General features: G+C 46.1%; 1 pseudogene; it reads left to right on the top strand.

Annotated features, from left to right (window-relative positions):
• The first annotated feature begins 42,772 nt into the window (after positions 1-42,772).
• LOC113276729 lies at positions 42,773-42,872 on the top strand (annotated as a pseudogene).
• The last annotated feature ends 29,217 nt before the right edge of the window (positions 42,873-72,089 follow it).

Here is a 72,089-nt window from a genome sequence, read left to right as displayed (position 1 = left end):
ACTCTCACTTTGGATAAGGGGTAACCTAATTTCTAAGGGGCATCCCATTTCCAGAAAGTTGCTAATCGCACCCCTACTCTGGATAAGGGGCAACCATCTTCAACATTTCAAAAACCAGGTTTTTGGCGGGAAAGTAGTGCAGTGAAGAACAATTTTGGCAATCGTGATTTGGAGGAGTTTGAGGTCGATTAAACCTCTGATTTTCATAGGATAGACTCCTTATGGGTCTAGGAATCTGATATGGGTATTTAAATCGATTAGACTGGGCTCAATCGGCGGATTTTTCTCACAACAGAAAATATAGAAAGTCACGTGTGTGACCTGTTTTAGGGAATTTTAGAGAGATTAAAGCGCTGTAAACCTTCCCAATGATTTGTATCTATCTAAGGAAGAGTTTAGAATAAAAATGAAAGCTCAGAAACGCGTAGAAATTATAAAACAAGAAATTTCCGCAACTTGGCCGTGAAGAAAAGGAAAGAGATTTTGGAAGATTTGGGAGAGATTTAATCGGTATTTTTGATATAAATAGATGTCTTGGGTCATATAGAAGAGGTGTCGAGAGTTCTGGAACCTAAGGAGAGCCAGAGAAGAAGAAATCAGAGCTTTACCAAACTCTGTTTCTGCTGCTGCCGCTGCTGAAGAAGAAGAACGCGAAGAACATTGACGCACGGGAAACAGTCGCAAAACAGTGTCGTTATTTAACAGCTGAAGAACATTAAGCTGTGCAGGGCAGTCGTATTCTAGGGTCTTAAAATCAGCGACAAAACAACAGTTTTTTTTTAACAGTTCCATTGTAACAGCTGTTTTGCAACACCAATACACTGTTGCAAACAATCTGTGTTATTACTTTTCAATCTTTTAATCATCTTTTGAGCAACAAACACATATTTTGAGATCATGATTAATATGAGGAGCTAAACCCCATTGCTGAGGTGATAGAGGAAGCTATTTTTCCAACAAAAAGTGGTATATTCTATTTTATCTTTTTATTTGCAATAATTATATGATTATTTTCCTTGAACTATTATTGAAGATGATTTTTATTTGAGTGATTGTGATCTATTTTGATGGAGTATGCTTAGTTTTAAGACTTTTGATGCTTCATACTTGGTATTTACAATTATTACTTTTGAAAATCTACTTGTTGCAATATTTTAGAATCAAATTAAACAAGAAAATTGCATAAATATAAGTATTGGTTTAATCACTTTGAACTTGGAAAATAGTGGAATCTTAGCCTCAGTGTTTCTTTTAGTATTGATATCATCTTTGATTGAGTTTGCTATAATTTTTAGTGAGTTTTCTATTTTAATATTAGAATTTAAGTCTAATTAATATCCTTCACAAGTCTGAGAATCGAACCACTTTTATCACTATCTACAAATCACATCAATTTTTCGCGCCGCCGACGCGGACTTATTTTTAGGGTTTTAGATTTTTTTTATTTATTATTTTTGTCCTTTTTTATATTTTTGGGTATTTATCTTGTGTCTACAGGTTCTGGATCATAAAGAAAATTGAGCCAAGGAGTTTGGTGATTTCATAAAGACTTGGAGCTAAAGATTAAAGCAAAAAGAACAGAAAAGAAGACTATTTTATTTTAGACAATTTTAGTTTAGTTTGTTTTATTTTTAAAAAAAAAACTGTATTAGGGTTTATTATTTTTGTAATTTTTTTTTTTTTTTTACTTTTGGACTTTGGGACATTATTTTTTTTATTACCCTACGGAAGGGTACTTTAAATATAAACTGTTTGCAGAGAAGGAGGACAATTACGATATTGTCTCTGCACCTTGGGTTCGTACACTAGACATCGGAGTCAGTGGCCCGAGTCGACTACAACCGATTCATCCCCCGTCTGGAACGGGAGGTAAGATTCTAAACACTCGCGAATCCCCTGTCAGCGAGTTACTGGACTCCTTCGTATGCATATATGTTGAGGACTGAATACGGACATTTATTTTTCTAGTAAAGGGCAAGGCCTGGCCATACAAGATAAGGGTTCGGATTTCATCACCGTTCTCTTCTTGCCCGCTTTAGGAACACGTAACCTACGCGAACCTAAGCCTAAAATTTTGACTAGAACGAGACCGATAGGGTAACGAGCTTAACAGGAAAGTCATTCGAAAAATATTGGTTACTCTTTTAAGCATACTTCGAAGTTCTTGACGGTTTCTGTAAGTTGAATGCGTGACTGCGCCGCCTTGTAATACCGGTGAGGCCTTGGGTATCAAAGCTCCACCGAGCTTCCCTCGCCTCTATTCAACTTACGTTAACTCGGATTGATTCCAGAGGGGTTTGCTTAAATTGTAACGAATTCCCGTTCGAAGGATTAGAAGCTGGTCTAGAAACAATCTAAGTGGAGCCATCATGCTTTTTGTTTGCTAGAAATCAATAGGTTTGATTTGGTTGAGTCGGCCTTGATCTGTGTTTGCTTACCCTTCCAATTTAGAAAATTCTATTGTATGCCTGAACGTAAAAGAGACGCACTAGGTAGATTTGTTAAAGAGAAACCTAGTAGTTCGAAGCGTCTCGATTACCTTAATCTAGAAAGTCCGGCTTTTGAAGAGTCTGTTTTTGAACGTTCTTTGACTGAGGAGAGAATCCATGTTGCTCCGATAGCGCCAGAAATGGCAACTTTGAAAGCTTTGTTGAATCCAACTAGGACTACCCGTCCTTCGTGTATTAAGTTAGCTGAAACGGAGGCACCCTATGAACTGAAACCTGGGACCTTACAGATGCTCCCAATCTTTTTAGGGAAAGAAAATGAAAACCCTTATTACCATGTTAGGGATTTTGAGGAAATTTGTAGTACTCTAAGAATTAGAGGCTTAGATGATGATGCTTTGAAACTTAGGTTATTCCCATTTTCCCTGAAAGATAAGGCCAAGTCGTGGCTGTATAGTTTGGACTCCGAGTCAATTGAGACATATGAACAACTTACATCTGCCTTTTTCAATAAGTTTTTCCCTAGGCACAAAACAATCGTCTATTAGGACGCAAATATGCACATTTTCACAACAAGAGGAGAATCTTATATAGGTATTTGGAAAGGTTCAATGATTTATTATCCCAGTGTCCTCATCATGGTTTAGAAAAGGTTAGGCTAGTTCAGATCCTTTATGAGGGTTTAGATTATTCCACAACGACCATGGTTGAGTCTCTATGCACTGGTGGATTTGAAAACCAAACTGTTGATGCGGCGATGGAATTTTTTAATGAAATCGCCGAAAAAACCCAGCAATGGGAAAATAGTAGGGCACCCCAGAAAACAATTCTTTTAAGTAGAGGAAACGTTAATAGGGTAGAAGGAGGCTATGAATCAGATGCCAAAATTGCTGCTATAGCAAAAAGGTTAGAAGCCTTAGAAGTGGGCCAGACTAGTGGTAGAGTGGAGCCTTTTTGGGAAGGCCAGAATATTGAAGAGCAGGCCAATGCTCTTTATAATAACACTAGATTTGATAACCGTCAAAAGATTGACCCATATTCAGAAACCTATAATCCTGGTTGGAGAAACCATCCGAACCTTTCGTGGTCTAAGGGCCAAAGTCAAGGTCAGTTTAGTAATTCTAATGCTCCCCAGGTTTTGGCTATACTAAGAATCCTTCAGGACTAGCTCAGTTTCAGAATCAGTCAGATAAGAAAATCCTAAGTTTAGAGGAATCTCTCGCCTTGTTAACTCAGCAAACTGCAAAATTCCAGTTATCCGTAGAACAGAGTCTACAAGCTAGTAACAGGATAGGACAAGAAAAGTCAGGCTATTTCCGAGTTAAAAACCCAGGTTGGTCTGATAAGTGATTCTTTGAGAGAAAAAGGTAAGTTTCCTAGTCAAACACAACCCAACCCTAGAGGAGTTCATGAATTAGGTGCAAAACCATCGAATCAATTGAATGCTGTTAGAACCCTTAGAAGTGGTAGAGTTGTAGACAATAAGGTAACCATGCCCGATAGTGAACATACTGTAGTTCACCCCTCAGGATCTCACCTCTCAGGACCAGTAGCTGAAGAGACTGATAAAGTTTCTGATGATGTGAATTCGGTTCCTGAAAGGTCTGATTTTAGGCCTAGAGCCCCATTTCCTCAGCTATTAGTACCAACAAAGAAGGAATCGAACTTTAATGACATAGTGGAGGTTTTTAAGCAAGTTACCATAAACCTTCCCTTATTAGATGCAATTAGGAAAATTCCTGCTTATGCCAAGTTCCTTAAGGATATGTGTACGCGAAAGCGAAAACTTAGCGTCCATAAGAAAGCCTTTTTAGCTAGTCACGTAAGTTCAATCATTCAGAACACCACAACTCCAAAGTACAAAGACCCAGGTTCTCCTACCATTGCTTGCACAATAGGTAACTTCCGGGTAGAAAAAGCTTTACTTGACTTAGGAGCCAGTGTGAACTTACTGCCATTCCATGTATACTTACAGCTAGGACTTGGTGAAATGAAACCTACTCAGATGACACTGCAGTTAGCTGATAGGTCTGTTAAAATCCCTCGAGGTGTTATCGAGGATGTTCTTATTGAGGTCGACAAGTTTATTTATCCAGTGGATTTCGTGGTCCTAGATACCCAACCTGTCCCTGACCCAGAGAACCAGATACCTGTGATTTTAGGTCGCCCATTTTTAGCTACGTCTAATGCGATCATTAACTGTCGAAATGGTGTGATGAGTTTATCTTTTGGTAATATGACTATGGAGATGAACATTTTTAATGTCAGTAAGCAACCTCATGAGCTAGATGACACATGTGTTGAGGAGGTGAACATGATAGAAGCCTTAGTTCAGGAGTCATTACCAAACATCTTGTCTGAAGACCCATTAGAAAGTTGTCTATCCCATTTTGGTTTAGATTTTGACGATAGCACTATTGAACAGGTGAATGCTCTATTAGATTCTACCCCTGTGTTAGACACTGATAGATGGAAAGCTAGGTTCGAACCGTTACCAGTTTCTGAGACTACCCTAATTCCTTCTTTAGAAGAGCCCCCAAAGTTGGACCTTAAACCACTACCCGATACTCTAAAGTATGTGTTTTAGGCCCATCTGAGACTTTACCTGTGATTGTAGCTTCCAATTTGGATAGTGATCAGGAAAGTAGGCTAGTAAATGTACTTCAAGACAATAAGGAAGCTTTAGGGTGGACTATAGCAGACATTAAGGGTATAAGTCCTACTGTGTGTATGCATCAGATTCATTTAGAGGAAGACTCCAAACCTTCTAGGGAGATGCAACGTCGACTGAACCCTAACATGAAAGAGGTAGTTCGAAAAGAGGTGCTTAAGTTGTTAGATGCGGGTATTATTTACCCAATTTCAGACAGTAAGTGGGTCAGCCCTGTTCAGGTTGTCCCCAAGAAATCAGGTATCACTGTAGTCCAGAATGATAATAATGAATTAATCCCAACCCGAGTGACCACGGGATGGCGTGTGTGTATTGACTATAGGAAATTGAACAAGGTCACAAGGAAGGATCACTTTCCCCTTCCTTTTATCGACCAAATGCTAGAGCGATTAGCTGGACATAGTCACTATTGCTTCTTAGATGGCTACTCCGGTTATAATCAGATCGTTATTGCCCCAGAAGACCAAGAGAAAACCACTTTTACCTGTCCCTTTGGTACCTTTGCGTATAGACGCATGCCTTTCGGGCTATGTAATGCCCCTGCAACTTTTCAGCGTTGTATGATGCATATTTTCTGATATGGTAGAACGGTTCTTAGAGGTCTTTATGGATGATTTTTCAGTGTTTGGTTCATCTTTCGATGAGTGCTTGCATCATTTGACATTAGTGTTGACTAGGTGTAAGGAAAAAAATTTAGTGCTTAATTGGGAAAAATGCCATTTCATGGTTAAATCAGGAATTGTATTAGGGCACATCGTCTCTTCAAAGGGTATAGAGGTAGACAAAGCCAAAGTTGACCTTATTAAGACTTTACAGGTCCCAAAAACCGTAAAAGATATTAGGTCATTCCTAGGGCATGCAGGTTTTTACCGTCGATTCATTAAGGATTTTAGCTTGATTTCTAGACCTCTTTGCAATTTGCTTGCAAAAGATGTTAAGTTTGTCTTTGATGATGCTTGTTTAGAGGCTTTTGAGAAGCTTAAAACTTTACTCACTACCCCGATAGTCCAGGCACCTAACTGGAACCTACCCTTTGAGATTATGTGTGATTCTTCAGATTATGCTATAGGCGTCGTTTTAGGACAACGAGAAAACAAATTACTTCATGTGATTTATTATGCTAGCAAAACTCTGAATGATGCCCAAATGAACTACACAACTACCGAGAAGGAACTTTTAGCCATCGTTTTGCCTTGGATAAGTTTAGGTCCTACCTATTAGGTTCTAAGATCATAATCTATACAGATCATGCTGCTTTGAAATACCTTTTATCTAAGAAGGATACCAAACCTAGATTGATTAGATGGATCCTATTGTTACAGGAATTTTCCCCAGACATTAGAGACAAAAAGGGTGCAGAAAATGTAGTAGCAGACCACTTGTCTAGGCTAGTTGTTAGTTCCCCTAGTGATTCCCTTCCTATAAGGGATAGCTTTCCTGATGAACAATTGTTCTCTGTTTCCCAATCACCTTGGTATGCAAATATAGTGAATTATCTTGTTACTGGTCGAACCCCTCAACATTGGGGTAAGCAAGATCGTTCTAGGTTTTTAGCCGAGGTTAAGCATTTCTTTTGGGACGATCCTTATCTGTTTAAGTATTGTCCGGACCAGATTATTAGGAGATGTGTATCTGAGAGTGACCAGTCTAGTATTATCTCCTTTTGTCATGAACATGCATGTGGGGGTCATTTTAGTGCTAAGAAGACTGCTGCTAAGATTTTGCAGTGTGGATTTTACTGGCCTTCGTTGTTTAAAGATTCCCATAGTCATTGTGTTTCTTGTGAGCGTTGCCAGAAGTTAGGAACCATTTCCCGTAGAAATATGATGCCTTTGAACCCTATTTTAGTGATTGAGGTCTTTGATGTGTGGGGCATTGATTTTATGGGTCCATTTCCTATTTCGTTTGGTTATCTTTACATACTTGTCGCTGTAGACTATGTGTCTAAGTGGGTTGAGGCGGTTCCGTGTAAAACGAATGACCACAGGGTCGTAGTCCAGTTTTTGAAAGAGAATATACTTACACGTTTTGGTACGCCGCGAGCTATAATTAGTGATGGAGGTTCACACTTTTGTAATAGACCGTTTGCTCTTTTAATGAAACAATACGGTATTACCCATAAAGTAGCAACCCCATATCACCCTCAGACTAGTGGTCAGGTAGAGGTTTCCAATAGGGAAATTAAACGTATTCTAGAGAAAACAGTTAATCCAAATAGGAAAGACTGGTCGTCGAGGCTTACTGATGCCTTATGGGCTTACCGTACTGCGTTTAAGACACCCATTGGAATGTCACCTTATCGTTTAGTGTTTGGAAAGGCATGTCACCTGTTGAGTTAGAGCATCGAGCCTATTGGGCTATTAAGAACTTAAACTTTTCACTTGACAAGGCAGGAGCTCAAAGAAAGCTCCAGCTCAATGAGTTGGACGAGATTCGTAGAGATGCATACGATAGTGCTAAGGAGTATAAGAACAAAATGAAACTTGTGCATGATAGGAATATTTTACGAAAGTCATTTTCTCCAGGTCAAAAAGTTCTTCTGTATGACACTCGTTTGCATCTATTCCCCGGGAAGTTGCGCTCTCGGTGGACCGGTCCTTTTGTGGTCCGTACTGTTTTTCCTCATGGCTGTTGAGATTGAGACACCAGATGGTAGTAGTTCTTCGAAGGTTAACGGTCAGCGATTGAAGCCCTTTTTAGAGCCTTTTCCTACAGGTGATGTTGAGGAGGTCCCTCTGGAGGACCCTGTTTACCTTGATTGACCATCGAGGCGATTTTGTATGTGTATAATATTTTTGTAGGTTTTTGGTTACACTTCACCCAGGTACTATCTTTCCGACTTCTCTCTTTACTATTTCCTCATGTTACTTATATTTTTGGTACTGTTCTTTGATTAGAAACATTGAGGACAATGTTAGATTTAAGTTTGGGGGTGGGGTAGAACTTTTTGTTACCTTTTCGTTGCAATAAATAAACTCCAGAGCCTAGAAATTTATCCCTATTAAGGATGGCACTAACCAATCTAAGTGGATGGAAGCATTTTGGTTGTAGGAGTTGAGGAACCAATCTGACTAGATGGCAACATCTAAAGAGTCTATTCACAAAAGCACAGAGCTCAGGTGTTAGAAATAACATGATAGTTTCACCATATCTCGTTGAGTCCTTTTCACTTCTGTTTTTATTTTGTTTTGTTTTTAAACTATGTTTCTCTAAGTGATTAGGTGGGGCTCACGATTCAAGTTGTTACCAATGCTAGGGTGAATTAGAGTGATTGAGATACAAAAAAAAAAAAGACCAGACCATCAGACCAACTGGAATAAATTCAATAAAGTCGACCACTGGTACCCTTGTATATGCCAGTGTGCTGATATTAGTCAGACCGGTATCTCAGTCCATTAGGATAGGTTCATTTTCGTGGAGGCCTTCAGACAGATATGAGAAACACCGTTCACCTAGTAAACATCAAAACCATCTATGTTTTTATATATCCATCTTCTTGATCTATCCATATGATTAGTTTTGACTCTGGATATTGATGTCCATAGTGCGACTATCTGAGTAGAGCTCTGTCACTTCATATGAATTTTAGTATGCTTGAGTGCAAACTCGTGTACAACAATTGGAATTTCACATCAGGGTACTTCTTCCTGTGGTCAATAAGTATGCCAACCAAGGAGATTCTTTAGTGCCTTCCGAGGTTCTGTGTAGATAGCTAGGGTCTGGAGTATAAAGGTTTTGTGGGTATACCTCTGGTAAGCCCTCCAGAGACAACACTTCGCCACTAGGGACACCTAGGGGTTTGAAGGCTTATTGCATACGCTAAATGCAATCGACGATGCCTGCGACAGTGAGTTAGGATTTTATTTCTATTTTATTTTTGCTCGAGGACTAGCAAATAATAGGTTTGGGGGTATTTGATAGACACATTTTTGTGTCCGATTAGTCTCGATTCTGTATATTGTTAGGGCTCATTTTTGTACTTATTATGGTGTTTTATTTATTTGTAGGTATTTTTGGCCAATAAACATTTTTGGAAAAAAATGGCTCGAAAAGTTGTCGGAAAGCACCCGGAGGACATTTGCTATTCGGACTCTCACTTTGGATAAGGGGTAACCTAATTTCTAAGGGGCATCCCATTTCCAGGCAGTTGCTAATCGCACCCCTACTCTGGATAAGGGGCAACCATCTTCAACATTTCAAAAACCAGGTTTTTGGCGGGAAAATAGTGCAGTGAAGAACAGTTTTGGCAATCGTGATTTGGAGGAGTTTGAGGTCGATTAAACCTCTGATTTTCATAGGATAGACTCCTTATGGGTCTAGGAATCTGATATGGGTGTTTAAATCGATTAGACTGGGCTCAATCGACGGATTTTTCTCACAACAGAAAATATGGAAAGCCACGTGTGTGACCTGTTTTAGGAAATTTTAGAGAGATTAAAGCGCTGTAAACCTTCCCAAAGATTTGTATCTACCTAAGGAAGAGTTTAGAATAAAAAGGAAAGCTCAGAAACGCGTAGAAATTCTAAAACAAGAAATTGCCGCAACTTGGCCGTGAAGAGAAGGAAAGAGATTTTGGAAGATTTGGAAGAGATTTAATCGCTATTTTTGATATAGATAGATGTCTTGGGTCATATAGAAGAGGTGTCGAGAGTTTGGGAACCTAAGAAGAGCCAGAGAAGAAGAAATCAGAGCTGTACCAAACTCTGTTTCTGCTGCTGCTGAAGAATAAGAACGCGAAGAACATTGACGCACGGGAAACAGTCGCAGAACAGTGTCATTGTTTAACAAATGAAGAACATTAAGCTGTGCAGGGCAGTCGTATTCTAGAGACTTAAAATCAGCGACAAAACAATAGTTTTTCTGTAACAGTTCCATTGTAACAGCTGTTTTGCAACACCAATACACTATTGCAAACAGTCTGTGTTATTACTTTTCAATCTTTTAATCATCTTTTGAGAAACAAACACATATTTTGAGATCATGATTAATATGAGGAGCTAAACCCCATTGCTGAGGCGATAAAGGAAGTTATTTTTCCAACAAAAAGTGGTATATTCTATTTTATCTTTTTATTTGCAATAATTATATGATTATTTGCCTTGAACTATTATTGAATATGATTTTTATTTGAGTGATTGTGATCTATTTTGATGGAGTATGCTTAGTTTTAAGACTTTTGATGCTTCATACTTGGTATTTACAATTATTACTTTTGAAAATCTACTTGTTGCAATATTTTAGAATCAAATTAAAGAAGAAAATTGCATAAATATAAGTATTGGTTTAATCACTTTGAACTTGGAAAATAATGGAATCTTAGCCTCAGTGTTTCTTTTAGTATTGATATCATCTTTGATTGAGTTTGCTATAATTTTTAGTGAGTTTTCTATTTTAATATTAGAATTTAAGTCTAATTAATATCCTTCACAAGTCTAAGAATCAAACCACTTTTACCACTATCTAAAAATCACATCACTACAGCTGCTTTTTCTTTCTTTTTCCCTGTTTCGTTCACTGCCAAGTTCAAACATGAGCTTCTTCCATCGAAACTTTCGTACTTCATCATCAGCAAAACAAACACCAGCATTTGCCATTCTCAGATTTGTTTTCTTTTGCGTCTCCATTTGATAGCAGCTGCAACAATGGCATAACAGTCGTAAGAAGCAGCATAGCTTCCATTCCGATGATCAGCAATCATTAAACACCAACATCCAACGAATTCCAGTCCATTCTCTCTTGTCTTTCAGTACAACCAACACCCGAAGAGAACCAACACAGTTCGATCACCATCACTAGTCACCATCAGTTAGCTTCGAAGCTTGAGTTCATCTCCATTTTCGACTTCACCAATCGAAACACCAATAACTTCCGTCTGTTGCCTTCTCTACCGGTCACAACAAAGACTGATTGCAACCATCACCAGCACCGAGAAGAAACACCACTGCCTGACTATTGAGATAGTTTCCTGACTGTACAACAATACCCATCTTCACCTAGCTTTGCAGTTGTTCCGTCCATCACTGCCATCTCCATTCATATTCTCGATTCAGAGACAACCGAACTCCAATTATACTGACGTTGTTGCCGTAAGATCATCACCTCCACCACGGCAGTAAACCCAACTCCTTCCAACTGACCACGAGATCAACTTCATTTCCCATTAATAATTATCATTTTAGTACTGAACAGAATTCATAGCACCACTTGGACGTTGGACTATCTTCTTGGTTACCCACTAGTGGGCTTGGGAAAAGACAATCTCTAAACCATACGATCTGCTGGAGTGACATGCCTTTGATGGTATTGCAAATGAATAGTTAAAGTAGCTGTCTCCCTTTGTTGCCATGGTAACTAGACTGGTTGCTGATATATGGAAATACCAAGCCAACCCCATTTCATTGTTGTAGTTGCTGATACGTGGAAGTACCAGGCCAACAATTGTGGTTGCTGATATATGGAAGTACCAGGCCAACCACATTTTGCCATTTTCATCGCAAACACCGTTAAGTTTCACATTTTGTTGTTTATTCGCTAGATGATCGAATTCACTTGTACTTTCTACAAAAGCACTAAAATTGTATTAGTAACTAAAATATTATATCCTAGCTAATATAAATATGGGTATAAAATGTAGCATTTACATGCTTAAAAACTTGGTAGGCTCGGAAACCTACAATAATAATACTGCAAGTGCACAATGTCTAACTAGTAGACAATGGCAAGTACAGGTCGTTACCACGAGGAGTGTAAAAATACTGCTACTAACTAATACCAAAAAGTAACCAATCAAATTCAATATTTCAGAAGTTTTTGAAACAATTAAAGCAAAATAATAAAAATGTAACCAAGGATGTGAGAGTCGGTAACTAGAGTTTTATGGAATCAACTACTATTTCTATTCAATTACTGATAAGAAACATAATTCTGAATATGTATTTATCTTTTGTTCTATTGGCATCACCTATTATAAGCATAGAGTCGTAAACGTCACTGGTATACCCTAAGTATAGCACATCAAAAGAATAAATCCAAGCATGCACCAGCAAAACGCATCAACGAGAAAGTTATACGAAACTAAATATTAATTCACAAATATTGTTTGACTATTCTAAGCATAACCCATCAAAGAATTCAACCCAAGTATGAATTATCAAATAATGAGACCAAAAATATTTGTAAGATTATCAATTAAGTACATAGATTTCTAGAACCGGCAATGCAACAACTCGTTTTCAATAATTCGGTAAACAATATCAAGAATTAAATTATTCAATTCATAATGGTCTAATGCTTCATAATTCAATTCAATCAAAAATGGACTAATACTCAAGTAGTTTTAACCATAAACCCTAGCTACAAAACGTCTAGCAAAACATGACAATGGATTTCTCAAAATCCATCAAAACAAATAAGACAAGATAGAGAGATTTAAACCCAAAGGATCGTTTTCGTCTTCCTCTTGCTACGCTCTCACCAAATGGCAGTGTAGCCGCCTCCTTTCTCCTCTGGTTTTGGCTCTGTAGCCGCAACCCCCAAAAGGTAGAACTCCCAAAAAACCGGCCTCCCTCTCTGTATTTTTTCTGATTCATAAATAGTTGTTTCGTAGAATTCTAAACCTAGCATAATCTCCCGGCCCAGTCCACACACCATTCGGACCAAGGTCTACCAAGGCCCACTTCAATTACTTCCGTCAATATCTCATGAACTACCGGCTGCCAACATTCGTGCAAATCCTCTCCTGGTTTTCGATTCAACTCAAGACCCAGCCAGCACCTTCCGTATGTCTTCTCGATCCTTCATCCTCCGATCACCACACCATGTTGACTGCATCGCCATTTTCTTCATCTCAGCTGCAGCAAACAGAATCAACTTCGGCAACACACAGGAACCCCATGATTTCTCCACCTCGAGCTCTCTATTTGTGTTCTTCCAGAAGAACTCATGAACCACCAACTGCAAGTTTAGAGCAGCCATTACCCATCAGTTCTACTCAACTGCGTCTTCATCAACACCACATGCTTCTCCATTACGAGCTCCTAGATCCCTGAAACCATAACCGTACATAGCTGACCATTCTTTGAACTCTTCCAGCAGCGTTTGTATCTTCCATTCTTCTTCATTCGGTTTCAACTCCACTTCTTACTAAGCTCCAGCACCTTCGAATTCTTCTTAAAATCTGTCCGTGTAAACATCAGTCACGGCACCTATCAGAGCAGCTTAATCTCAGTCTACTTACGGAACTCGTCTTCGTCTTCTGTCCATGTTCGTTCATGCCTGAGCTTTAACATTTCTTCATTTCAACTCTTTCCATAAACGACTACAACACCACGTCCCGTTTTTGGTCGGCTACAAAGTCCAGAACCCCACAAATAATCAATAATGGATACAACATCGAGCCACCAACTTCTCATTCTCTGACCCTTGAAGCACCAACAGCAAGACTCCATGGCAGCTTGATTTCCTCAACACCATTAACAGCCAGTACCCGTCCTTCCTTGTTCCATTCAACCACAAAACTATCTCATTGATTCTTGTCCATTTGTCCAATCAGTTAACGGCAACGTTTCCATTTTCTGAACTGCTGAATCTCGCCTGAAATATAACAGCACCGTCCAGTACCGACGCTGCTTTGAGAAGGAGAAACTGAACTCCATCAACAGGGATTTCTACAGCTGCTTTTTATTTCTTTTTCCCTGTTTCGTTCACCGCCAAGTTCAAACATGAGCTTCTTCCATCGAAACTTCCGTACTTCATCATCAGCAAAATAAACACAGCATTTGCCATTCTCAGATTCATTTTCTTTTGCGTCTCCATTTGATAGCAGCTGCAACAATGGCATAACAGCCGCAAGAAGCAGCATATCTTCCATTCCGATGATCAGCAATCATTAAACACCAACATCCAACGAATTCCAGTCCATTCTCTCTTGTCTTTCAGTACAGCCAACCCCCGAAGAGAACCAACACAGTTCGATCACCATCACTAGTCACCATCAGTTAGCTTCGAAGCTTGAGTCCATCTCCATTTTCGACTTCACCAATCGAAACACCAATAACTTCCGTCTGTTGCCTTCTCTACCGGTCACAACAAAGACTGATTGCAACCATCACCAGTACCGAGAAGAAACACCACTGCGTGACTATTGAGATAGTTTCTTGACTGTACAACAATAGCCATGAATCGATGGCAGTGCATACCCATCTTCACCTAGCTTTGCTGCTGTTCCGTCCATCACTGCCATCTCCATTCATATTCTCGATTCAGACACAACCGAACTCCAATTATACTGCCGTTGTTGCCGTAAGATCATCACCTCCACCACGGCAGTAAACCCAGCTCCTTCCAACTTACCACGAGATCAACTTCATTGCCCATTAATAATTATCATTTTAGTACTGAACAGAATTCACAGCACCACTTGGACGTTGGACTATCTTCTTGGTTACCCACTAGTGGGCTTGGGCAAAGACAATCTCTAAACCATACGATCTTCTGGAGTGACATCCCTTTGATGGTATTGCAAATGAATAAAAGTAGCTGTCTCCCTCTGTTGCCATGGTAACTAGACTGGTTGCTGATATATGGAAGTACCAAGCAAACCACATTTTGTCATTTTCGTCGCAAACACCATTAAGTTTCACATTTTGTTGTTTACTCGCTGGATGATCGAATTCAATTGTACTTTCTACAAAAGCACTAAAATAGTATTAGTAACTAAAATCTTATATCCTAGCTAATATAAATATGGGTATAAAATGTAGCATTTACATGCTTATCAACACAAAAACTTGGTAGGCTCGGAAACCTACAATAATAATAATGCAAGTGCACAGTGTGGAATATTATAGAGGTTATCTTGTATCTTTATAAACTCCTTGATGGAAGCATTTAGCTTCGGCTTTATGATTGCATCTAAATAAGTTGATATGTGCTTGCTTTTGGTCATGAAATGTCTCTATGGAAATTTTCATTAGGATCCCATTTTCGTACCTTTGCCAATTTTATTGACAAAAAGGGGGAGAATTAATGTGTAGTTCACACTACAAATACATATGGTTTTCGGATCATTGTGTAAGGGGGAGTGGTTTCCATGTGAGATGGAATATTGACTAAGGAGGAGTGATACATATCATCACAGTATTGTTGTCGAAGTTGTGATAAAATTGAACTTTGATGTTGTGTAATAATACTATGACACTGTGTAACAATGATTGAGAATTCTTGTTTTCTCATTGTTATATCTTCGGATTTTCAACAACGATGATGCTAAACTTACAACCTTTGGAATCATTGGAGTACTTGGAAGTGACGAAGCGTAATGTTGAAGATTAGGCATGTGGAATAGGAGTTATAAAAGTTTATTTATTTATTTTTGTATCCCATATGTATTAATAGTTTTGTCACTAAAATTGACAAAGGGGGAGATTGTTAGAGCACTTCTCGGTCGAACTCGCATGGTTGCTATCTCAAGCATGTTTGTCAATGTTAGTGATCAAAACTTTAAGTCTTGATTTCTAGTCTACTATAGCTAAGTCTCGGACTAGGATAGAAAGTGATAAATAACTCCATGACGATTATCATACAAAACGAAGAACTACTCAAGGAACTGGTGGAACTTCATCGACTAAAAGGTATGTGGAGACTTGAACTTATCTATCACTCAAAAGTCTATCTACTCTATCTCCTATCTCGAGACAAAAGTCGTTTTGCTATATAAACTTTGATTATACACATTTGTTATTTCGAGCCGAGTTTATCTCGCTTATCTATTTCTCGAAATATGTGTCGGTAAGCTGTTGCTTTGGCCAAGTTCATCTTTACTTAGTGACGAAAGTCATATTATGTTTCAATTACTTGAAAATGGCTTTGACGAAAAATAGTTTGTGAACAACAACTATATAACGTCCTCTAAGAATGTTTCAATGATTGAAATGAGAGTTTATAATATATAACCATTGTTGGATATAAGCATTGTGTGGTAACACATATATGTATAAGTCTTTATTCCTTGAACCAAAGTATGCGTACTTTGCTGCTCAGGAAAACCGGAACAAAGTCCGCAAACCTAGTCCGCGAACCCAGTCCGCATACCCAGTCCGCGAACTTTCAGAGGTTCTCTTCCCGAGAAAATCTGCTGGAGTTTATAAACCATTTACAAACTTATTCCGGGTACTTAAGTCCGCGTACCTAGTTTGGTTATTTTCTAAAAACAACTATTCGTGAATTTATACTTATATAAACTAAGGAAAGCAAGTTTGCAAACCGTGGCTATAAAGTTCATGAATCGGTTCGAGTGAATCAAATCGTTTTTTCTTCGATTATGTCTTGTATACTTCTATAAGATCTAAGCAATTGAACAACTCTCTAACTAGTTCATTTGAACTAGTTATGGTAAAGAAGAATATGGTTGATATGAAAGTGCTCATATGGCTAACCGTTTCGTTAACTACTGTTGAACCAACGAATGTACATCTTTGGGTACGGTTACACAAACCTATAATCGTGCATTTCATTTGTGTGTAACAAGCTAAGTTTTCGATCTAACGGTTGAAAAATATTATCTTCAATCTAATCAGGTTTTCATATAATGGTGAATATTGAATGCTTTGTTACTAAGCTAACATTGATTGCAAACCCTGATTTGAAAGACTAAATAAGGGAGAACTCTAGCAACTGGGAAACCTAATCCCCACACCTCTTGTGTGATACTAGTTGTATAAGCTAGAGTCGATTCTCCTTTAACCTTAGGTTTCTTCTCGAGACCCTGTAGGTTAACGACTTGAAGACTTCATTGGGATTGTGAAGCCAGACCGATATTACTTTCTTGTAGTTGTGATTTGATCTTGTTGTTTCTATCGTATTGAGTACAATCGTAACGATTGGCTTGAGATTGATATCTCCGATAGGAAAGATATAAAAGTAATCACAAACATCTTCGTCTCATCGTTTGTAATTCCACAATATCTTCTTTCGCCGCGTCGATTAAGATTATTTTGAGGTGATTGATAATACTGAGTTGTTCTTCGGGAATATAAGTATGGTTTATCAATTGGTTCCATTTCACCTTGATTTATCAAAAAACGGAACAAAACTCGTAGGTATTTCTGTGGGAGACAGATTTATCTATTATCGTAGATTTTCTGTGTGATACAAGATTTTTTATTAAAGTCTTCGACTTTGGGTCGTAGCAATTCTTAGTTGTGGGTGAGATCAACTAAGGGAATCAAGTGTGTAGTATCCTGCTGGGATCAGAGACGTAAGAAGCGCAATTGTACCTTGGATCAGTGTGAGATTGATTGGGGTTCAACTACAGTCCAGACCGAAGTTAGTTTGTAGTAGGCTAGTGTCTGTTGCGGCTTAATACAGTGTCTACTCAATCTGGACTAGGTCCCGGGGTTTTTCTGCATTTGCGCTTTCCTCGTTAACAAAACTTCTGGCGTCTGTGTTATTTCTTTTCCGCATTATATTTTGTTATATAATTGAAATATCACAGGCTGTGCATTTGAATCAATCAATTAGAATATCCAACCTTTGGTTGTTGATTTATATTGATTGATACTTGAACATTGGTCTTTGGTACCGTTCAAGTGATTACTCTTGTATTCAATTAGACTCGCAGATTTCTATTTGCTTTAATAAGAATTGAATCGAGAAAGAGAGATATAACTCTTTGATATACTTTATTAAGATTGAGTCAAGTTGATTCTCTTGAAAGTATATTGGAGTTAGTTCATACAGATTGCTAAGCGAAATATTGGGTGTGGTTGTTGTACCCCTCTTTTTCAATTTCAATCCAATCAATATACATCAAAACATAAAAAGATTAATCCTTGACAACTTATTAGATGATTATAGAAAACCCATGATCTAAAATTGACCACAAATCAATAAAAACTTCAACCTTTTGAGGGAAGAAAAGATGCAGAAATAGTTCAAGAGTATTCCGTAACTTGCATGGGAAAGATTAAGAGCCTCAATCTCAAAGAAAGCTTGACCGAAGAAAAAATCATTGAAGTTGTTGTGGATCCAATCAATAATCGCTGAAAAAAAATACCAAGAATACGAAAGGAGATTCGCAAGAGGGAGAAAGTAAAAGAGAATATGGAAAGGGAGAAAGTAAAAGAGAATTGGATAACCACTCCGTCCATTGATTCACTTAAATCATTACGTTGTCATATCAATTGCAAAATTGCAAGGAAAATATATGTTGGCTCAAATTACTGAGTATTTGTATTTTCCTCAATCAAACCACCATTAGCAATCGACTATGCTCTCATCTTCCATTTCATATAATCATCCTCCACTACCTATTAGTTTATTGTTTCTCGAATTACTCCGTAAAATGGATTGAGAACCACCCCCACCACGAAATGATGCATGGCCTTCTCCTTCCGAAGTAAAGAAATCATCAACACTACGCAGCTTTACTACCACGCCTGCTTTTATATCACAGATACCTAAAATCAACCAACTACCGAGACAAACCACGAATCCCCAATATTCGTCTCCCTGCTAAACCATCCACACCCACTGCGGAATCAAAACCAACAACCTCAAACTTTCTCCTCTTATTTCTCGGCTCAATCAGTTCCCAACAAAAAATAAAGGGAAAAGAAAAATACAAACAAACACTTTCCTTCAAAAGAATGGGATTTACCGAGAAACCGAATCTTCCCAAAAAGGTAACTATCCACGTACAAGATCAAGAATCTCATCCATCAACAAACAAACAAAGTCCCATCAGATTCTCATCTCCAAATCAATACCCCCCCAAAAAATGTAGCTTTTCAACTGACAGAGAGAATATAAAATCTCATGCATGCTCATGACAGCCATTATCTAGCAGTTATTGTTATCGCTGGACACTTCTCATACTCAGGACTCAAACAAGTCCTAAAAAAATATTGGCACCTATATCCATCAAAAACTTTCAAACATGGCCAAACACAAACAACAAAATCTACCAAGTAATCATGGAGCATCAAAGTGATAAAGAAACAGTCATATCACACAAACCTTGGATCGTCTCGAACCAGGTGGATCTTCTGGGTAACTGGAGCAGTTATCAAGCAAACCCCCATGCATGTTTTGCTAAGGCGGTTTTCTGGATCCCACTAATCAACCTACCAATCTACCTGGAAGATGTAACATCAGTGCAAGAACTCTTAAGTGACACATGAGAAGTCTTGGATGTGGATTTACAATATAAGCCTATTCGTGCAAAGGTGGAGATGAACCTTACAAAACCTTTCATGCCAAGAGTACTACTAAACATATCTGGTAAAAGTTGTATGCATTTACGAATACCTAACGACGTTATGTTATAAGTGTGGAACTATTGGACATATTTCTGATGAATGTCCAAACTTCATCAACGAACAACATGCACTGCAAGACCCCAATCACCCTATCTTCTCGTACCACGGACACAACAATAAGATGAAGGCGATAAAACCAAACTATCGTTGGAGTTGGAAACCATAAGGTGTTGAGTTTCTCGAAGTCCCAGTTGTTAGCTAAAGGATGAATGTTATCTGAACGTCCCCAAAACCAAACTATTTATCCTTCACTTCATCTTCATCAAAACAACTTTCAGGAAACTCATCATCCAACCAACGCTCCACATCAACAAATTTCATGGCCATCAACTCTCAAACTAAGATACAGAGAGACTCACAAACTCAATCGGAGTCACCATCGATCCTACCACTAAAACAGACAGTGGCTAAACCAGTACCAACTCGGCTAGAACCAGCTATAAGTCAACAAGGTTTTAGATGAACCCCCTCCCTCAATCTCCGTTATCTTCAAAAGAAACAAAAACATGCAGTGATCAGAATCCAATCCATGTGAATTGTGCAATTTCGTCTACTGCAGAACGAAAGAATGATGGGTCTGCTGCAATGCAAAAAGCAACTGACAATGACAAAAACGACTGTCGAGTATTCAGGTTAGGATTTGAATGCGGTTTAGGTTCGAAGACAACAAACTCTTCAAATCCACTCTTTGGGGGTTCCATAACATTTGGAGTTCCTTTAATTTCGGCATCCATCATTCTGGATGCGGATAGATAGTGAAATGCGGGGTACCAAAATACGTCACCAACTATTTATTAGGAAACCTGTATGGACAAATTTAAATACAATTCCGAGACTTCAACTTAATGAATATCAATGAAGGAATAATATTTAGAGTTATATCTCTTTATCCCACAATCAGAAAGTTTACAGAGACAAGTCCGTGAACCTGATTTACATGTGAGAACACTTAGACGATTCCAAAGATCAATATCCAAGAGTCAATCAAGTCGTATCCAACCATCAAGGATGGATGTATCTACTTTGATTAATTTACGTACAACCTGTAATATTTTAATTATAAAGATCAACAATATAATGTGGGAAAGAAATAACACAGGCACCAGAATTTTTTTTAACGAGACAACCGCAAATGCAGAAAAACCCCGGGACCTAGTCTAGATTTGAACACCAAACTGTATTAATCCGCTATAGACACTAGCCTACTACCATTTAACTTGGATTGGAATGTAGTTGAGACCGAATTAAACTCTCACAACAATTCATTTATAGTTGTGTTCCTTACACCTCTTGAATCCCAACAGGATTCCGCGCAATTTATTCCCTTAGCTGACGTCCTTTATAGCCTAAGAGTTGCTTCAACTCAATTCTATACTTTATATTAATCTGCCTCTTAAAGATAAGCCTACATGTGTGATTTTCTTTATGATCGTAGATCAAGATGAGACTGGAAATCGATAGCAATAGAAAAAGTATAGCTAATCTCAAAATCCAGACTTATGTTTTCCGAAGAGAAGTCTAGATTGTTATTCACCTCACAACTATTAAACCTATGGAATCACAAAGTATGATACGAAGAGAACTTTGCGATTTCTAGCTGTTTGAGGGTGAAAACAGTTTCTGCTGGTTTCGGTAATTTCGTGTGTTGTGGGTGAGAAACGAGTCTAAACCCTAAACAATGTACTGCAAGGGAGTACTTTAGATTCGAGAGATCAATCTGTACAAATCAGGCCTAAACCAAGAAATGCCCATTCCAGACTTGATTCGGTCACAAAGTGAAGCAGAAGGGTTAGTTTTGGGGAGGGAAGCGAAGAGAGTGTTGAGAGCAGAATAGTTGACTCTGGAAGAGTAGTTGTTTTGACTTGTATCAGAAAGCATAAGCTAACAGATGGGAAAGCTAACAGGTGATTTCTGAGTGTTGTATGCTCCTGACCAAAACTTGTTGTTCGGTGGTAATAGGTAAGACCTATTTATACAAGTCGAAGTGAGACGTACTCTGTTCTCGTAAGAAATGGAAACGGGTGAGTAAATGGGAGGAGGTGGTAAACGGTAACGCCTGGAATTGATGTTCCATAATGAAGGAAAGCGTTTCACCATTACTCCCGGTATTTACTAACGGCCTCATTCTTATGACACTGTCTTGTAACGGGCGTAGTGTACGCCGCACGCTGTAAACCACCAAACCAATACCCTAATAAGCATCCCCCAGTTTGCGGCATGTGTTGATGTCTCGAGTGTTTTCGTGGGAAACATGTAACAAGTTGCTGTTGTTTGGCAAGTTGAGATTGAGAGACTTGCCGGCTCGGTGGTGACTCTTGACGGTCGAGATTTTCATTTTGAGAGGAAGGGTAGCCGTTGATTATTGCAACCCTTCGTTTGGTAGCCAGCGGCATGAAAGCATGTCCGGCATGGCTTTGACATGGTTAGGCGTGTCCAAGCTTGGATTTTGGCATAGTTTAGGCACGGCCAAGAACTAGGGTTTTGGCATATTTTGGGCGCGGCCAAAATTAGGGATTGGCGTTGGGCCAAAGGTTGCCACGCGTTAGCTGGTGACCTTGGACGGCTAAGAACTGCATCTTAAATGGAATGGTGGCCGTTGATTGTCGCAGCCCTTCGTTTTGGAAGCCAACGGCGTGGAGGAAAGGCTGGCATGGTTGGCATGCCCTGGCACGGAGATGTGGTGCGGCATGCCATTGGAACATGCGGCATGGTTGGCATGCCTTGGCGCGGAAAGGTTGCACGGCATGCCATTGACACATGTGGCACGGTTGGCGTGACTTGGCGAGGAAAGGTTGCACGGCATGCCATTGGCACATGTGGTGCGGCTGGCATGGTTTAGGCGTGGCCAAGCTAGGATTTTGGCATAGTTTAGGCGCGGCCAAAACTAGGGTTTAAGCATAGTTTGGGCGCGGCCAAAATTTGGGCCAAAGGCCACCACGCGTTAGCTGGCGACCTTGAACGGCTAAGATTTGTATCTCAGATGGAAGGGTGGTCGTTGATTGTTGCAACCCTTCGTTTTGGCAGCCGTGAAGGAAAGGCCGGTAAGGCATGGTTTAGGCGTAGCCAAGCTACGATTTTGGCATAGTTTAGGCGCGGCCAAAAACTAGGGTTTTGGCATAGTTTGGGCGCGGCCAAAATATGGGCCAAAGGCTACCACGCGTTACCTGACGACCTTGTACGGCTTAGATTTGCATCTCATATGGAAGGGTGGCCATTGATTGTTGCAACCCTTCGTTTTGGCAGCCGTGAAGGAAATCCCTGTATGGCATGGTTTAGGTGTGGCCAAGCTAGGATTTTGGTATAGTTTAGGCGCGGCCAAAAACTAGAGTTTTGGCATAGTTTGGGAGCGACCAAAATTTGGGCCAAAGGCTACCACGCGTTACCTGGCAACCTTGGATAGCTAAGATTTGCATCTCAAATGGAAGGGTGGCCGTTGATTGTTGCAACCCTTCTTTTTGGTAGACGTGAAGGAAAGGCCGGTATGGCATGGTTTAGGCGTGGCCAAGCTAGGATTTTGGCATAGTTTAGGCGCTGCCAAAAACTAGGGTTTTGGTATACTTTGGGCGCGGCCAAAATTTAGGCCAAAGGCTACCATGCGTTACCTAGCAACCTTGGACGGCTAAGATTTGTATCTCATATGGAAGGGTGGCCGTTGATTGTTGCATCCCTTTGTTTTGGAAGCCGTGAACGAAAGGCCGACATGGTTTAGGCACGCCTTGGCGTGGAGACGTGGCTGGCATGGTTTGTCATTGGCACGGTGGCGCGGATGGCATGGTTGGCATGCCTTGGCGCGGAGACGTGTCTGGCATGGTTTGCCATTGGCACGGTGGCACGGCTGGCCTGCTTAACATGCCTTGGCGCGGAGACGTGGCTGGCATGGTTTGCCATTGGGACGGTGGCGCGGCTGGCATGGTTGGCATGCCTTGGCGCGGAGACGTGGCTGGCATGGTTTGCCATTGGCACGGTGGCGCGGCTGTCCTGCTTGGCATGCCTTGGCGCGGAGACGTGGCTGGCATGGTTTGCCATTGGCACGGTGGTGCGGCAGGCATGGTTGGCATGCCTTGGCCCGGAGACGTGGCTCGCATGGTTTGCCATTGGCACGGTGGTGCGTCTGGCATGGTTGGCATGCCTTGGCGCAGAGACGTTGATCGCATGGTTTGCCATTGGCACGGTGGTGCGGCTGGCATGGTTGGCATGCCTTGGCGCAGATACGTGGCTGGCATGGTTTGTCGTTGGCACGGTGGTGCGGCTGGCATGGTCGGCATGCGTTGGCGTGGAGACGTGGTTGGCATGGTTTGCCGTTGGCACGGTGGTGCGGCTGGCATGGTCGGCATGCCTTGGCGCGGAGACGTGGCAGGCATGGTTTGCCATTGGCATGGTGGTGCGGCTGGCATGGTTGGAATGCTTTGGCGCGGTGACGTTGCTGGCATGGTTTGCAGTTGGCACGGTGGTGCGGCTGGCATGGTCGGCATGCCTTGGCGCGGAGACGTGGAAAGCATGGTTTGCCATTGGCACGGTGGTGCGGCTGGCATGGTCGGCATGCCTTGGCGCGGAGACGTGGATGGCATGCCTTGGCGCGGAGACGGGGCTGGCATGGTTTTCCATTGGCACGGTGGTGCGGCTGGCATGGTTGGCATGCCTTGGCGCGGAGACGTGGCTGGCATGGTTTTCCAATGGAACGGTGGTGCAGCTGGCATGGTTGGCATGCCTTGGCGCGGAGACGTGGCTGGCATGGTTTGCCATTAGCACGGTGGTGCGGCTGGCATGGTCTCCGTTCCAAGGTATGGTTTGCCATTGGCACGGTGGTGCGGCAGGCATGGTTGGCATGCCTTGGCGCGGAGACGTGGCTGGCATGGTTTTCCATTGGCACGGTGGTGCGGCTGGCATGGTTGGCATGCCTTGGCGGGGAGAGGTGGCTGGCATGGTTTTCCATTGGCACGGTGGTGCAGTTGGCATGGTTAGCATGCCTTGGCGCGGAGACGTGGCTGGCATGGTTTTCCATTGGCACGGTGGCGCGGCAGGCATGGTTGGCATGCCTTGGCATGGAGACGTGGCTGGCATGGTTTGTTGTTGTCACGGTGGTGCGTCTTGCCTGGTCGGCATGCCTTGGCGCGGAGACGTGGCTGACATGGTTTTCCGTTGGCACGGTGTGTGGCTGGCATGGTCGGCATGCCTTTGCGCGGGGATGTGGCTGGCATGGTCGGCATGCCTTGGCGCGAAGACGTGGATGGCATGGGTTTCCATTGGCACGGTGGTGCGGCTGGCATGGTTGGCATGCCTTGGCACAAAGACGTGGCTGACATGGTTTGCCATTGGCACGGCGGCGCGGCTGACATGGTTGGAATGCCTTAGCGCGGAGACGTGGCTGGCATGGTTTTCCGTTGGCATGGTGGAGCGACTGGAATGGTCGGCATGCCTTGGCGCGGAGACGTGGCTGGCATGGTTTGCCGTTGGCACGGTGGTGCGGCAGGCATGGTCGGCATGCCTTGGCGCGGAGACGTGGCAAACATGGTTTGTAATTGTCACGATGGTGCGGCTGGCATGGTTGGCATGCCTTGGCGCGGTGACGTTGCTGGCATGGTTTTCTGTTGGCACGGTGGTGCGTCTGGCATGGTCGGCATGCCTTGGCGCGGAGATGTGTCTGGCATGATTTTTCATTGGCACGACGCGGAGACTTGTATGGCATGCCTTGGCGCGGAGACGGGGATGGCATGGTTTTCAATTGGCACCACCTTGGCATGCCTTGGCGCGGAGACGTGGCTGGCATGGTTTTCCATTGGCACGGTGGTGCGGCTGGCATGGTTGGCATGCCTTGGCGCGGAGACGTGGCTGGCATGGTTTGCCATTGGCACGGTGGTGCGGCTGGGCATGGTTGGCATGCCTTAGCGCGGAGACGTGGCTGACATAGTTTACCATTGGCACGGTGGCGCGGCAGGCATTGTTGGCATGCTTTGGCACGAATACGTAGCTGTCATGGTTTGTTGTTGGCACGGTCGTGCGGCTGGCATGGTCGGGATGCCTTAGTGCGGAGACGTGGCTGGCATGGTTTTCCGTTCGCACGGTGGTGCGGCTGGCATGGTCGACATGCCTTTGCGCGGAGATTTGGCTGGCATGGTCGGCATGCCTTGGCGCGAAGACGTGGCTGGCATGGTTTTCCATTAGCACGGTGGTGCGGCTGGCATGGTTGGCATGCCTTGGCGCGGATAGGTGGCTGGCATGGATACCATGCCTTGGCGCGGAGACGTGGCTGGCATGGTTTGCCATTGGCACGGTGGCGCGGCAGGCATGGTTGGCATGCCTTGGAACGGAGACGTGGCTGTCATGGTTTTTTTCCGGCACGGTGGTGCGGTTGGTATGTCGGCATGCCTTGGCGTGGAGACGTGGTTGACATGGTTTTCCATTGGCACGGTGGTCCGGCTGGCATGGTTGGCATGCCTTTGCGCGGAGACGTGGCTGGCATGGTCGACATGCCTTGGTCCGGAGACGTGGCTGGCATGGTTTTCCATTGGCACGGTGGTGCGTCTGGCATGGTTTGAATGCCTTGGAACGGGCACTAGGCTGGCATGGTTTGACATTGGCACGGTGGAACGGCTGGCATGGTTGGCGTGCCTTGGCGCGGAGACGTGGCTGGCATAGTTTGTCATTGGCACGGTGGTGCGGCTGGCATGGTAGGCATGCCTTGGCGCGGAGACGTGGATGGGATGGTTGGGATGCCTTGGCGCGGATACGTGGCTGGCATGGTTTCCGTTGGCACTATGGTGCGGCTGGCATGGTTGGCATGCCTTGGCGCGGAGACGTGGTTGACATGGTTTACCATTGGCACGGTGGTGCGGCTGGCATGGTTGGCATGCCTTAGCGCGGAGATGTGGATGACATAGTTTACCATTGGCATGGTGGCACGGCAGGCATGGTTGGCATGCCTTGGCACGAAGACGTAGCTGGCATGGTTTGCCATTGGCACGGTGGTGCGGCTGGCATGGTTGACATGCCTTAGCGCGGAGACGTGGCTGACATAGTTTACCATTGGCATGGTGGTGCGGCTGGCATGGTTGGCATGCCTTAGCGCGGAGATGTGGCTGACATAGTTTACCATTGGCATGGTGGCACGGCAGGCATGGTTGGCATGCCTTGGCGCGGAGACGTAGCTGGCATGGTTTGCCATTGGCACGGTGGTGCGGCTGGCATGGTTGGCATGCCTTGGCGCGGAGATGTGGATGGCATGGTTGGCATGCCTTGGCGCAGATACGTGGCTGGCATGGTTTGCCGTTGGCATTGTGGTGCGGCTGGCATGGTTGGAATGCCTTGGCGCGGATACGTGGCTGGCATGGTTTTCCATTGGCATGGTGGTGCGGCTGGCATGGTCGGCATGCCTTGGCGCGGAGACGTGGATGGCATGGTTTTCCGTTGGCACGGTGGTGCGGCAGGCATGGTCGGCATGCCTTGGCGCGGAGACGTGGAAAGCATGGTTTGCAATTGGCACGATGGTGTGGTTGGCATGGTTGGCATGCCTTGGCGCGGTGACGTTGCTGGCATGGTTTGCTGTTGGCACGGTGGTGCGTCTGGCATCGTCGGCATGCCTTGGCGCGGAGACGTGGCTGACATGGTTTTCCATTGGCACGGTGGTGCGGCTAGCATGGTCGGCATGCCTTGGCGCGGAGACGGGGCTGGCATGGTTTTCAATTGGCACCACCTTAGCATGCCTTGGCGCGGAGACGTGGCTGGCATGGTTTTCCATTGGCACGGTGGTGCGGCTGGCATGGTTGGCATGACTTGGCCATTGGCACGGTGGTGCGGCTGGCATGGTTGGCATGCCTTGGCGCGGAGACGTGGCTGGCATGGTTTGCCATTGGCACGGTGGTGCGGATGGAATGGTTGGCATGCCTTAGCGCGGAGACGTGGCTGGCATAGTTTACCATTGGCACGGTGGCGCAGCAGGCATGGTTGGCATGCCTTGGCACGAAGACGTAGCTGGCATGGTTTGTTGTTGGCACGGTCGTGCGGATGGCATGGTCGGGATGCCTTAGTGCGGAGACGTTGCTGGCATGTTTTGCCGTTCGCACGGTGGTGCGGCTGGCATGGTCGGCATGCCTTTGCGCGGAGATGTGGCTGGCATGGTCGGCATGCCTTGGCGCGAAGACGTGGCTGGCATGATTTTTCATTAGCACGGTGGTGCGGCTGGCATGGTTGGCATGCCTTGGCGCGGAGACGTGGCTGACATGGTTTGCCACTGGCACGGCGGTGCGGCTAGCATGGTCGGCATGCCTTGGCACGGATACTAGGCTGGCATGGTTTGCCATTGTCACGGTGGCACGGCTGGCATGGTTGGCATGCCTTGGCGCGGAGACGTGGCTGGCATAGTTTGCCATTGGCACGGTGGTGCGGCTGGCATGGTTGGCATGCCTTGGCACGGAGACGTGGATGGCATGGTTGGCATGCCTTGGCGCATATACGTGGCTGGCATGGTTTTCCGTTGGCATTGTGGTGCGGCTGGCATGGTTGGCATGCCTTGGCGCGGTGATGTTGCTGGCTTGGTTTTCCATTGGCACAGTGGTGCGGCTGGCATTGTCGGCATGCCTTTGCGCGGAGACGTGCATGGCATGGTTTTCCATTGGCACGGTGGTGCGACTGGAATGGTCGGCATACCTTGGCGTGGAGACGGGGATGACATGGTTTTCCATTAGCACGGTGGTGCGGCTGGCATGGTTGGCATGCCTTGGCGCGGAGACATGGCTAGCATGGTTTGCCATTGGCACGGTGGCGCGGAAGGCATGGTTGGCATGCCTTGGCATGAAGACGTGGCTGGCATGGTTTGTTGTTGTCACGGTGGTGCAGCTTGCATGGTCGTCATGCCTTGGCGCGGAGACGTGGCTGACATGGTTTTCCGTTGGCAGGGTGGTGGTGGCTGGCATGGTCGGCATGACTTTGCGCGGAGACGTGGATGGCATGGTCGGCATGCCTTGGCGCGGAGACGTGGCTGGCATGGTTTTCCATTGGCACGGTGGTGCGGCTGGCATGGTTGGCATGCCTTGGCACGGAGACGTGGCTGGCATGATTTTCCATTGGCACGGTGGCGCGGCTGGCATGGTTGGCATGCCTTGGAGCGGAGACGTGGATAGCATGCCTTGGCGCGGAGACGTGGATGGCATGCCTTGGCGCGGAGACGGGGCTGGCATGGTTTTGAATTGGCACCACCTTGGCATGCCTTGGCGCGGAGACGTGGCTGGCATGGTTTTCCATTGGCACGGTGGTGCGACTAGCATGGTTGGCATGACTTGGCCATTGGCACGGTGGTGCGGCTGGCATGGTTGGCATGCTTTGGCACGGAGACGTTGCTGGCATGGTTTGCAGTTGGCACGGTGGTGCGGCTGGCATGGTCGGCATGCCTTGGCGCGGAGACGTGGAAAGCATGGTTTGCCATTGGCACGGTGGTGCGGCTGGCATGGTCGGCATGCCTTGGCGCGGAGACGTGGATGGCATGCCTTGGCGCGGAGACGGGGCTGGCATGGTTTTCCATTGGCACGGTGGTGCGGCTGGCATGGTTGGCATGCCTTGGCGCGGAGACGTGGCTGGCATGGTTTTCCAATGGAACGGTGGTGCAGCTGGCATGGTTGGCATGCCTTGGCGCGGACGGGCGTGGGCATGGTTTGCCATTAGCACGGTGGTGCGGCTGGCATGGTCTCCGTTCCAAGTATGGTTTGCCATTGGCACGGTGGTGCGGCAGGCATGGTTGGCATGCCTTGGCGCGGAGACGTGGCTGGCATGGTTTTCCATTGGCACGGTGGTGCGGCTGGCATGGTTGGCATGCCTTGGCGGGGAGAGGTGGCTGGCATGGTTTTCCATTGGCACGGTGGTGCAGTTGGCATGGTTAGCATGCCTTGGCGCGGAGACGTGGCTGGCATGGTTTTCCATTGGCACGGTGGCGCGGCAGGCATGGTTGGCATGCCTTGGCATGGAGACGTGGCTGGCATGGTTTGTTGTTGTCACGGTGGTGCGTCTTGCCTGGTCGGCATGCCTTGGCGCGAGACGTGGCTGACATGGTTTTCCGTTGGCACGGTGGTGTGGCTGGCATGGTCGGCATGCCTTTGCGCGGGGATGTGGCTGGCATGGTCGGCATGCCTTGGCGCGAAGACGTGGATGGCATGGGTTTCCATTGGCACGGTGGTGCGGCTGGCATGGTTGGCATGCCTTGGCACAAAGACGTGGCTGACATGGTTTGCCATTGGCACGGCGGCGCGGCTGACATGGTTGGAATGCCTTAGCGCGGAGACGTGGCTGGCATGGTTTTCCGTTGGCATGGTGGAGCGACTGGAATGGTCGGCATGCCTTGGCGCGGAGACGTGGCTGGCATGGTTTGCCGTTGGCACGGTGGTGCGGCAGGCATGGTCGGCATGCCTTGGCGCGGAGACGTGGCAAACATGGTTTGTAATTGTCACGATGGTGCGGCTGGCATGGTTGGCATGCCTTGGCGCGGTGACGTTGCTGGCATGGTTTTCTGTTGGCACGGTGGTGCGTCTGGCATGGTCGGCATGCCTTGGCGCGGAGATGTGTCTGGCATGATTTTTCATTGGCACGACGCGGAGACTTGTATGGCATGCCTTGGCGCGGAGACGGGGATGGCATGGTTTTCAATTGGCACCACCTTGGCATGCCTTGGCGCGAGACGTGGCTGGCATGGTTTTCCATTGGCACGGTGGTGCGGCTGGCATGGTTGGCATGCCTTGGCGCGGAGACGTGGCTGGCATGGTTTGCCATTGGCACGGTGGTGCGGCTGGCATGGTTGGCATGCCTTAGCGCGGAGACGTGGCTGACATAGTTTACCATTGGCACGGTGGCGCGGCAGGCATTGTTGGCATGCCTTGGCACGAATACGTAGCTGTCATGGTTTGTTGTTGGCACGGTCGTGCGGCTGGCATGGTCGGGATGCCTTAGTGCGGAGACGTGGCTGGCATGGTTTTCCGTTCGCACGGTGGTGCGGCTGGCATGGTCGACATGCCTTTGCGCGAAGACGTGTGCTGGCATGGTTTTCCATTCGCACGTGGTGCTGCTGGCATGGTTGGGCATGCCTTGCGCATGGCGGTGGGTTTGGCATGGGGTTGGTGGTTGGGGTGGGGGGGCTGGCATGGATACCATGCCTTGGCGCGGAGACGTGGCTGGCATGGTTTGCCATTGGCACGGTGGCGCGGCAGGCATGGTTGGCATGCCTGGAACGGAGACGTGGCTGTCATGGTTTTTTTCCGGCACGGTGGTGCGGTTGGTATGTCGGCATGCCTTGGCGTGGAGACGTGGTTGACATGGTTTTCCATTGGCACGGTGGTCCGGCTGGCATGGTTGGCATGCCTTTGCGCGGAGACGTGGCTGGCATGGTCGACATGCCTTGGTCCGGAGACGTGGCTGGCATGGTTTTCCATTGGCACGGTGGTGCGTCTGGCATGGTTTGAATGCCTTGGAACGGGCACTAGGCTGGCATGGTTTGACATTGGCACGGTGGAACGGCTGGCATGGTTGGCGTGCCTTGGCGCGGAGACGTGGCTGGCATAGTTTGTCATTGGCACGGTGGTGCGGCTGGCATGGTAGGCATGCCTTGGCGCGGAGACGTGGATGGGATGGTTGGGATGCCTTGGCGCGGATACGTGGCTGGCATGGTTTCCGTTGGCACTATGGTGCGGCTGGCATGGTTGGCATGCCTTGGCGCGGAGACGTGGTTGACATGGTTTACCATTGGCACGGTGGTGCGGCTGGCATGGTTGGCATGCCTTAGCGCGGAGATGTGGATGACATAGTTTACCATTGGCATGGTGGCACGGCAGGCATGGTTGGCATGCCTTGGCACGAAGACGTAGCTGGCATGGTTTGCCATTGGCACGGTGGTGCGGCTGGCATGGTTGACATGCCTTAGCGCGGAGACGTGGCTGACATAGTTTACCATTGGCATGGTGGTGCGGCTGGCATGGTTGGCATGCCTTAGCGCGGAGATGTGGCTGACATAGTTTACCATTGGCATGGTGGCACGGCAGGCATGGTTGGCATGCCTTGGCGCGGAGACGTAGCTGGCATGGTTTGCCATTGGCACGGTGGTGCGGCTGGCATGGTTGGCATGCCTTGGCGCGGAGATGTGGATGGCATGGTTGGCATGCCTTGGCGCAGATACGTGGCTGGCATGGTTTGCCGTTGGCATTGTGGTGCGGCTGGCATGGTTGGAATGCCTTGGCGCGGATACGTGGCTGGCATGGTTTTCCATTGGCATGGTGGTGCGGCTGGCATGGTCGGCATGCCTTGGCGCGGAGACGTGGATGGCATGGTTTTCCGTTGGCGGTGGTGCGGCAGGCATGGTCGGCATGCCTTGGCGCGGAGACGTGGAAAGCATGGTTTGCAATTGCACGATGGTGTGGTTGGCATGGTTGGCATGCCTTGGCGCGGTGACGTTGCTGGCATGGTTTGCTGTTGGCACGGTGGTGCGTCTGGCATCGTCGGCATGCCTTGGCGGAGACGTGGCTGACATGGTTTTTCCATTGGCACGGTGGTGCGGCTAGCATGGTCGGCATGCCTTGGCGCGGAGACGGGGCTGGCATGGTTTTCAATTGGCACCACCTTAGCATGCCTTGGCGCGGAGACGTGGCTGGCATGGTTTTCCATTGGCACGGTGGTGCGGCTGGCATGGTTGGCATGACTTGGCCATTGGCACGGTGGTGGCTGGCATGGTTGGCATGCCTTGGCGCGGAGACGTGGCTGGCATGGTTTGCCATTGGCACGGTGGTGCGGATGGAATGGTTGGCATGCCTTAGCGCGGAGACGTGGCTGGCATAGTTTACCATTGGCACGGTGGCGCAGCAGGCATGGTTGGCATGCCTTGGCACGAAGACGTAGCTGGCATGGTTTGTTGTTGGCACGGTCGTGCGGATGGCATGGTCGGGATGCCTTAGTGCGGAGACGTTGCTGGCATGTTGCCGTTCGCACGGTGGTGCGGCTGGCATGGTCGGCATGCCTTTGCGCGGAGATGTGGCTGGCATGGTCGGCATGCCTTGGCGCGAAGACGTGGCTGGCATGATTTTTCATTAGCACGGTGGTGCGGCTGGCATGGTTGGCATGCCTTGGCGCGGAGACGTGGCTGACATGGTTTGCCACTGGCACGGCGGTGCGGCTAGCATGGTCGGCATGCCTTGGCACGGATACTAGGCTGGCATGGTTTGCCATTGTCACGGTGGCACGGCTGGCATGGTTGGCATGCCTTGGCGCGGAGACGTGGCTGGCATAGTTTGCCATTGGCACGGTGGTGCGGCTGGCATGGTTGGCATGCCTTGGCACGGAGACGTGGATGGCATGGTTGGCATGCCTTGGCGCATATACGTGGCTGGCATGGTTTTCCGTTGGCATTGTGGTGCGGCTGGCATGGTTGGCATGCCTTGGCGCGGTGATGTTGCTGGCTTGGTTTTCCATTGGCACAGTGGTGCGGCTGGCATTGTCGGCATGCCTTTGCGCGGAGACGTGCATGGCATTTTTCCATTGGCACGGTGGTGCGACTGGAATGGTCGGCATACCTTGGCGTGGAGACGGGGATGACATGGTTTTCCATTAGCACGGTGGTGCGGCTGGCATGGTTGGCATGCCTTGGCGCGGAGACATGGCTAGCATGGTTTGCCATTGGCACGGTGGCGCGGAAGGCATGGTTGGCATGCCTTGGCATGAAGACGTGGCTGGCATGGTTTGTTGTTGTCACGGTGGTGCAGCTTGCATGGTCGTCATGCCTTGGCGCGGAGACGTGGCTGACATGGTTTTCCGTTGGCAGGGTGGTGTGGCTGGCATGGTCGGCATGACTTTGCGCGGAGACGTGGATGGCATGGTCGGCATGCCTTGGCGCGGAGACGTGGCTGGCATGGTTTTCCATTGGCACGGTGGTGCGGCTGGCATGGTTGGCATGCCTTGGCACGGAGACGTGGCTGGCATGATTTTCCATTGGCACGGTGGCGCGGCTGGCATGGTTGGCATGCCTTGGAGCGGAGACGTGGATAGCATGCCTTGGCGCGGAGACGTGGATGGCATGCCTTGGCGCGGAGACGGGGCTGGCATGGTTTTGAATTGGCACCACCTTGGCATGCCTTGGCGCGGAGACGTGGCTGGCATGGTTTTCCATTGGCACGGTGGTGCGACTAGCATGGTTGGCATGACTTGGCCATTGGCACGGTGGTGCGGCTGGCATGGTTGGCATGCTTTGGCACGGAGACGTGGCTGGCATGGTTTGCCATTGGCACGGTGGTGCGACTAGCATGGTTGGAATGCCTTAGAGCGAAGACGTGGCTGGCATAGTTTACCATTGGAACAGTGGCGCGGTAGGCATGGTTGGCATGCCTTTGCACGAAGAGGTAGCTGGCATGGTTTGTTGTTGGCACGGTCGTGCGGCTGGCATGGTCGGGATGCCTTAGTGCGGAGACGTGGCTGGCATGGTTTGCCGTTCGCACGGTGGTGCGGCTAGCATGGTCGGCATGCCTTTGCGCGGATATGTGGCTCGCATGGTCGGCATGCCTTGGCGCGAAGACATGGATGGCATGGTTTTCCATTAGCACGGTGGTGCGGATGGCATGGTTGGCATGCCTTGGCGCGGAGAGGCGGCTGGCATAGATAGCATGCCTTGGCGCGGAGACGTGGCTGACATGGTTTGCCATTGTCACGGCGGCGCGGCAGGAATGGTTGGCATGCCTTGGCACGGAGATGTGGCTGGCATGGTTTGTTGTCGGCACGGTGGTGCGGTTGGTATGTCGGCATGACTTGGCGCGGAGACGTGGTTGACATGGTTTTCCATTGGCACGGTGGTCCGGCTGGCATGGTCGGCATGCCTTTGCGCGGAGACGTGGATGGCATGGTCGGCATGCCTTGATCCGGAGACGTGGCTGGCATGGTTTTCCATTGGCACGGTGGTGAGGCTGGCATGGTTTGAATGCCTTGGCACGAAGACTAGGCTGGCATGGTTTGACATTGGCACGGTGGCACGGATGGCATGGTTGGCATGCCTTGGCGCAGAGACGTGGCTGGCATAGTTTGCCATTGGCACGGTGGTGCGGCTGGCATGATTGGCATGCCTTGGCGCGGAGACGTGGATGGAATGGTTGGCATGCCATAGCGAGGATACGTGGCTGGCAGGGTTTGCCGTTGGCACTATGGTGCGGCTGGCATGGTCGGCATGCCTTGGCGGAAAGACGTGGCTGGCATTGTTTGCCATTGGCACGGTGGTGCGGCTAGCATGGTCGGCATGCCTGGGCACGGAGACTAGGCTGGCATGGTTTGCCATTGGCACGGTGGCACGGCTGGTATGGTTGGCATGCCTTGGCGCGGAGACGTGGCTGTCATAGTTTGCCATTGGCACGGTGGCGCGGCTGGCATGGTTGGCATGCCTTGGCGCGGAGACGTGGATGGCATGGTTGGCATGCCTTGGCGCGGATACGTGTCTGGCATGGTTTGGCGTTGGCACTATGGTGCGGCTGGCATGGTTGGCCATTGGCAAAGTGGTGCGGCTGGCATGGTTTTCCATTGGCACAGTGGTGCGGTGATGTTGCTGGCATGGTTTGCCATTGACACAGTGGTGCGGCTGGCATTGTCGGCATGCCTTTGCGCGGAGACGTGGTTGGCATGGTTTGCCATTGGAACGGTGGTGCGACTGGCATGGTCGACATGCCTTGGCGTGGAGACGGGGCTGACATGGTTTTCCATTAGCACGGTGGTGCAGCTGGCATGGTTGGCATGCCTTGGAGCGGAGACATGGCTAGCATGGTTTTCCATTGGCACGGTGGAGCAGCTGGCATGGTTGGCATGCCTTGGCGCGGAGACGTGGCTGGCATGGTTTGGCATTGGCACGGTGGTGCAGCTGGCATGGTTGGCATGCCTTGGAGCGGAGACGTGGATGGCATGGTTTGCCATTGGAACGGTGGTGCGGCTGGCATGGTTGGCATGCCTTGGCGCGGAGACGTGGTTGGCATGCCTTGGCCATTGGCACGGTGGTGCGGATGGCATGGTTGGCATGCCTTGGCGCGGAGATGTGGTTGGAATGGTTTTCCATTGGCAAGGTGGCGCGGCAGGTATGGTTTGCATGCCTTGGCGCGGAGACGTGGCTGGCATGGTTTGTCATTGGCACGGTGGTGCTGCTGGCATGGTTGGCATGCCTTGGGGCGGAGACGTGGCTGGCATTGTTTTCCATTAGCACGGTGGTGCGGCTGGCATGGTTAGCATGCCTTGGCGCGGAAACGTGGCGTGGTTTGCCATTGGCATGGTGGTGCGGATGGCATGGTTGGCATGCCTTGGTGCGGATACGTGGCTGGCATGGTTTTCCGTTGGCACGGTGGTGCGGATGGCATGGTTGGCATGCCTTGGCGCGGAGAAGTGGCTGGCATGGTTTGCCGTTGGCACGGTGGTGCGGCTGGCATGGTCGGCATTCCTTTTCGCGGAGACGTGGCTGGCATGGTTTTTGTTGGTGTTGCAGAATCACTTTTACAGGGAGAAATAGTAGCTAAAGACCTAATACAACCGCTGTGATGAACGACACATAGGTTCTGCTGTGAAACAACGATAGTTTTCTGCGACAGTTGCTTGTGCGTCAATGTTCTTCGTGTTCTTCCTCTTCAGCAGCAGCAGCAGAATAAGGTATTTTCCTGCAACTCGATCTCAAGAGCTCTGTGGTGTTCTAAATTTCTCTGAAAGGATTCGTACCCCCTATATGACTTATCCCCTCTCCTTTTATAGGCTACAGCTCGATTAAATCTCCCCCAAAATCTTGGTTTATCTCCACAGCAAGTTTCGGAATTTTCTTTCTGCCAAACTCTCTTCACGCATATTTGACCTCTCCCAATACTTCCAGACTCTTTATTAGATAACTACGAATGTTGGGGAAGCTTTTCTAGCCTTTAATCTCCCTGAATTGTCGAAAAAATATTCCAACAGAAACCCGTGACCACAACACCTCTGTTTCCTTCTCCCGGTCGATCTAACCCAATTTATTCGATCCAATCACATATACCAACCCTGTTGTGCTCTAGGAAGTCCATCCCAACAAAAATCAGCCATTGAATCTCGTTATTTCACGTCCAACTGATGCTCCAAAATTCACGCAGGTAATAATGGAGTTTCCCGCCAAAATTGTGTTTGAACGATGAAGAAAAAGGGGAGCCCCCTATCCTGAGTAGGGGTGCCTTTAGCAGCTACCTTAAGGGGTGTCCTGGGGGTGCCCCTTATCCAAACCGGGGGTCCGAATAACAAGTGTCCTCCTGGTGCTTTCCGACAACTTTTCGAGCCAATTTTTTCCAAAAATGTTTATTGGCCAAAAATGCCTGCAAATAAATAAAACATCATAATAAGTACAAAAATGTGCCCTTACAATATATAGAATCGAGACAAATCGGACACAAAAATGTGTCTATCAAATACCCCCAAACCTATTATTTTCTAGTCCTCGAGCAAAAATAAAATATAAATAAAATCCTAACTCACTGTCGCAGGCATCGTCGATTGCATTTAGCTTATGCAATAAGCCTTTAAACCCCTAGGTGTCTCTAGTGGCGGAGTGTTGTCTCCGGAGGGCTTACCAGTGGTATACCCACAAAACCTTTATACTCCAGACCCTAGCTATCTACACAGAACCTTGGAAGGCACTAAAGAATCTCCTTGGTTGGAATACTTATTGACTACAGGAGGAAGTACCCTGATGCGAAATTCCAATTGTTGTACACGAATTTGCACTCAAGCATACTAAAATTCATATATAAGTGACAGAGCTCTACTCAGATAGTCGCACTATGGACATCAATATCTAGATTCAAAACTAATCACATGGATAGATCAAGAAGATGGATATAGAGAAAAACATAGATGGTTTTGATGTTTACTAGGTGAACGGTGTTTCTCATATCTTTCTGAAGGCCTACGCCAAAATGAACCTAACCTAATGGACTGAGATACTAGTCTGACTAATATCAACACACTGGCATATACAAGGGAACCAGTGATTGATAATCCTAACTTTAGGTCAACACAACTGGCATATACAAGGATTCCAGTGGTCGACTTTATTGAATTTATTCCAGTTGGTCTGATGGTCTGGTCACAACTTGAATCGTGAGCCCCACCTAATCACTTAGAGAAACATAGTTTAAAAACAAAACAAAATAAAAAAAAAAGTGAAAAGGACTCAACGAGATATGGTCTAACTATCATGTTATTTCTAACACCTGAGATCTGTGCTTTTATGAATAGACTCTTTAGATGTTGCCATCTAGTCAGATTGGGTCCTCAACTCCTACAACCAAAATGCTTCCATCCACTTAGATTGGTTAGTGCCATCCTTAATAAGGATAAATTTCTAGGCTCTGGAGTTTATTTATTGCAACGAAAAGGTAATAAAAAGTTCTACCCCACCCCCAAACTTAAATCTAACATTTTCCTCAATGTTTCTAATTAAAGAACAGTACCAAAAACATAAGTAACATAAGGAAATAGTAAAGAGAGAAGTCGAAAAGATAGTACCTGGGTGAAGTGTAACCAAAAACCTACAAAAATATTATACAACATACAAAATCGCCTCGATGGTCAATCAAGGTAAACAGGGTCCTCCAGAGGAACCTCCTCAACATCACTTGTAGGAAAAGGCACTAAAAAGGGCTTCAATCGCTAACCGTTAACCTTCGAAGAACTACTACCATCTGGTGTCTCAATCTCAACAGCGCCATGAGGAAAAACAATACGGACCACAAAAGGACCGGTCCACCGAGAGCGCAACTTCCCGGGGAATAGATGCAAACGAGTGTCATACAGAAGAACTTTTTGACCTGGAGAAAATGACTTTTGTAAAATATTCCTATCATGCACAAGTTTTATTTTGTTCTTATACTCCTTAGCACTATCGTATGCATCTCTATGAATCTCGTCCAACTCATTGAGCTGGAGATTTCTTTGAGCTCCTGCCTTGTCAAGTGAAAAGTTGAAGTTCTTAATATCCCAATAGGCTCGATGCTCTAACTCAACAGGCAGGTGACATGCCTTGCCAAACACTAAACGATAAGGTGACATTCCAATGGGTGTCTTAAACGCAGTACGGTAATCCCATAAGGCATCAGTAAGCCTCGACGACCAGTCTTTCCTGTTTGGATTAACTGTTTTCTCTAGAATACGTTTAATTTCCCTATTGGAAACCTCTACCTGACCACTAGTCTGAGGGTGATATGGGGTTTCTACTTTATGGGTAATACCGTATTGTTTCATTAAAATAGCAAATGGTCTATTACAAAAGTGTGAACCTCCATCACTAATTATAGCTCGCGGCGTACCAAAACGTGTAAGTATATTCTCTTTCAAAAACTGGACTACGACCCTATGGTTATTCGTTTTACACGGAACCGCCTCAACCCATTTAAAGACATAGTCTACAGTGACAAGTATTTAAATATAACCAAACGAAATAGGAAATGGACCCATAAAATCAATGCCCCACACATCAAAGACCTCAATCACTAAAATAGGGTTCAAAGGCATCATATTTCTACGGGAAATGGTTCTTAACTTCTGGCAACGCTCACAAGAAACACAATGACTATGGGAATCTTTAAACAACGAAGGCCAGTAAAATCCACACTGCAAAATCTTAGCAGCAGTCTTCTTAGCACTAAAATGACCCCCACATGCATGTTCATGACAGAAGGAGATAATACTAGACTGGTCACTCTCAGATACACATCGCCTAATGATCTGGTCGGGACAATACCTAAACAAATAAGGATCATCCCAAAAGAAATGCTTAACCTCGGCTAAAAATCTAGAAAGATCATGTTTACCCCAATGTTGAGGGGTTCGACCAGTAACAAGATAATTCACTATATTTGCATACCAAGGTGATTGGGAAACAGAGAACAATTGTTCATCAGGAAAGCTATCCCTTATAGGAAGGGAATCACTAGGGGAACTAACAACTAGCCTAGACAAGTGGTCTGCTACTACATTTTATGCACCCTTTTTGTTTCTAATGTCTGTGGAAAATTCCTATAACAATAGGATCCATCTAATCAATCTAGGTTTGGTATCCTTCTTAGAAAAGGTATTTCAAAGCAGCATGATGTATAGATTACGATCTTAGAACCTAATATAGGATCTAAACTTATCCAAGGCAAACACGATGGCTAAATTCCTTCTCGGTAGTTGTATAGTTCATTTGGGCATCATTCAGAGTTTTGCTAGCATAAATCACATGGAGTAATTTGTTTTCTCGCTGACCTAACAACGCCTATAGCATAATCTGAAGCATCACACATAATTCAAAGGGTAGGTTCCAGTTAGGTGCCTGGACTATGGGGCAGTAGTGAGTAAAGTTTTAAGCTTATCAAAAGCCTAAGCAAGCATCATCAAAGACAAACTTAACATCTTTGCAAGCAAATTGCAAAGAGGTCTAGAAATCAAGCTAAAATCCTTAATGAATCGACGGTAAAAACCTGCATGCCCTAAGAATGACCTAATATCTTTTACGGTTTTTGGGACCTGTAAGTCTTAATAAGGTCAACTTTGGCTTTGTCTACCTCTATACCCTTTGAAGAGATGATGTCCTAAGACAATTCCTGATTCAACCATGAAATGGCATTTTTCCCAATTAAGCACTAAATTTTTTCCTTACACCTAGTCAACACTAATGTCAAATGATGCAAGCACTCATCAAAGATGAACCAAACACTGAAAAATCATCCATAAAGACCTCTAAAAACCGTTCTACCATATCAGAAAATATGCTCATCATACAACGCTGAAAAGTCGCAGGGGCATTACATAACCCGAAAGGCATGCGTCTATACGCAAAGGTACCAAAGGGACAGGTAAAAGTGGTTTTCTCTTGGTCTTCTGGGGCAATAACGATCTGATTATAACCGGAGTAGCCATCTAAGAAGCAATAGTGACTATGTCCAGCTAATCGCTCTAGCATTTGGTCGATAAAAGGAAGGGGAAAGTGATCCTTCCTTGTGACCTTGTTCAATTTCCTATAGTCAATACACACACGCCATCCCGTGGTCACTCGGGTTGGGATTAATTCATTATTATCATTCTGGACTACAGTGATACCTGATTTCTTGGGGACAACCTGAACAGGGCTGACCCACTTACTGTCTGAAATTGGGTAAATAATACCCGCATCTAACAACTTAAGCACCTCTTTTCGAACTACCTCTTTCATGTTAGGGTTCAGTCGACGTTGCATCTCCCTAGAAGGTTTGGAGTCTTCCTCTAAATGAATCTGATGCATACACACAGTAGGACTTATACCCTTAATGTCTGCTATAGTCCACCCTAAAGCTTCCTTATTGTCTTGAAGTACATTTACTAGCCTACTTTCCTGATCACTATCCAAATCGGAAGCTACAATCACAGGTAAAGTCTCAGATGGGCCTAAAAACACATACTTTAGAGTATCGGGTAGTGGTTTAAGGTCCAACTTTGGGGGCTCTTCTAAAGAAGGAATTAGGGTAGTCTCAGAAACTGGTAACGGTTCGAACCTAGCTTTCCATCTATCAGTGTCTAACACAGGGTAGAATCTAATAGAGCATTCACTGTTCAATAGTGCTATCGTCAAAATCTAAACCAAAATGGGATAGACAACTTTCTAATGGGTCTTCAGAAAATGTTTGGTAATGACTCCTGAACTAAGGCTTCTATCATGTTCACCTCTTCAACACATGTGTCATCTAGCTCATGAGGTAGCTTACTGACATTAAAAATGTTCATCTCCATAGTCATATTACCAAAAGATAAATCATCACACCATTTCGACAGTTAATGATCGCATTAGACGTAGCTAAAAATGGGCGACCTAAAATCACAGGTATCTGGTTCTCTGGGTCAGGGACAGGTTGGGTATCTAGGACCACGAAATCCACTGGATAGATAAACTTGTCGACCTCAATAAGGACATCCTCAATAACACCTCGAGGAATTTTAACAGACCTATCAGCTAACTGCAGTGTTATCTGAGTAGGTTTCATTTCACCAAGTCCTAGCTGTAAGTACACATGGTACGGAAGTAGGTTCACACTGGCTCCTAAGTCAAGTAAAGCTTTTTCTACCCGGGTTTACCTATTGTACAAGCAATGGTAGGGGAACCTGGGTCTTTGTACTTTGGAGTTGTAGTGTTTTGAATAATTGAACTTACGTGACTAGCTAAAAAGGCTTTCTTATGGACGCTAAGTTTTCGCTTTCGCGTACACATATCCTTAAGGAACTTGGCATAAGCAGGAATTTCCTAATTGCATCTAATAAAGGAAGGTTTATGGTAACTTGCTTAAAAACCTCCAATATGTCATTAAAGTTCGATTCCTTCTTTGTTGGTACTAATAGCTGAGGAAATGGGGCTCTAGGCACAGAATCAGACCTCTCAGGACTGAGTTGGCATCATCAGAAATTTTATCAGTTTCCTTAGCTAGTGGTCCTGAGGGGTGAACTACAGTATGTTCACTATCGGGCATGGTTACCTGATTGTCTACTATTCTACCACTCCTAAGGGTTCTAATAGCATTCAATTGATTCGATGGTTTTGTACCTACTTCATGAACTCCTCTAGGATTGGGATTAGTCTGACTAGGGAACCTACCATTATCTCTCACTTAAGGTCTTAGCTATTTGGCCGACTTGAAGTTCTAACTTAGCAAGGCTCTGAGCATTAGTTTGAAAATTCTGCTTGGTTTCCTGTTGAAAACTAACATGGCTCTGTGCTAACATTTCCTGAGTTTTTGCTAACATCTTAATAGATTCCTCTAAGCTAGTCGTTTTATTTTCTGGGCCTGATGTATTCCTAGTGTAGCCAAAACCTGGGGGAGCATTAGAATTATTAGACTGACCCTGACTCTGGCCCTTAGACCATGAAAAGTTCGGATGGTTCCTCCAACCAGGATTATAGGTTTCTGAATATGGGTCAAACTTCTGACGATTATCAAACCTAGTGTTATTATATAGAGCATTGGCTTTCTCTTCATTATTCTGGCCTTCCCAAAGAGGCTCCAATCTACCACTAGTGTTACCCACTTCTAAAGCTTCTAACCTTTTCGCTATAGCAGCAATTTTAGCATCTGATTCATAGCCTCCTTCTACCCTATTAACGTTTCCTATGCTAAGAAGAATTGTTTTCTGGGGTCCCCTACTACTTTCCCATTGTTTTCTGGGGTCCCCTACTACTTTCCCATTGTTGGGTTTTTTCGGAGACTTCATGCAAATATGTCATCGCGTCATCAACTGTTCGGTTCTCAAATCCACCAGTACACATAGATTCTACTATGGTTGTGGTGGGATAATCTAAACCCTCATAAAGGATCTGAACTAACCTAACCTTTTCTAAACCATGATGAGGACATTGGGCTAATAAATCATTGAACCTTTCCAAATACCTATACAAAGTTTCTCCCTCCTGGTGAGAAAACGTGCAAATTTGCGTCCTAATAGACGATGTTTTGTGCCTAGGGAAAAACTTGTTCAAAAAGGTAGATGTAAGTTGTTCATACGTTTCGATTGACCCGGAAGCCAAACTATATAGCCACGATTTAGCTTTATCTTTCAGGGAAAAGGGGAATAACCTAAGTTTCAAAGCATCATCATCTAAGTTTCTAATCCTGAGGGTACTAGAAATTTACTCAAAGTCCCCAACATGGAAATAGGGGTTTTCATTTTCTTTCCCTAAAAAGATTGGGAGCAGCTGTAAGGTCCCAGGTTTAAGTTCATAAGTTGCTTCCGTCTCAGCTAACCTGATACATGAGGGACGAGTAGTCCTAGTTAGATTCAACAAAGCTTTCAAAGTTGACATTTCTGGCGCTATAGGAGCAACATGGATTCTCTCCTCAGTCAAAGGACGTTCAAAAACAGACTCTTCAAAAGTCGGACTCTCTAGATTAAGGTAATCGAGACGCTTCGAACTATTAGGTTTCTCTTTAAAAAATCTACCTAGTGCGTCTCGTTTACGTTCAGGCATACAATAGAATTTTCTAAATTGGAAGGGTAAGCAAACACAGATCAAGGTCGACTCAACCAAATCAAACCTATTGATTTCTAGCAAACAAAAAGCATGATGGCTCCACTTAGATTGTTTCTAGACCAGCTTCTAATCCTTCGAACGGGAATTCGTTACAATTTAAGCAAACCCCTCTGGAATCAATCCGAGTTAATGTAAGTTGAATAGAGGCGAGGGAAGCTCAGTGGATCTTTATACCCAAGGCCTCGCCGGTATTACAAGGCGGCGCAGTCACGCATTCAACTTACAGAAACCGTCAAGAACTTCGAAGTATGCTTAAAAGAGTAACCAATATTTTTCGAATGACTTTCTTGTTAAGATCGTTACCCTATCGGTCTCGTTCTAGTAAAAATTTTAGGCTTAGGTTTGCGTAGGTTACGTGTTCCTAAAGCGGGCAAGAAGAGAACGTTGATGAAATCCGAACCCTTATCTTGTATGGCCAGGACTTGCCCTTTACTAGAAAAATAAATGTCCGTATTCAGTCTTCAACATATATGCATACGAAGGAGTCCAGTAACTCGCTGACAAGGGATTCGCGAGTGTTTAGAATCTTACCTCCCGTTCCAGACGGGGGATGAATCGGTTGTAGTTGACTCGGGCCACTGACTCCGATGTCAAGTGTACGAACCCAAGGTGCAGAGACAATATCGTAATTATCCTCCTTCTCTGCAAACAGTTTATATTTAAAGTACCCTTCCGTAGGGTAATAAAAAAAATAATGTCCCAAAGTCCAAAAAGTAAAGAAAAATTACAAAAATAATAAACCCTAATACAATTTTTTTTTCTAAAAGAAAATAAACAAACCCTAAACTAAAATTGTCTAAAATAAAATTGTCTTCTTTTCTGTTCTTTTTGCTTTAATCTTTAGCTCTAAGTCTTTATGAAATCACCAAACTCTTTGGCTCAATTTTCTTTATGATCCAGAACCTGTAGACACAAGATAAATACCCAAAAACATAAAAAAGAACAAAAATAATAAAACAATAAAAATAAAATAAATCTAAAACCCTAAAAACAAGTCCGCGTCGGCGGCGCCAAAAATTGATGTGATTTGTAGATAGTGATAAAAAGTGATTCGATTCTCGAACTTGTGAAGGGTAACTTTAGACTTAAATTCAAAACTAAATAGAAAACTCACTAATAATTATAACAAACACTGACAAAGTTGGTATCAATATTAAAAGAACACTGAGGCTAAGATTCCACTGTTTTCCAAGTTCAAAGTGATTTGGTCCAAATATTTATATTCATGCAATTTTATCGTTTACTTTAATTCTAAAATATTGCAACTAATAGATTTTCACAAGTAATAATTGTAAATACCAATTATGAAGCATCAAGAGTCTATAAACTAAGCATACTCCATCAAAATAGATCACAATCACTCAAATAAAAATCATATTCAATAATAGTTCAATGAAAATAATCATAATAATAATTGCAATAAATTAAATAAAATATATTGTACCGCTTTTTGTTGGAAAAATAGCTTCATATATCGCTTCAGCAATGGGGTTTATCTCCTCATATTAATCATGATCTCAAACTATTTGTTTATGGCTCAAAAGATGATTAAAAAGATGAAAAGTGATAATACAGACGATTCACAACAGTTTGGTGTTGCAGAATCACTGTTACATGGAGAAATAGTAGCTAAAGACCTAATACAACCGCTGTGATGAACGACACATAGGTTCTGTTGTGAAACAACGATAGTTTTCTGCGACAGTTACTTGTGCGTTAATGTTCTTCGTGTTCTTCCTCTTCAGCAACATCAACAAAATAAGGTATTTTCCTGCAACTCGATCTCTGGAGCTCTGTGCTGTTTTAAACTTCTTTGAAAGGATTCGTACCCCCTATATGAATTATCCCCTCTCCTTTTATAGGCTACAGCTCGATTAAATCTCTCCCAAAATCTTGGTTTATCTCCACAACAAGTTTCAGAGTTTTCTTTCTGCCAAGCTCTCTTCACGCATATTTGACCTCTCCCAATACTTCCAAACTCTTTATTAGATAACTACGAAAGTTGGGGAAGCTTTTCTAGCCTTTAATCTCCCTGAATTGTCGAAAAAAATATTCCAACAGCAACCCGTGACCACAACACCTCTGTTTCCTTCTCCCGGTCGATCTAACCCAATTCATTCGATCCAATCACATATACCAACCCTGTTATGCTCTAGGAAGTCCATCCCAACAAAAATCAGCCATTGAATCTCGTTATTTCACGTCCAACTGATGCTCCCAAATTCACGCAGGTAATAATAGAGTTTCCCGCCAAAATTGTGTTTGAACGATGAAGAAAAAGGGGAGCCCCCTATCCAGAGTAGGGTTCCTTTAGAAGATGCCTTAAGGGGTGTCCTGGGGGTACCCCTTATCCAATCCGGGGGTCCGAATAGCAAGTGTCCTCCGGGTGCTTTCCGACAACTTTTCGAGCCAATTTTTTCCAAAAATGTTTATTGGCCAAAAATACCTAAAAATAAATAAAACACCATAATAAGTACAAAAATGAGCCCTAACAATATATAGAATCGAGAAAATCGGACACAAAAAGGTGTCTATCATATGGTTTTCCATTGGCACGGTGGCGCGGCAGGCATGGTTGGCATGCCTTGGCACTGAGACGAGGATGGCATGGTTTTCTGTTGGCACGGTGGTGCGGCTGGCATGGTCTGGATGCCTTGGCGCGGAGACGTTGCTGGCATGGTTTATCGTTGGCACGGTGGTGCGGCTGACATGGTCGGCATGCCTTTGCACGGAGAACTGGCTGGCATGGTCGTCATGCCTTGGCGCGGAGACGTGGCTGGCATGGTTTTCCATTAGCACGGTGGTGCGGCTGGCATGGTTTGCATGCCTTGGCGCGGAGACGTGGCTGGCATGGTTTGGCATTGGCACGGTGGTGCATCTGTCATGGTTGGCATGCCTTGGCGCGGAGACGAGGCTTGCATGGTTGGCATGCCTTGGCGCAGAGACGAGGCTGGCATGGTTTTCCATTGGCACGGTGGCGCGGCTGGCATGATTAGCATGCCTTGGCGTGGAGACGTGGCTGGCATGGTTTTCCATTGGCACAGTGGCGCAGCAGGCATGGTTGGCATGCCTTGGCGCGGAGACGTGGCTGGTAGGGTTTGCCATTGGCACGGTGGTGCGGCTGGCATGGTTGGCATGCCTTGGCCATTAGCACGGCGGTGCGGCTGGCATGGTAGGCATGCCTTGGAGCGGAGACGTGGCTGACATGGTTTTCCATTGGCACGGTGGTGTGGCTGGCATGGTTGGCATGCCTTGGCGCGGAGACGTGGCTGGCATGGTTTTTCATTGGCATGGTGGTGTGGCTGGCATGGTTGGCATGCCTTGGCTGGCATGGTTTGTTGTGGCATGGTGGTGCGGATGGAATGGTCGGCATGCCTTATCGTGGAGACGTGGCTGGCATGGTTTTCCGTTGGCATGGTGGTCCTGCTGGCATGGTTGGATTGCCTTGGCGCGGAGACGTGGCTGACATGGTTTTCCATTGGCATGGTGGTGCGGCTGCCATGGTCGGCATGACTTGGCGCGGAGACGTGGATGGCAAGGTTTGTCTTTGGAACGGTGGTGCGGCTGCCATGGTCGGCAATCCTTGGCGCGGAGACGTGGCTGGCATGGTCGGCACGCCTCGGGTGGAGACGTGGTTGGCATGGTTTCCATTGGCACAGTGGTGCGGCTGGCATGGTTGGCATGCCTTGGCACGGAGACGTGGCTGGCATGGTTGGCATGCCTTGGCGCGGAGACGTGGCTGGCATGGTTGGCATGCCTTGGCGCGGAGACGTGGCTGGCATGGTTTTCCATTAGCACGGTGGTGCGGCTGGCATGGTTTGCATGCCTTGGCGCGGAGACGTGGCTGGCATGGTTTGGCATTGGCACGGTGGTGCATCTGTCATGGTTGGCATGCCTTGGCGCGGAGACGAGGCTTGCATGGTTGGCATGCCTTGGCGCAGAGACGAGGCTGGCATGGTTTGCCATTGGCACGGTGGCGCGGCTGGCATGATTAGCATGCCTTGGCGCGGATACGTGGCTGGCATGGTTTTCCATTGGCACAGTGGCGCAGCAGGCATGGTTGGCATGCCTTGGCGCGGAGACGTGGCTGGTAGGGTTTGCCATTGGCACGGTGGTGCGGCTGGCATGGTTGGCATGCCTTGGCCATTAGCACGGCGGTGCGGCTGGCATGGTAGGCATGCCTTGGAGCGGAGACGTGGCTGACATGGTTTTCCATGGCACGGTGGTGTGGCTGGCATGGTTGGCATGCCTTGGCGCGGAGACGTGGCTGGCATGGTTTTTCATTGGCATGGTGGTGTGGCTGGCATGGTTGGCATGCCTTGGCTGGCATGGTTTGTTGTGGCATGGTGGTGCGGCTGGAATGGTCGGCATGCCTTATCGTGGAGACGTGGCTGGCATGGTTTTCCGTTGGCATGGTGATCCTGCTGGCATGGTTGGATTGCCTTGGCGCGGAGACGTGGCTGACATGGTTTTCCATTGGCATGGTGGTGCGGCTGCCATGGTCGGCATGACTTGGCGCGGAGACGTGGATGGCAAGGTTTATCTTTGGAACGGTGGTGCGGCTGCCATGGTCGGCAAGCCTTGGCGCGGAGACGTGGCTGGCATGGTCGGCACGCCTCGGGGTGGAGACGTGGTTGGCATGGTTTCCATTGGCACAGTGGTGCGGCTGGCATGGTTGGCATGCCTTGGCACGGAGACGTGGCTGGCATGGTTGGCATGCCTTGGCGCGGAGACGTGGCTGGCATGGTTGGCATGCCTTGGCGCGGAGACGTGGCTGGCATGGTTTTCCATTGGCACGGTGGTGCAGCTGTCATGGTTGGCATGCCTTGGCGCGGAGACGTGGCTGGCATGGTTTTCCATTGGCACGGTGGCGCGGATGGCTTGGTCGTCATGCCTTGGCGCGGAGACATGGATGGCATGGTTTTCCTTTGGCACGGTGGTGCGGCTGGCATGGTTGGCTTGCCCTGGCGCGGATACGTAGCTAGCATGGTTTTCCATTGGCACAGTGGTGCGGCTGACATGGTTCGCATGACTTGGCCATTGGCACGGTGGTGCGGCTGGCATCGTTGGCATGCCTTAACGCGGAGACGTGGCTGGCATGGTTGGCATTGGCACGGTGGTGAGGTTGGCATGGTTGGAATGCCTTGGTACGGAGACGTGGCTGGCATGGTTTGCCGTTGGCACGGTGGTGCAGCTGGCATGGTCGGCATGCCTTGGAACGGAGACGTGGCTGGCATGGTTTGTCGTTGGCACGGTGGTGCGGCTGGCATGGTCGGCAGGCCTTGGCGCGGAGACGTGGCATGCATGGTTTTCCATTAGCACGGTGGTGCGGCTGGCATGGGAGGCATGCCTTGGCACGGAGACGTGGCTGGCATGGTTTGACGTTGGCACAGTGGTGCGGCTGGTATGGTCGGCATGCCTTGACGCGGAGACATGGGCATGGTGGTTTTCCATTGGCACGGTGGTGCGGCTGGCATGGTCGGCATGCCTTAGCGCGGATATGTAGATGCCATGCCTTGGCGCGGAGACGCGGCTGGCATGGTTTTCCATTTGCATGGTGGTTCGGCTGGCATGGTCAGCATGCCTTGGCGCAGAGACGTGGCTGACATGGTTTTCCGTTGGCACGGTGGTGCAGCTGTCATGGTGGGCATGCCTTGGCGCGAAGACGTTGCTGGCATGGTTTTCCATTGGCACGGTGGTGCGGCTGGCATGGTCGGCATGCCTTGGCGCGGAGATGTGGCTGGCATGGTTTGCCTTTGGCACGGTGGTGCGGCTGGCATGGTTGGCATGCCTTGGCGCGGAGACGTAGCTAGCATGGTTTTCCATTGGCACGGTGGTGCGGCTGGCATGGGTTGCATGACTTGGCCATTGGCACGATGGTGCGGCTGGCATGGTTGGCATGCCTTGGCGCGGAGACGTGGCTGGCATGGTTTGGCATTGGCACGGTGGTGAGGCTGGCATGGTTGGCATGCCTTGGCACGAAGACGTGGCTGGCATGGTTTTCGATTTGCACGGTGGTGCGGCTGACATGGTCGGCATGCCTTAGCGTGGAGATGTGGATGTCATGCCTTGGCCCGGAGACGTGGCTGGCATGGTTTTCCATTGGCACGGGGTGGTGCGGCTGGCATGGTCGGTATTCCTTGGCGCGGAGACGTGCCTGGCATGGTTTTCCATTGGCACAGTGGTGAGGTTGGCATGCCTTGGCGCGGAGACGTAGTTGGCATGGTTTGCAGTTGGCACGGTGGTGCGTCTGGCATGGTCGGAATGCCTTGGCATAGAGACGTGGCTGACATGGTTTGCAGTTGGCACAGTGATGCAGATGGCATGGTCGGCATGCCTTGGCGCGGAGACGTGGCAGGCACGGTATGCCATTGGCGCGGTGGTGCGGCTGGAATAGTCGGCATGCCTTGGCGCGGAGACGTGGCTGGCATGGTTTTCCGATAGAACGGTGGTGCGGCTAGCATGGTCGGCATGCCTTGACGTGGAGACATGGCTGGCATGGTTTGCCAGTGGCACGGTGATACGGCTAGCATGGTTGGCATGCCTTGGCACAGAGACTTGGCTGGCGCGGTGGTGCGGATAACATGATTTGCATGCCTTGGCGCGGAGACGTGGCTGGCATGGTTTCCCATTGGCACGGTGGTGCGACTGGAATGGTTGGCATGCCTTGGCGCGGAGATGTGGCTGGCATGGTTTGTCGTTGGCACGATGGTGTGGCTGGCATGGTCGGCATGCCTTGGCGCGGAGACGTGTCTGGCATGGTTTTCCGTTGGCACGGTGGTGCGGCTGTCATGGTGGGCATGTCTTGGCGCGGAGCCGTGGCTGGCATGGTTTGCCATTGGCACGGTGGTGCGGCTAGCATGGTCGGCATTTCTTGGCGCGGAAACGTGGCTGTCATGGTTTGCCATTGGCACGGTGGTGCAGCTGGCATGGTTTGCCATTGGAAAGGTGGTGCAGATGGCATGGTCGGCAAGCCTTCGCGCGGAGACGTGGCTAGCATGGTTTTCCACTGGCACGGTGGTGCGACTGGCATGGTCAGCATGCCTTCGCGTGGAGATATGGATGCCATGCCTTGGGCTGGAGACGTGGCTGGCATGGTTTTCTATTGGCACGGTGGTGCGGCTGGCTTGGTCGGCATGCCTTTTCACGAAGATGTGGATGCCATGCCTTGGCGCGGAGACGTGGCTGGCATGGTTTTCCATTGGCACGGTGGTGCGGCTGGCATGGTCGGCATGCCTTGGCGCGGAGATGTGGCTGGCATGGTTTGCCTTTGGCACGGTGGTGCGGCTGGCATGGTTGGCATGCCTTGGCGCGGAGACGTAGCTAGCATGGTTTTCCATTGGCACGGTGGTGCGGCTGGCATGGGTTGCATGACTTGGCCATTGGCACGATGGTGCGGCTGGCATGGTTGGCATGCCTTGGCGCGGAGACGTGGCTGGCATGGTTTGGCATTGGCACGGTGGTGAGGATGGCATGGTTGGCATGCCTTGGCACGAAGACGTGGCTGGCATGGTTTTCGATTTGCACGGTGGTGCGGCTGACATGGTCGGCATGCCTTAGCGTGGAGATGTGGATGTCATGCCTTGGCCCGGAGACATGGATGGCATGGTTTTCCATTGGCACGGTGGTGCGGCTGGCATGGTCGGTATTCCTTGGCGCGGAGACGTGCCTGGCATGGTTTTCCATTGGCACAGTGGTGAGGTTGGCATGCCTTGGCGCGGAGACGTAGTTGGCATGGTTTGCAGTTGGCACGGTGGTGCGTCTGGCATGGTCGGAATGCCTTGGCATAGAGACGTGGCTGACATGGTTTGCAGTTGGCACAGTGATGCGGATGGCATGGTCGGCATGCCTTGGCGCGGAGACGTGGCAGGCACGGTATGCCATTGGCGCGGTGGTGCGGCTGGAATAGTCGGCATGCCTTGGCGCGGAGACGTGGCTGGCATGGTTTTCCGTTGGCACGGTGGTGCGGCTAGCATGGTCGGCATGCCTTGACGTGGAGACATGGCTGGCATGGTTTGCCAGTGGCACGGTGATACGGCTAGCATGGTTGGCATGCCTTGGCACAGAGACTTGGCTGGCGCGGTGGTGCGGATAACATGATTTGCATGCCTTGGCGCGGAGACGTGGCTGGCATGGTTTCCCATTGGCACGGTGGTGCGACTGGAATGGTTGGCATGCCTTGGCGCGGAGATGTGGCTGGCATGGTTTGTCGTTGGCACGATGGTGCGGCTGGCATGGTCGGCATGCCTTGGCGCGGAGACGTGTCTGGCATGGTTTTCCGTTGGCACGGTGGTGCGGCTGTCATGGTGGGCATGTCTTGGCGCGGAGGCGTGGCTGGCATGGTTTGCTATTGGCACGGTGGTGCGGCTGGCATGGTCGGCATTTCTTGACGCGGAAACGTGGCTGTCATGGTTTGCCATTGGCACGGTGGTGCAGCTGGCATGGTTTGCCATTGGAAAGGTGGTGCAGATGGCATGGTCGGGAAGCTTTCGCGCGGAGACGTGGCTAGCATGGTTTTCCACTGGCACGGTGGTGCGACTGGCATGGTCAGCATGCCTTCGCGCGGAGATATGGATGCCATGCCTTGGGCTGGAGACGTGGCTGGCATGGTTTTCTATTGGCACGGTGGTGCGGCTGGCTTGGTCGGCATGCCTTTTCACGAAGATGTGGATGTCATGCCTTGGCGCGGAGACGTGGCTGACATGGTTTTTCATTGCCACGGTGGTGCGGCTGGCATGCCTTGGCGTGGGACGTGGCTGACATGGTTTACCATTGGCACGGTGGTGCAGCTAGCATGGTCAGCATGCCTTGGCTCGGAGACATGGCTGCATGGTTTTCCATTGGCACGGTTGTGCGGCTGGCCAGGTCAGCAAGCCTTGACACGGTGGTGCGGCTGGCATGGTTTGCCATTGGCACGGTGGTGCGGCTGGCATGGTTGGCATTCCTTGGCGCGGAGACGTAGCTGGCATGGTTTTCCATTGGCACGGTGGTGCGACTGGCATGGTTGGCATGCCTTGGCACGAAGACGTTGCTGGCATGGTTCGCCAATGGCACGGTGGTGCGGCTGGCATAGTTGCCATGCCTTTGAACGGAGACGTGGCTGGCATGGTTTTCCATTGGCACGGTGGTGCATCTGGCATGGTCGGCATGCCTTAGCGCGGAGATGTGGATGCCATGCCTTGGCGCGGAGACGTGGCTGGCATGGTTATCCATTGGCACGGTGGTGCGCCTGGCATGGTTGGCATGCCTTGGCGCAGAGACGTGGCTGGCATGGTTTATCGTTGGCACGGTGGTGCGGCTGACATGGTTGGCATGCCTTGGCGCGGAGACGTGGCTTGCATGTTTTGCCGTTGGCATGGTGGTGTAGCTGGCATGGTCGGCATGCCTTTGCACGGAGACGTTCCTGGCATGGTCCGCATGCCTTGGCGCGGTGACATGGCTGGCATGGTTTGCCATTGGCACGGTGGTGCAGTCGGCATGGTTGGCATGCCTTAGCGCGGAGACTTGGCTAGCATGGTTTGTCGTTGCCACGGTGGTGCAGTCGGCATAGTCGGCATGCCTTGGCACGGAGACGTGGCTGGCATAGTTTGTCGTTGGCACGGTGGTGCGGTTGGCAGGGTCGGCATGCCTTGGCGCGGAGACGTGGAAGGCATGGTTTGCCATAAGAACGGTGGTGCGGCTGGCATGGTCGGCATTCCTTGGCGCGGAGACGAGGCTGGCATGGTTTGCCGTTCGCATGTTGGTGCGGCTGGCATGGTCGGCATGCCTTGACGCGGAGACGTGGCTGGCGTGGTTTTCCATTGGCATGGTGGTGCGGCTGGCATGGTTGGCATGCCTTGGCGCTGAGACGTGGCTGACATGGTTTGTCATTGGCAAGGTGGTGTTGCTGGCATGGTGGCCATGCCTTGGCGCGGAGACGTGGCTGGCATGGTTTTCGATTGGCACGGTGGTCGGCATGCCTTGGCGCGGATGGCATGGTTTTTTATTGGGACGGTGGTGCGGATGGCATGGTCGGCATGCCTTGGAACGAAGACGTGGATGACATGGTTTACTATTGGCACGGTGGTGCGGCTGGCATGGTCGGCATGCCTTGGCACGGAGACGTGGATGACATGGTTTGCATGCCTTGGCACGGTGGTACGGCTGGCATGGTCCGCATTTCTTGGCGCGGAGACATGACTGGCATGGTTTACCATTGGCACGGTCGTTCGGCTGGCATGGTCGGCATGCCTTGGCATGGAGACGTGGCAGGCATGGTTTGCCATTGGCACGATGGTGCGGATGGCATGGTCGGCATGCCTTGACGCGGAGACGTGGCTGGCATGGTTTGCATGCCTTGGCACGGTGGTGCGGCTGGCATGGTCCGCATTCCTTGGCGCGAAACATGACTGGCATGGTTTACCATTGGCACGATCGTTCGGCTGGCATGGTCGGCATGCCTTGGCATGGAGACGTGGCAGGCATAGTTTGCCATTGGCACGATGGTGCGGCTGGCATGGTCGGCATTCATTGGCACGGAGACGTGGCTGGCATGGTTTTCATTCCTTGGCACGGTGGTGCGGCTGGCATGGTCCGCATTCCTTGGCGCGGAGACATGACTGGCATGGTTTACCATTGGCACGGTCGTTCGGCTAGCATGGTCGGCATGCCTTGGCATGGAGACGTGGCAGGCATGGTTTTCCATTGGCACGGTGGTGCAGCTGACATGGTCGGCATGCCTTAGCGCGAAAATGTGGATGCCATGCCTTGGCGCGGAGACATGGCTGACATGGTTTTCCATTGGCACGGTGGTGCGGCTGGCATGGTTGGCATGCCTTGGCGCGGAGACATGGCTGGCATGGTTTTCCATTGGCACGGTGGTGGGGCTGGCATGGTCGGCATGCCTTAGCGCGGAGACGTGACTGGCATGGTTTTCCGTTGGCACGGTGGTGCAACTGTCATGGGTTGCATGCCTTGGCGCGGAGACGTGGATGGCATGGGTTGCCATTGGAACGGTGGTGCGACTGGCATGGTCGGCATGCCTTGGCACGTTGACGTGGCTGGCACGGTTTTCCATTGGCACAGTGGTGCGGCTGGCATGGTTGGCATGCCTTGGCGCGGAGACGTGGCTGACATGGTTTGCCATTGGCACGGTGGTGCGGCTGGCATGGTTGGAATGACTTTGCCATTGGCATGGTGGTGCGGCTGGCATGGTTGGCATGCCTTGGCGCGGAGACGTGGATGGCATGGTTTTCCATTGGCACGGTGGTGCGGCTGGCATGGTTGGCATGCCTTGGCGCGGAGACGTGGCTGGCATGGTTTTCTATTGGCACGGTGGTGCGGCTTGCATGGTTGGCATGCCTTTGCGCGGAGACGTGGCTGGCATGATTTTCCGTTGGCACGGTGGTGCGACTGTATGGTTGGCATGACTTGGCCATTGGCACTGTGGTGCGGCTGGCATGGTTGGCATGCCTTGACGCGGAGACGTGGATTGCATGGTTTTTATTGGCACCGTGGTGCGGCTGGTATGGTTGGCATGCCTTGGCGCAGAGAAGTGGCTGGCATGGTTTTTTGTTGGCACGGTGGTGCGTCTGGCATGGTCGGCATGCCTTGGCACGGAGACATGGCTGGCATGGTTTTCCATTGGCACGGTGGTGCGGCTGGCATGCCTTGGCGCGAAGACGTGGCTGGCATGGTTTTCCATTGGCACGGTGGTGTAGCTGGCATGGTCGGCATGCCTTAGCGCGGAGATGTGGATGCCATGCCTTGGTGCGGAGTCGTGGATGGCATAGTTTTCCATTGGCACGGTGGTACGGCTGGCATGGTCGGCATGTCTTGGCGCTGAAAATGGCTGGCATGGTTTGCCATTGGCACGGTGGTGCGGCTCGCATGGTCAGCATGCCTTATCGCGGAGACGTGGCAGGCATGGTTTTCCGTTGGCACGGTGGTGCAATTGTCATGGTTGGCATGCCTTGGCGCGGAGACGTGGCTGGCATGGTTTGCCATTGGAACGGTGGTGCGACTGGCATGGTCGGCATGCCTTGGCACGTTGATGTGGCTGGCATGGTTTTCCATTGCCACGGTAGTGCGGCTGGCATGGTTGGCATGCCTTGGCGTGGAGACGTGGCTGGCATGGTTTTCCATTGGCACGGTGGTGCGGCTGGCATGGTTGGCATGACTTTATCATTGGCATGGTGGTGCGACTGGCATGGTTGGCATGCCTTGGCGCGGAGACGTGGACGGCATGGTTTTACATTGGCACGGTGGTGCGGCTGGCATGGTTGGCATGCCTTGGAGCGGAGACGTGGCTGGCATGGTTTTCCATTGGCACGGTGGTGCGGCTGGCATGGTTGGCATGCCTTTGCGCGGAGTCGTGGCTGGCATGGTTTTCCATTGGCACGGTGGTGCGACTGGCATGGTTGGCATGACTTGGCCATTGGCACGGTGGTGCGGCTAGCATGGTTGGCATACCTTGACGCGGAGATGTAACTGGAATGGTTTTTTATTGGCAAGGTGGTGCGGCTGGCATGGTTGGCATGCCTTGGCACGGAGAAGTGGCTGGCATGGTTTGTCGTTAACACGGTGGTGCGTCTGGCATGGTCGTCATGCCTTGGCGCGGAGACGTGGCTGGCATGGTTTGCCATTGGCACGGTGGTGCATCTGGCATGGTCGGCATGCCTTAGCACGGAGATGTGGATGCCATGCCTTGGCGCGGAGTCGTGGCTGGCATAGTTTTCCATTGGCACATTGGTGCGGCTGGCATGGTTGGCATGCCTTGGCACGGAGACGTGGCCGGCTTGGTTTTCCATTAGCACGGTGGTGCGGCTGGCATGGTTGGCATGCCTTGGCGCGGAGACGTGGCTTGCATGGTTTGCCATTGGAACGGTGGTGCGGCTGGCATGGTTGGAATGACTTTGCCATTGGCATGGTGGTGCGGCTGGCATGGTTGGCATGCCTTGGCGCGGAGACGTGGATGGCATGGTTTTCCATTGGCACGGTGGTGCGGCTGGCATGGTTGGCATGCCTTGGCGCGGAGACGTGGCTGGCATGGTTTTCTATTGGCACGGTGGTGCGGCTGGCATAGTTGGCATGCCTTTGCGCGGAGACATGGATGGCATGATTTTCCATTGGCACGGTGGTGCAACTGGCATGGTTGGCATGACTTGGCCATTGGCACAGTGGTGCGGCTGGCATGGTTGGCATGCCTTGACGCGGAGACGTGGCTGGCATGGTATTTTATTGGCACGGTGGTGCGGCTGGTATGGTTGGCATGCCTTGGCGCGGAGAAGTGGCTGGCATGGTTTGTTGTTGGCACGGTGGTGCGTCTGGCATGGTCGGTATGCCTTGGCACGGAGACATGGCTAGCATGGTTTGTCATTGGCACGGTGGTGCGTCCGGCATTGTCGGCATGCCTTGGCGCGAAGACGTGGATGGAATGGTTTGCCATTGGCACGATGGTGTAGCTGGCATGGTCGGCGTGCCTTAGCGCGGAGATGTGGATGCCATGCCTTGGCGCGGATTCGTGTATGGCATAGTTTTCCATTGGCATGGTGGTGCGGCTGGCATGGTCGGCATGCCTTGGCGCGGAGACATGGATGGCATGGTTTGCCATTGGCACGGTGGTGCGGCTCGCATGATCAGCATGCCTTAGCGCGGAGACGTGGCAGGCATGGTTTTCCGTTGGCACGGTGGTGCAACTGTCATGGTTGGCATGCCTTGGCGCGGAGACGTGGCTGGCATGGTTTGTCATTAGAACAGTGGTGCAGCTGGCATGGTCGGCATGCCTTGACACGTTGATGTGGCTGGCATGGTTTTCCATTGGCACGGTCGTGCGGCTGGCATGGTTGGCAGGCCTTGGCGCGGAGACGAGGCTGGCATGGTTTGCCATTGGCACGGTGGTGCGGATGGCATGGTTGGCATGACTTTGCCATTGGCATGGTGGTGCGACTGGCATGGTTGGCATGCCTTGGAGCGGAGACGTGTATGGCATGGTTTTACATTGGCACGGTGGTGCGGATGGCATGGTTGGCATTCCTTGGCGCGGAGACGTGGCTGGCATGGTTTTCCATTGGCACGGTGGTGCGGCTGGCATGGTTGGCATGCCTTTGCGCGGAGACGTGGCTGGCATGGTTTTCCATTGGCACGGTGGTGCTACTGGCATGGTTGGCATGACTTGGCCATTGGCACGGTGGTGCGGCTGGCATGGTTGGCATGCCTTGACGCGGAGACGTGGCTGGAATGGTTTTTATTGGCACAGTGGTGCGGCTGGCATGGTTGGCATGCCTTGGCACGGAGAATTGGCTGGCATGGTTTGTCGTTAGCACGGTGGTGCGTCTGGCATGGTCGGCATGCCTTGGCGCGGAGACGTGGCTTGCATGGTTTGCCATTGGCACGGTGGTGCAGCTGGCATGGTCGGCATGCCTTAGCGCGGAGATGTGGATGCCATGCCTTGGCGCGGAGTCGTGGCTGGCATAGTTTTCTATTGGCACGGTGGTGCGGCTGGCATGGTTGGCATGCCTTGGCACGGAGACGTGGATGGCTTGGTTTTCCATTGGCACGGTGGTGCCGCTGGCATGGTTGGCATGCCTTGGCGCGGAGACGTGGCTGGAATGGTTTACCGTCAGCACGGTGGTGCGGCTTGCATGGTTTGCATTCCCTAGCGCGGAGACGTGGATGGCATGGTTTGACGTTGGCACGGTGGTGCGGCTGGCATGGTCGGCATGCCTTGGCGCGGAGACGTGGCTGGTATGATTTTTCGTTGGCACGGCGATGCGGATTTCATGGTTGGAATTCCTTGGCGCGGAGACGTGGCTGGCATGGTTTGCCATTGGCACGGTGGTGATGCTGGCATGGTTGGCATTCCTTGGCACGGAGACGTGGCTGGCATGGTTTGCCGTTGGCACGGTGGTGCGGCTGGCATGGTCGGCAAGCCTTGCCGCAGAGACGTGGCTGGTATGGTTGGCATGCCTTGGCGCGGAGACGTGGCTAGCATGGTTTCGTTGGAACGGTGGTGCGGCTGGCATGGTTGGCATGCTTTGGCGCGGAGACATGGCTGGCATGGTTTCCCGTTGGCACGGTGGTGCGGCTGGCATGGTTGGCATGCCTTGCCGCGGAGACGTGGCTGGCATGGTTTGCCGTTCGCACGGTGGTGCGGCTGGCATGGTTGGCATGCCTTGGCGCGGAGACGTGGCTGGCATGGTTTGCCATTGGCACGGTGGTGCGCCTGGCATGGTTGGCATACCTTTGCGCGGAGACGTGGCTGGCATGGTTTGCCGTTGGCACGGTGGTGTGGCTGGCATGGTCGGCATGCCTTGGCGCGGAGACGTGGCTGGCAAGGTTTTCCGTTGGCACGGTGGTGCGGCTGGCATGGTCGGCATGTCTTGGCGCGGAGACGTGGCCGGCATGGTTTGCCGTTGGCACGGTGGTGCGGCTGGCATGGTCGGCATGTCTTGGCGCCGAGACGTGGCCGGCATGGTTTGCCATTGGCAGGGTGGCGCGGCTGGCATGGTCGGCATGCCTCGGCGCGGAGACGTGGATGGCATGGTTTTCCATTGGCACGGTGGTGCGGCTGGCATGGTCGGCATGACTTGGCGCGGAGACGTGGCTGGCATGGCTTTCCATTGGCACGCTGGCGTGATAATTAGGGTTTGGTATGTACGAAGATGATGTCGGTCAATATTAAGAGTTCTGCCGTGGAACATGACACAGGTATATAAGAAAAAAGGTACCCTGGTAATATTGATGTCATGTCTGATGTAAGGTTTTACGATTTTAACCTTAAGCTAAAAACCACCATCAACACCAGCTATCTTTTTTGAGTGAGTAGTTCAAGAATCAAACAAGATCAGGATACACGAACTATCAAGATAAAAGATAGTTGGACCTGGCTTCACGAATCCCTGTGAATTATTTTTAGTCGCTAAACCCTAAAAGGGTTTTATGAAGGGATGACTCTAGTTTAAAACTAGGATACACAAGAATAGTTTTGGGATTCATAGTTCCTAATTGCTTGAGGTTCCCCTTATATAAACTTTCAAAGTGGAGGTTTCTTTAGGTTTAATCTAAGATAGCTTGGAACCAAGCAAACAATATCCACCGTTAGATGAATCTTTGAAATGGATTAACATTTCAAGATATATACTCTGGTTAGGATGAACCGTAAACGAACCGTGTAAAAAGACATTACTCATGGACGGTTAGCCGAAACTAGCCGATTGAACTATAAGCTTAATCATTTTCATATAACACTTAAGACTTTAAGCTTGAATCACAACCATAGGTTATAATGTGATCAATCATATCTATATGGTGTTTTTAGAAATTTATTCAAATGTTAATTATCTCACAGAAATAATTTTATGTGCATCTGAAAATATTCGACAGGGCAAGTATGTGTACCAGGTACGTGTACTCTTCCTTGTTCGTGACTATATTTATAATGGTACATGTACCATTTATGTGTACCCTTAATACAAATATAAGTTTCGGAACTTACATAACTTTTCCGGATTATTACCGGGAATGGATACCACGCCAGTTTCAAAACCAACAGTTCTTTTTCGGTATGCATACTAGGTATGTGTACAAAACCACAGCTTTTTGTGGTACGGATACCGGATATGCGTACCACTAAGTCACTGTCGACATATAGCTACGCCGGTACGTGTACTGGGTACATGTACTGTGGTTCCGGACCTATAACAATTTTTCCAATTTGTGAAACTGGTATGTGTGGTGTCATGTATCCAGATTTACAGTAGTTCTATAGTTCTTTCTAAATCAATTCGAAACATTCCCAAATAACATCAATGACACACATCATTGTTCCAGGCTATTTTTGAATGATAATCTTGAATCATAATTTAGATTGTAAACGATGAATTGTTCTTAACCGAAATTCATCAAGTATGAACAAATGTTCATTAAGCTTAGTCATATATATGTCGACAACTAATTACCAAGATAAACTTGACTCGAAATTCTTGATATGCTTACGATAGTCTAATTAGTCACGCGACGTCGTCTCAGAGATAGAAGGATGAATATAACTTGAGAAATAGGTAGTTCAGTCTTCACTTACCTTTTGTTGAAGAAGTTCTCCAAAAGCTACGGTAGAACGCAGTGATTTCCGATTCTCAACTACATACTTCTATCCTAATCCGAAACTTAACTAATTGTAGAATAAAAATAAAGGTATACTTTTGATTACTAAATTTAATAAGCTTGAGATAGTGACACTTGTGGGTTTGACCGAGCAATGCTTTAACAGTCTCCCCCTTTGTCAATTTTATTGGCAAAACTATCAGTGCATATGGTTAAAAAATAAAGCTTCAAAAACTCATTGAATCCATCATGCTTGATTTTCTTGGTTTCTTAAACTTCTTGAATTCTTCGTTACTTCAAGTTGCAATAATTATGAACGTGTTCAACTCAGCATCGTTGCTGTTGAAGATCCGTAGCTAACAACTTTGAAAACAAATATTCTCAATCTTCGTTATACAGAAACATAGTATTATTATCTTCTCCTAAGTTCAATTGTATCACAACTTTGAAGTAATACTATGGTGATATATTTCTCCCCCTTAATCAATACTTACATCTTTTGCATAAAAGGTGAAACCTATAGATATTGATTCCACTCCTCCCCCCCTCCTAATGATCCGTATGCAGAGCGAAACTACTAATTAATTCTCCCCCTTTTTGTCAATAAAAACTAGCAAAGGTACGAAAATCATTGGATCGTAATGAATACAACCAAAAGATATTTGAATATTTAAAGGAATTACATATCAACTTTATTTAGATGATATCACATATTATGAAATACTTAGCGCTCATTTAGGAGATTTAAGATACAAATATCCTCTGTAAATTCCACAGCCACACACCCCAGAAAGATATAGCAATTAAGCACAAGTTCATTTAAGAACTCTCTCCTATTTGATGTCATTCCCAGAAGAACAACATGAGTGACCTTACTTTATTGAAAAAGAAGGATCTTGTCGGACATTAAAAAATTACATGGATTTGTATCCTGAACATCGACTTAAATTAATCTCAATGCCAGTTACGAACAAAGAGATTATTTTAATCGGTACGACTCAACATAAGAAAATCTTACGGATTGTATAGTGCAGTAATAACACAGTAGTGTGATCACGAGTAGATCAATACTGCGAGAATTTCTCACTAAGTTTTTCTATTTTTAGCTTATAATAAAATAAAATAATAGATTTAACTTTTGAGCATGTATGAGATATCAGTTCAATTTACAAAAAGTAAAGGACACATATATCTCATGAGACTTTTGCAATATACTTAACCAATAATTATTACATACTGCAAGTTCATCTTCCAAAAACTCTAGAATTTAAATATATAAATCTAAAAACATGCAAGACGAAAATCGTTGGAAATAGTTTGTTTAATCACAATATTTGATATGCCAAACCCTAGTTATCCTTCTCAAAAGTAAGAATAAATTATCACAATAAGTTTCCTAGAAATTAGTTACAACAGAACCATAAATTGTAAGGGTTACTCATTGTCTTCATCATTGGAATCACCCATAGTTGAAGCTTGAATCTTGTCTATTTCGTTCTTGATATCGGGAAATTTTGTAGCAAGCACACATTGTTTTTTTTTTGCATACCTTTTACCTTGGATTTGATATTGCAAACATCCTTGTAAACTCTTTGAAGAAGACTCAAGGTTGTTAGATCACAAGAACCGTCAAGAGATGAAATAGATGCCATTTTTCTTTTTCACTCGTTCGTTCTCATACGTTTGTAAGTACTTCCAAAAACCAAAATAGAAGTTTGAATAGAGTTTCCATTCGGACCAATGAAGAATTATCCACATATGTATTCGATGAGACAAGGAAAATCCAATTTTTTTTGGATAAGGTCATTGTCGACATTTGTTGAATAATCCATCCACATATGTCAAGACCTTGAGTACCCATTTCAAGAAAGTAAACTAACTCCGCAAAGTCACGACTCCAACGAGCATCTTCTACCATGGAGGGACAAATGTTTGGAATACCAAACTTTCCAAAGACCTTAAAAGCCATGCTAAGATCTTCGATAGGAAACTTTCCCTTCCAACCAAAACTCTTTCCACGAAGTTTGAGAGAAATGGTTTCACAAGACGGCTTTTCTTCTTTTGGTCTAGGAAAAACAAAAATCACTCGTATGAAGATTGGTGATTTTCGAAATTAATTCTCGATTTAATCTTGTATCTTTCAATCATGGTCTTAAAACACAAGTTCTCAAGATCAACATCAGATATGTTAGCATAAAATATCCTTGTAAGTGTGTCAAATCCTTCACCAAAACCATTAAAAATATTACCAAGATTGTACTTATCAAAACAAGATAAATCACTACAAGGAACAAACCCTTCTTCCAATTTCTTCTCTAGAATAAATTCTGTCATAGGTTTCATAACAATCTTTGTTAAGAAAGATGATTCTAGGTTCCTCTTTTAGATCGAGTTCATAGACCTCCTTAGACTTTTTACTAACGCCTTTAGTTCTTCCCATACTTTATAAAGATTAGGAGTGTCAATGGATTAATATCCGTCGGATATTTAGAAATCCGTATCCGATAGGTTAAGCGCTATCGGATATTCGATATACGATAATATCCTATAGGATATCAAAAATCAAATATCGATTTTGATAGGCTAAACTATCGGATATCGGATATTTATCCGATAATATCTGGTTCTGACAAAAAATGTTAAAACCCTTTAAAACATGTTCATAATTGAACTTTAAGGTTCAATTTCTCAAACAATTCATATCGGATATTAGGGTAAATCACAAATATGGTTAGGGTAAATCACAAATAAATCCATGTTCTATCGGATATTAACAATTCTGATGGAGCCTAATCCGATTCCTATATATTAAGGAAGAAATATCTGATATCCGATAAAACGGATAAAATCCTATAGGATCTCAAATACTCGAAAGCGGATTCCGGATATCAGACATATATTTACAGGCCTAATAAAGATGGATCTTACTTAGAAGGCTCATTTGCAGATGATTTCTCAATAAAAACTCCTTCTTTGACAAACCTTCTTGCTATTAAGAAAAAAAGAACAAAATTATGAAGAAACAACCTTCAATTCACGATGACATCGCACCGGTTCGGAAACCCTAACTCAAACTCAATTCCCGTTTGTGAACACGAATAAGAAGAAGGAAAGTGGGAGTACGCGTACCCTTTTAAATACACTCCAATGGGCTTTTAACGGTTCGAGTACTGAAACCCATGAATTGAAGAGAAACCAACATATTCCTTTTGATATACACAATCATATCAAATTATGATTTCCAGAAAAAATCTAATAGTTGCCATTTAATAATATCAATATAATAAGACGGTAGATCTTATTCTTAGCTCAATGAAAAAGTTTCAGAGCATAAGAGATATTAATATTCACAGGATTAAAAGTGTTGTAACTTTTTTCTGACCTTATAACTTCATGAGATTGGAGCCATCTCAACAATATGTGATGTCTTACTTTTATCGATATTAATTACAAAAATCCTTCCTTTATCCAGAGTCAATTACCAAGTTGTCAGGATCTCAAAAACTTGATAGATATATCAAGAAACTTAAGCTTATTAAAAACAGACACAAACCTTTACTATTGCTTGCCCCATATCAAGAGATAATTACATGATAGGGTGATGCCAAGGTCTTGTTAACAAGAGGTTGGATGAGAAAAATTCTAACTAACAATATTATCGTTCTGTTTCTTCCTTCTAGTTGTGATCATGAGATGGTCTTCCTTAATCATCATGAGCAGTCAGTGTCATTGCAGTAAACATGCAAGATATTTTGACATGCCCGAATACTCCACATGGAAAGAAAACTTTATTTTTGTCAGAATATCGTACGGACTTAACCTTTCTCAAAATCAATCCAAGGTGTTCCAAGATCTTAAAAGTTTTTTCAAAAGCTATATAGATCTCTTCGTCTAGAAATCCCTCTTTGTCGCATTCCTTAAAAAGAATGGTCAACAATCTTTTAAGACAACATAGCTTATCACTTTTAACAGGTTGATTCTTGTTTATATCCTTGGTGTAAGATTCTTTATATTTACATATTGATTCTTTATTATCCACAAAGATATTGGGAATCTTGAATGAATTGAGATCATCCTGTGAGACTGAAAGTCTTGAGAAAAATAAACTGTGAATCTTTAAGGAATTCTGGTGTACGTTACAGGTTAACAGAAAAAGTTTCCAAAAGTAGTTTCCCATATGAATACACTTTTAGGATCAAACAAAAACAAACTATTAGGTTTTCCGTGTTTGCCTGCTCTGATACCAATTAAAAACGCGGGGTACCAAAATACACCACCAAATTTTTCTTAGGCAACATGTATGGACAAACTTAAATACAATTTCGAGAGTTCTAGTTAATGAATCTTAATCAAGGAATAATATTTAGAGTTATATCCATTTCTCTCACAATCAGAATGTTTACAGAGACAAGTCTGTGAACCTAATTTGCGTGTGAGAGTACTTAGACGATTCCAAAGATCAATATCGAAGAATCAATCAAGTCATATCCAACAAACAAGAATGGATGTATCTACTTTGATTGATTTACATAGAACCTGTGATATTTCAATTATAAAGATAAACAATATAATGCGGAAAAGAAATAATACAGACACCAGAAATTTTGTTAACGAGGAAACTGCAAATGCAGAAAAATCTTGGGACCTAGTACATATTTGAACACCAAACTGTATTAAGTTGCTACAGACACTAGCCTACTACCAATTAACTTCGGACTTGATTGTATGTGTTTAATCTTGATTTTCTTAAGATTTGGATTTTCATGAGATTTGATGGTGGTGGGGCTGGTTGCGGTGGAAGTGGTGGTTGTGATGAGCCTGTTTGCATTGCTGGTGAAAAGAAAACGAAGGGGTGCTGATTTGTATTGGTAGTGAGTTATGGTCGTCTGTCGGAAGTACTGATGGTTTTGGTCATTCGGAGCAGGGAAGAATAATTAAAAACCGGAGAGGAGTGACAGGGTATTTAGTAGTTAATGGGGGTAATATTATCAGATATTCAACCAAAAAAATTGGGACACCAACTAAATATTTTCCTTGAATATAACCCGTGATATACTAGCACAACTAGATAATAGGTAATTTCATATGTTCTGATCTTGATTTGTATCGCTCGTATGCCATTGGTAAACAACATTACAATTGATTCCAGTATTTTTTAATTGTCAGTGTTTTAACCGAGTTTATTTTAACATTAAACTGATCAACCACATTATATATTTTATAATATTACACGTTTTTTGGTGTTACGGAACTAACATAGTATGTTATTGCTCACCAATACTCGTCACCACCACAAAACCGTATAAAACCATTTTTTTCCTCAACCACCACCTAGTGGCAGAGCCAAGGATTGACCACCTAGCTGTAGCCCTCCTTAAAATTCTATTAATAACTAAAAATATCCTTAATTTTATCCTATAAATAGTATTCTAAACCAAAATTTACTTGTTTCTTTTAAAAAGAAAGTAGCCCCCCTTAATGTTAATTTCTAAATTCGCCACTGCCTCCCACCTCTTGTAGGTTGTTGGACATAATTCTAATTTTCAATCGCGAACGCCGTGTATGAGGTTTAGATAGAACAAAAGGTCGTTAATTAACTAGTTTTGTTACATATTTTCTATATACTGCAAACAATTTCATTCTAACATTAAAAAACCGTGATATTATATAATATGGTACCAAAGATAACAGGGGTACCATCTGGGTGATCGATCCAATAATGATCACGAACACTTTGTCATATACCTGCCTTTATCAATCACGCTAAAAACAACCAACCGCATCTTTAAAAATACGATGGTATCTGTGTTGTAACGACTCAAAATTAATATTTCCGCCACCACTCACCAACACCCACCGCCACTATTTCTTCCACCACCGCTAGGGGCAGAGCCAGGAGTTTGAGAAAAGGGGAGCAAAATTTTTTGGCAAGTTGGATACATGTGCAAAATGGACTTTGTATCTATTTCATGATAAAAGAAAGTCCAACAATAATTGTAATTGGGCTTCGCTCCTCCCCTGACCACCACTAATGTCTCCGCCTCCACCACTATATAGGAACTTCCACCCACTACCGTCACAAATGTCTATTGATATTTTGTTTTTATCAAATTATTTGTTAATGGAAATAAATATTTATTAAATTAACTAAAACAACATTTGTAATTGAAATATATTTTTATTAATAGATGAATAGTATTACATTAACTAGTTGGAAGCCTAACAAACTAAGCTCCAACAACGTACTACTACATTAATTGAATAGGTTGCTGTGCTATCCTACCAGCGAGCCTTATGGGTAACTTAGCCAATGGAGCCGAAACGGATGGGGGCTGAGATTGTGTCACAAGGGGGGCAAGCTAACTCTACCTTCCATGTTAATTCCTGCAATATCACGCCATTAGGGGCTCCAACCTGGGACCTCCTGGAGCGCATGAAACTTTGGGAAATAGGGATGACCAGCTGAGTTAGTGCCCGTTTATAGATCATTTATTATGATAAATTAGTGAAACACTAATTAATATAGATCATTTATTATGAGCGACTAGTGAAACACTAATTAATAAATCATTTACAATATTTAAGTTGAACAAACCACTACCGTAGATTCCCTCGTATACAAATCTCTGTCGCTCTTTATTTAGCTTAGCTTAGAACATGTTTGTTTTCTCCTGACTCGTATGGATCTGACTCATCTGGATCTGACTGAAATCACCTGACTCATCTGGATCTAACTCAATATGTTTGTTTTTTGAGTCAGATCTGACTCATCTGACTCAAAAATATAAGTCAGTGGTTTGTTCCCACGAGTCGGGGGTATTTTATTACCTGACTCAAACGGGTCTGAGTCAGAGGTTAGGTCTGACTCAGATCGCGACTCAGATCTGACTCAAACGGGTCTGAGTCAGAGGTTAGATCTGACTCAGATCGTGACTCAGATCTGACTCAAAATAAAAAAAACAAACGATCCGACATCTGACTCGGACCGAGTCGGGGGCCGAGTCAGATCCAGATCCCGAATCAGTAGGAAAAAAAAACATGCTCTTAGACAAACTTTGTTTTGTATTCTAGATATATCATTGTAACGCCTTTCCTTCCATGTGAAAACCCTCCAACTACCCATGTTTTACTAAAGGTATTTCATAAAATTGAAAGTAAAATTCAGCGCAACATAATCAACCTTCAGGATCATTACCTTCAAACAGCAGGAAAATCACTTTACCTTCATTTTTAGGAGTACTAGTTTGCCACCCGTTCCCGTATATAAAATACTAAAAACATTTATTTAGATAATACCTTTAAAACTAAAAATATGTTTTAAATTTTATCTCTAATAAAATATTTATTTAGATAATGACCTTTAAAATTAATGAAACATTTAAAAAACCCATAAAAAATCAATGCAATTGAAAGAAAAATAATTAAAATGCCGTGGACTTGCAAGCCCAAAATCATCAAATATTACAATATTCATTTTAGCTTCATATATTGACTAAAACTTATGTTGCTCCAATCCTTCTCAAAATTTCGATAGTCCCTAAACTCTTCGATGTAGTACACCAGAAGAAGTGTTATCGAGATCGGAGAACACTATATATTTCAAAATATCCCGCTCAACTGCTTGATTTTTTATAGATTTCTCATCTCAATTATATCATGAAATTTTGTTGGTATTTTATTAATATAAAATGAAAATCGTGCAGTGATTTAGATTCTTTAGTAACTTAATGACCTTTTGGTTTCATTTCTCTCTACCACACAAACCTAAAATTATTTTCTCAAATGAAAATTATCAAAACATATAATAAATTAATAACTCCTTATATATCAAGTGTATTTAACTTGTGAATTGTAATATGTCGTGTATTTTAGACCTGTGAATTTATTGCATTCATCTTAATTTATTTATACCATCATAGCATGTGTGCTTGTGCATTCATGTTAATTACTTATGTATAGTGCCCCCTGCTAAAGCATCGGGTTGGAAGGGATCTCACCCTACTCTCTCACTCAGTATAACCCACCAGATATAAATCATTTCCGTAAAAGAAACCTATTTTATGGAGTATTGTATTTTAAAATAAAAAATTGTCCCAATTTAGTCGCACAAATGTTTAAAAAACCAATTATAGTGTCACTGAATTAATATTTTTTGAAATTTTTGAAAATGAATGAATCTAAGACCACAAATGGGACTTTTTTAAAAGGCATTTTTTGAGCTACCTAGTAAAGAAAAATTAGGCGAAAGATATTGGTAACCCAATTCGTTTTGCCATAGGGTAAGGATCATCAAGGAAATATGAATGTGGAACTAACATCACCACATCCTTTTGCTGCTACACAAAATCAATGTTCGGATTCAGTTAACAAACAATCTTGATCAAATTTTTATAAAGTCTTTACGACTACTATCAACATTACTATACTTCATAAAAAGAAAAATAAAAATCAACCTTTGTGAAAAAAATATATATATATGTATTTTTTTCCTTTTATTTTCTCCAAATAATCCCTATTATAGGATGTTAATGTTTTGGTTAAGGTAATTGTTGCAGATGCAATGGTAATTGCAAGGCCAACAATTGTTTTCAAAATCATGCCTGAATATATTCGAATGCCCGAATTTTCTCTCCCATGAGACCTAGGACATATATAAGCCAACATATCCCAAATCAATTAAAGATGGCCATGCTAGTCCTTACCACATGTAAAGTTGTACTGGCAAAGCGGAAAACCTGAGACGGATATAAGCACTTGTCCTACATCACCATAATTTTCCTAGAATAATCTAGTCTAGGTACAACCAGATGACTATCTCACGTTGGAAGGGCTAATTTCCCCCCAGTTATTTTACCAGCAGTCATTCACATTGTTGCCATCACTCCTATGTCATCTCTTGTCGATGATGTCTCTTATGAACGACACGTTTATCCTTCATTATGCGGAAACACACCATGAAAGATTCCATTTATGCAGAAACGACATTATTACTGCATCCATAAATATTAACCCAAAGTAAAATGAAGTTAGTCACCACTTCTAATGGTCACCATGCATACATGATTTTGTCTATGATCCGGAGTCTAACGGACGTATTTAAATTTCCTTGTGGAGAGGAATAATGAGTGTAAATTTGTGCACCCCTTCAAAATGGTGGTGCGCCCTCTCATTGGCCCAAACTGATTCTGAGCGGTTTTAGTTATCTGCATGGATATGTTTTCTTCTTCCTTTCTCATCCGCTTCTCTGTGCCTCCATCTCTCTGCAATTTATACACGGTGAACAAGCAAAAGGATTTCAAGACATATTACTTCCATGTCGTCAACATTTAATATTTTTGCTTCTTAGGATATTGCCGGTGTTTAATCACTTCCAAACAGCCTAATTTGAAAATAGAGGAATATTTCATTATGATTACTTGGTGTTAAAATCATTGGATCTATTTTTTTTTAAGGTTTTTTTGATCCGTCTTGTCAAATAATAGTGAATCCAAAAGCCAATTGTATTATGATGATGACTAGTATGAATTTTATAATGAAATTTGTGTTAATCTTTAGTCTGTCCAAATTTGTGCACATTGCTCCATAGGTTGATTTTATTTCTATCCTTCTGTTCCAGGGTTAAACCTTGAAAGCGCTTTTTCCTCTAACCCCTACTAGTAATAATCAATCAGATGAAATCAATCAGAATTTCAATCTATAAGGATTTTTGCCAAATCAATTTTATTTATACAAAAGGGGAAAACATGATAAATTAGCGGATTAAGGTTATTTTAGAGAAGATGGAGAATAATTATGGAGAAAGCTTGATTTTAATGAACGATATGGAGCAGAGATATGAATTGAATTTTGGAAGAGACGATGGAAAAGATTCTTATGTTTCGTAACTCTTAAAAGAAACGGAAAGAAAAGTAAAGTAAAAAAGTGGTGGTTTTGGAGGTTTTATCGACCAATGAGAGAGACCGGAATGTGCACCCCGGTTTTGAAATGGTGCACAAATTTACACTCGGGGAATAATCATACTTATAGGGATGCACATTCTAAAAAGATGTATAGTGAAAACCTCATGTTCCATTATGTTACATTAAACGGAATAAGTTGCATGATCTGACAGGTTCAAAGATTTATTTGGATGTGGTGTCGCCTAATTACTTAAAACAGTTACTTTCTATGGATGTTTCTATGGGTAGTATTAGGTGGTGTTACATTGTACCTCATGCTTTGTGGAGTATATGGAATGGTAGGAACAGATTAATTCACGAAAAGGAAAGGTTTGTTGCTCTAAAGACTCTTGCTTTCGCCACCAGGAAAGCAAGAGAATATTATCTCACTGTTATTCAGGAGGAGGTGAGAGTTAATGTATGCGTGAAATCTTTGTTAAGTGGAATTTCCCTAAGCCTGGATACTATAAGTTGAACACGGATGGTGCTTCGTCTAACTCTAGTTTTGCAGGTATTGGAGGGGTGGTTAGAGATGTTGTTGGTTCTTTTGTGGCAGGCTTTGCAAAGTTCATCTATAATAATGGGAGCAATGTGGTTGAAGTGTGGGATGCAAGAGAAGGTCTGCTTCTTTCTGTCCAATTGAGAATCACAAAGCTTGAAGTTGATTGTGATTCAACCTATACTATTCAACTATGCAGTGGCGAGGTTATACCACCATGGTACCTTAAGGCTCTTTTCTAGGATATTGCTGATTTGAAGGAGAAATTTGAAGACCTTGTCTTTGTTCATCAATATAGAGAATCCAATTATGTTGCTGATACTCTGTCCAAGAAAGCTTCTGAGAGACTTTTAGAGGGGGTGTGGTTTAATAACCCACCAGTAGAAATAGTCAATAATCTTGTTGTTGAAATTCAGGGTGTGTCTTAACCTAGGATGATCAGAGTTGTTTAGCTATGTTGTTTCATTTCCAATATCAAAAAAAAAAAGAAGTTTTGTTCTTTATCCATCTCTTTCAGTCAAGCAGGACAGATGAATTCCAATATTTATGTGTAGCTATGAGCTTAATTTCCCGTAATCATAGATAAAACACATCAGGCGATATTGTTATATCCAACAGCGTAATTGCGCACACATCAAATTAGGTAGACTACCACTAACAACTGAATTTGAAATGAAATGACAATCATCATTAACAAATATACTAAAGCAGCATCTCTCTTTTACCACGAAGCTCCAAAAGTATAATTTCACCATTATATACCTCGCATGCATAAGTCAAAAAGGATTAATTTGTATCGACCCATTTTAATTTTTTCTTTTATCTGCTCCCTACCACTATAAAAAATACATTTAGTATCGTAATACAAATCTGCCGATATCAACGACTCATGGTCATCAATTAATATAGTTCTTAAGGTGTACCATTGATTAAATGGTACCATTATATAACAATGTTAAAGTTTGCGGGCATCCAAATCAAAACCAGTTGGTAATGAGTGGAGCAACCCTTCCATATTATATTTAAGTTAATTAAGCGGATTCTAGCGATGTGGGACTATTGTCCTTTCACACACCCCTCACGTGTAAGTCCAGTCACTCGGCCTA

Source organism: Papaver somniferum, chromosome 4, assembly GCF_003573695.1.
Source record: "Papaver somniferum cultivar HN1 chromosome 4, ASM357369v1, whole genome shotgun sequence".
Lineage (NCBI taxonomy): Eukaryota > Viridiplantae > Streptophyta > Magnoliopsida > Ranunculales > Papaveraceae > Papaver > Papaver somniferum.
Note: the sequence above shows the minus strand (reverse complement) of the source record. Positions and strands in the feature narration are given on the sequence as shown.